Genomic DNA, 72,089 nt, shown 5'->3' with positions numbered 1-72,089 from the left:
AGGACTGGTAAAGTCCTGTCCAAAACACAGCGACAACTAACATCTGCTTGGTTACTATTTTTAAATCGTTCACTGGATGCTGTCCGGGTCCTAAAAATCTGTCAGTTTTGCTCACCCACCATTTGGTTGTTCCTTGTCAATGTTCTCTCCACTAGGTTATATAGCCTCAGAGTTAAGGCTATATGAAACATGGGGGCAGAGACTATAAATTTTCACCTAATCTCTGATTTTAAGGTGGGCACATGGCTCCCCTGAATAAAGCAATATTTCCCCAGCCTACATTCTATTAAGTGGAATATCAGCAGAATTGAAAAATAAAAATTCCAGGAATGTTCTTAAAGGGGAAGTTCCCCTTTCCCATTTCTTCTTCATATACTCTGAAATGAGAACATAGCAGCTGGATCTTAAGAGCCACCTTGGATCGTAAAGTAGAAGACATATGTTGGGAATAATGAAGCAAGTGGATAGAAAGAAACTGGGTCTCTGATAAACCAATCAAGGTACCATATCAGCCTGTGGCTGCTTATTCCTCTCTTCATTTCTGTGAGAGAAAAATCAATCTCTGTGTTAATTCAGCCATTGTTATTTGAGGATTTTATACACATTCAGGCAAACGTATTCTAATGGATACAAATATAAAAGTTCGATGGATGTCTTTCTTTTGTCTGGATATGGAATTTCCAGTATCCAAATGATGAGTACTCTTAAGAAAAGAATACATATTCCATTGCACTTGTCATTTAATTAAATTAGTCCTCTTTGGTCACCTCCTCTCAATTCTATTTAATGCTTCAGAATATATTTCCAAAATAGTTGAAAGAAAAAATATAATTTTTTTAAAAGGGAAGGAAATCTGTGTGATGCTGATATCACTAAACCTATAGGCTCATGCTTCTCAAGGCTACCCTAGATTTATTCAGTATTCTGAACAACACTCAATTCATTAAGTATATGCAGTCACAAATACCTATTACAATTCTAAATGTAATCCCAATATCTCCCACTCGAATATCTTCAAGAACTCAAGTCATCCTCAATAACCTTTTCCTTTCATGTGTAAAGAAAAGAGCTCCAGCCCTAGGCAGCCCAGCCACACCAGAGTCCAAGCAATCCTTGGAGCCCTTACATTCCGCTTCATCTAAACCTCTCCAGTTTCTTGCTTCACGAGGCTGTGATGTGTGTTTCATGTCCAATTCCCGGTCATAAACACCACAGAAATTTCTCACTGCCCATCTTTTTCATTTTGGCCCCTCTTCCTGCAGGTTTCTCCCTCATCTTCCTTCTTTGTTCCTCATTTTCTGGGTCCTGGGACACCACCTTCTTTTAGAGCTCTCAAGAGACTGACCTCTTGGGGGGAGGGATAAATTAGGAGTTTGGGATTAACAGGAACTACTATATATAAAATAAATAAACTACTATATATAAAATAGATAAACAACAAGGACCTGCTGTAGCTCACAGGGAACTATATTCAATTTCTTGTTATAACCTAATGGAAAAGAAACTGAAAAAGAATATATACATAACTGAACCACTTTGCTGAACACCTGAAACTAGCACAACATTGTAAATCAACTATACTTCAATTAAAGAAAAAAAGAGAGACTCTCCTCTAATTCCTATTAGTTTGTTTGCAAATCAATTGTAGCCTTCTTTGCTGTAATCCTTGACCATAGTGCAGGTCAGGAGGGAAGGAGAGAGGGTCTGTAGACTTTTTCACAATCAAAAGTTTCATTAACATAAAGAAGAACAAATACAGACATGAGAGATATAACCTTTATTTACAAATAGATACAAAGTTATATCTTTATTTATTATTAGGAATTAAAAAATTTAAGTATCTATTTTTCTTAACTTTAGGCCAGGTTAAAGTTTAAATATTTAAGGAGGACTTTCTCCTGAAGAAGAAAAATCTATGTAAACAAAAAGGGTGGCTATAGAACATCTATAATCCAGACCTTCAGATCACATTCTTAGGATCTTGACTTTCATTTTCTTTCCTTGTTACATAAGCCCAATACCCTCTACCTATAACACTCCCAAGGTCTTCTGACTTCTAGGACATTGTTCTTTCCACTAAATTACACTGCTTTCCAAATCACTTTATTGGAGTTTCTTTTCTCAATTCATTTTGATCTCTTTTATAAAAGGTACAGGACCACTTTTGAACACTATATCTCTTGAATTAATTAATGGTAAGGTTCATTCTTTTGAATGAATGCACGACCAGCCTGCATTTGCTTTTCATGAGTGAAGAGAATCTCTCATCATAAATACTGCCCTCCATCCTCATTTACAGAACTAAAGCTCTTTCTGAAACAAAATTCCAAGCATGAATTCTGCAGAAGATATAGTCCTAGAATTTTGAGAAGTATTTTAGTTTTTAGTTTTTTTTTTTTTCAATAATCATCTATTGAACACCCTTTATCTGCTGCCATCACACTGGTCACTAGAGCTATTTAAAGATAAGAATATTTGATTTTATACTCTGGAAGAGAGAGAGAGTGGGAGAGAGTCATAATAAAAGTATGATAAGGAACTATGTGAGTACAAAGGAGGGGTCCTTATCTCATAGAAGGATCACTGAAAGCTTCCTAATGGAAGCTTAGCTCAGTATTATCTGAGCTGAATCTTGAAAGACAAAAGGAAATAAAAGTTAGCTAGAAAAATGAGGGCTCAAAGGATACTCCATGCTAAGCAAACAATATGAGCAAAGATTTGGAGGCATCAAACCTTACATGCAAGTAGTTTAGAATTGCTGTAGCATTAACTGCAAAGTGAGAAATGGAAAAAGATAAGGTATATCTTATTCATGTGTGTATTTACTTTTTTGTGTTTTGTCTGTCTTCCCTATGACCTCTATAAGAGTGGGATTTTTGTATGTTGTTTTCCTCAACACCTGGAATGATGTTGGACACCTAGTTGGTGCTACATAAATAGTTGTTGACTCTAAGTTTAATTAAAATTTGAATGACTGTAAGTGTGGCCAGGGAAAAGGTGGTGGTATAGCATAGGAATGAAGAATATGACATCTGGCCAAAGGAACTTTATGGACACATACACTAGGAAACATGCATTAGAATGTACATGGCAGCCCAGTTCACAACAACAAAGTACTGGATACAACCCAACACCCATCAACTAAAGAGTAGGTGAATAAAACGTAGTATATTCACAAAATGGTTTATTATACAGTGGTCAGAGTACAATAATATAGATCAACCTTAGCAATAAAGTATCCCAAAAGTTTACATATATCATGACAGCATTTTTGAAGTAAAAATTATCTGAAATAAAAATATATACTTTTTAGGAGTAAATATGATAGCAATACGTGTGTATAAAAAGAAAAGTAGATTCAAAACGCTGGCAACTTCAGGGAAACAAGAGAAAAGAAATAAATAGATGGATCATATTTTTAGATTTAGATTAGTGCCAAGATCTTAATTCATGTTTTGAGTGGCATTTGGAGGTGTTATAACATTATTAAAAGTAACAAATTATCCAGGCATGGCAAGGTTGAGAATGTGTCATAAAACAAACACTGAACTGATTTTGTGCAACTGAAGCCCAAAGAAGAAAAGGAGGAAAAAATTGTGTTCTTGAGCACCACCTCCCCCCTGGAAGTGGAAGAAGGGCGCAGGGGGTGTTCTGTGTTCTGGAATCAGATCATCTGGGTTCCAATTCCAAACATGGTTTATTGGAGTTTTCCTTTAAGGAATTTATCCAATTAAGTGAAATCCAATGAATTAAATTCCGCTGTTGCTAAAAACTTCCAAAACATTTAGAAATTCCCTTCAAATGGAGATTAAATAATCCTTTCGGAGAAAAATGAAGATGGTGAAATAGAAGATCCAGAATGATATAGGGAAAGCGTTCACAAACTACAGCCCACACGCTGAATTCTCCAGTTTCTCTACCCCCATGGTCACCCCTTGAGCCGGCGAGCGCTAGACATACTCTGACACTAAGTCGCGGGCATCCACCCCGTGTCCCAGGTTTCAGCCCCAGCACCTGCCTCCCCAGCAGCAGCTGAGCCTCGGCACCGCCCCGGACCAGCACACATTGCCACCTGGATGCTGTGGGCTTCGCTGTTAGCATCCAGCGTTGGCATCTGGGTCCAGGAGTCACCTACCGCAGGCCCCACCCCTCCAGACCATGGTTCTCCCGGTAGTGAATGGCGAAGCTTGCTCTCCGCCCAGGACCTCCCATTTCAAGCCCACCTAGCGGGAAGCAGCAGGGATTTTCTCCCTTGTTGTGTTAAGTATCTTCAATTTTGTCTCTTAGCCCCACCAAGCCATTCACTATCGGGCACAGACAACGTTTGCTGACCCCTAGTAGACATCATTTCTTGGAAATTGAGTAAGGGGAGGAGCCAAGAATAAAAATTTGTTCCAAAGATTATTGCATCCATAGTATCCATTAGCTAGACATAGCTAAGGAAAATGTATCTTTTTCTTTCTAGGTAAACAATTACCAAATGTAAACGATATGACCTTGTCACGCTTAGGGTAAGTCAGGGTTCCTCATCCGGACACAACTAGCGTTTTAGGCCTGATGAGTCTTGTGCGTTGAAGGACATTGAGGGCATCCCTGGCCTCTACCTTTTAGTGCAGGTAGAAACCACCTGCCTGCTTCCCCCCAATGCAGTTGTGACCCTCGAAAATGTCTCCAGACTTTGCCAAATCTCCCCTGACGGGGCGGGGTGTGGGGTGGGTGGGAATTACCTGACAGGATTACCCCACAGGTTGAGGACTACTGGAGTAATTAAAAGATAATGAAATCCCCTAGCCCCATCCTATTCTATCAATATTTTAACCTTGTAAAAAACTACTTCATCATTCCTGGGAAGTTATTTTCACAGTGTTCAATTTTCCTCAATCAGTATGGGAATTTTACTGGCTGGGATGTCAGTATCAGAATCCTCCCCCAGTTAAGTGCTTGGGGAGAGGGAGGGTGGTGGGCTGGTGGGGCATGGGTGGTAGAATGTGAAAGCAGAGAGGAAGATCACTGCAGCCAATAAAGGTGTTTCCCCCCCGAATATGCTGGAAACAGGGAAACCAGGAAAGAGAACTGAGCTAGGAACCAAGGAGCTGTGATCCATCACCCTAAAGGAGTCTAATGATTTTCCAAAGACAAAAAGGCCACGAGCATGGATTAAACCAGGAGAACAGAGCTGGGGAGATGATGGCAAGCACATCACATAAACCAGGAGACATCCAGAGACAGTTGCCTTGAAAGACTTCATTGCCGATAGCTTTTATTTGTCAGTTGTCATGTGGCATCCCAACTGCTTGGCCAAGTTGAAAGGGCCAGAGAGGATATTAACATACTGGTCTGATCTGATTGGCACTTATGTTAGCAAAGGGAAGTCAAATTCTTCATTCCAATATCAGTTCATATGATGCAAGATATGGTGATGTGCCTGTGTTCAACGAAGGCCACCTTTGGTTCCTAAAGCTTCAAGTTCTTTGGTGCTCACTGGCCAGAAAGCCCATTCCAAGCTACATCTTATGCGGGAAGGGCTCTGTCCTCAGAGGGATGGGGACAAGAACAGCTAAGGGTGGTAAGGCCTTCCTGGAGCTTGGTTCCCTCATGGCTCCAGCTCCTGAACATCTTTGTTTAGTTTCTTTTCCACTCAATGCAAATGTGTCTTGGTATTCAAGGACCACCTCTCCCCTACCCTAAGACCTCTCCAGACAACCCCCCGCCAGACCTCTAGTTGCTTCTGTCACTGTACAGCACTCAGGCAGCAATGTACCCAATTACATGTGTGCTTGAGGGTAAGTTTTTTCTCTGTGTATTTTTGGTACTTTTTTTGTTCTGTCCCTCTTATTTTTATTAGAGTGCCTTGCTCCCACATAATTCCCTCCTGTGACGGAGACAGTTGTCTGCAGCACTGCAGGTACTTGGTAAACACTGCCTGCCTGCCTGACCACTCCAACAAGGACTCCCATCCCCAGCATATTAATGACGGGATTTCTTTGGAGATGACAGCGCTGTTACATCTATGCTGGAGAGTCTTTGAGTCTCTGTTGGTCTCTGCCTCATTATGTCTTTTTCTAAAGGCTTTACCAGTCACACACACAAGAATTCTAGCTGTGTATTTTCCCCTGGGAACAAAAATATGGGCAAGAATAGCAAAATGAGATTCGACTTAGAAAAGTGCACAGGATTTTCCCTAAGAGAGTCTAAGAATAAGGGCGAAAAAATTCAATGAATTGGAGAGGAGTACATTTAAAAGAAGGAGAGGGAGACAAACAGCAAAACAATAGCACTTCTTTTGATGGTTTGCCCTTGAACCCCTGGATCAATCTGTACTTGTCTTAGTGAGAGACCACAGTCTCCTGGTCTCCTTGACAGTGGTGGCTATTGGTGTGCGTTGTAAGTACAGGACCTCCGTGTGTACATATAGGAGATAGCAATGATCATGTTCACTATTTAACCCTTCATGTTCCCTGCAGAATAACAGTCTCGGGCGATGCCTTGGAATAAGTTCATTGATCAGGCAGTTTGGGAAACACCTTTTCCTGTAGACACATCCCACACATGGGCCTTGTTTCACTTTTTTGTATGCTGCCTACCTCCATCTTGTCTCACCCTGAAACTCTTCCATCCCATCACTCATTACTAGTCCTTTGCCTGCTGAGAAACACTGCTTGGCATTGCAGGGTGAGGCTAGAGAAGCAACTGTAGCAGCAGCCAGAGGCTGCTGTCCAAAATGTATCTCCCTCCATTGTTGTTTGTTTGTTTGTTTATAATTTATTTGGCTGTGCTGGGTCTTAGTTGTGGCATGTGGGATCTTTAGTTGTGGCACATGGGATCTTTTAGTTGCGGCGTGTGGGCTCTTAGTTGCAGCATGCACGCGGGATCTAGTTCCCTGACCAGGGATCAAACCCGGGCCCCCTGCATTGGGGCACGGAGTCTTAACCACTGGACCACCAGGGAAGTCCCTCTCCCTCCATTTTTATAGTCTTAACTTGGGAGCAAGAGAACACCAGATGGGCCAGCCTCTCTCTCCCCCCAGAGCAGAAAACTTTCATTAGCAGGCATGGAGAGGATGAAATGCACTCACTTGCTCCCCTGTAACTTTTTTTTCTTTTTTTTTAATTTTTATTTATTATTTATTTATTTATTATGTTTATTTTTGGCTGTGTTGGGTCTTCGTTTCTGTGTGAGGGCTTTCTCCAGTTGCGGCGAGTGGGGGCCACTCTTCATCGCGGTGCGCAGGCCTCTCACTATCGCGGCCTCTCTTGTTGCGGAGCAGAGGCTCCAGACGCTCAGGCTCAGTAGTTGTGGCTCACGGGCCCAGCCGCTCCGCGGCATGTGGGATCTTCCCAGACCAGGGCTCGAATCCATGTCCCCTGCATTGGCAGGCAGATTCTCAACCACTGCGCCACCAGGGAAGCCCCTCCCCTGTAACTTTTTAAGGATTCCTGAAGACAGCCAAATGCCAGCAGCAGGGCCACGTCCAGTACTGGTTCAGGCAGGGGCCTGCTGGGATCTGGATGTACATTGGCAGCCAAAAGGCTGTGTCAAGTCAAAAGAGAATCTTGAAAGAGAGTGTAGGAGGGAGGCACACTGGGTCACTGTCATCTCTGGTTAAAACAATGACTGAACACCTCACCACGCCCTCCCAGGCCGGGCGACTCACTGGGCTTCCTTTTTGCTCTTTTCATTCTGTTTGGAATCCTGTGAGTGACAGTTACGGGATGAAAAAAGAAAAAGACAAGTCATGACACCTGTTCTTTTCCTTCCTTCTGTAATATAAGCTTCAAATCCTGCAGAAAGGCCAGAAGTCATACTATGACTCTCTGTACTGTCTGCTGTTAATGAGGCCTCCAATGACATTTCCCCACTAGAGAGCAGCACAGGTAACGATACTGGTTCTGTGAAAGGAAGGGTGTATCACACCTGGGGCACCCCTAAGGATTTCCAGGAGCTGACCTCTACCTTGGGGGAACTCTAGCCCTGGCAGGTATACTAATCATGGAAGAGTGGCTGGAATCCAAGGCCCTGGATCATTGGGGGTTGCCATGCCATCCTGCAGAGTTTTTGCAGATACTCATATTTTAGGGATTTGGAGAGTGAGCTGCCTGTGCAGTGGAGGCTCCCTGGGAGCCTCTGCATTTCTTTGCAGCTCTTCAGCCACTGGCAGCGTGCTTCTAAGGTTAGTCCCAGGTATTTCTTGACCCTGTCATGCCATCCACAGGTGGGCTATGCCTGGCTTCATCTAGAATCTAACCAGCATGAAAACAAAACAACTTGTTACCAAGACTTATTTGTTTGGTAACCCAAGACTATCACCAGAATAAAAACCTCTGAGAACACTCAGAAAATGCTTCATGAGATGGTAGTGTTTTGGGCTGCTTCCTGGGCATGTTTGTAACAGGGAAGAACAAATCTGACTCCATTTTAGATCTGTTCTTTTTGCTCTAAGCTTTGTGCTCTGTTGCCTGTGCCCAGTTATGCTGGCTCTGCACATGTTGTAAAAGAAGGTTGCCTATCTCCTGAAATATATAGGATAGACTATTCTCAGAGCTCTGACCTTTAAGAGTCCATTCATATAGAGATAAAAAGTTGCAAAACAGGGCTTCCCTGGTGGCGCAGTGGTTGAGAGTCCATCTGTCAATGCAGGGGACACGGGTTCGTGCCCCGGTCTGGGAGGATCCCACATGCCGCGGAGCGACTCGGCCCGTGAGCCACAATTGCTGAGCCTGCGCGTCTGGAGCCTGTGCTCCGCAACAAGAGAGGCCGCGACAGTGAGAGGCCCACGCAGCGCGATGAAGAGTGGCCCCCCACTCGCCGCAACTGGAAAAAGCCCTCCCACAGAAACGAAGACCCAACACAGCCAAAATAAATAAATAAATTAATTAATTAATTAATTAAAAAAAAAAAAAAGGCTGCAAAACGGAGACTAGCGTTTGCCTTGTTGGAGGTTTACAAGAACATTGTGACCTGACCTAAGTGGACAGCTGCAAGAACAAAGGATTCTGACACCAAGAAGTTTGCAACAACTAACCGCACCCCTCCCTCACCTTGCCTTTAAAAGTGCTTTGCTGAAATCCTTTGGAGAGGTCGGGGTTTGGGGAGCACAAGTCATCCATCTCCTTGCATGGCCCTGCAATAAACCTTTCTCTGTTCCGAAGTCCGATGTTTCCTGTTTCCGTTTGTTTGACTTCACTGTGCATCAAGTACATAAACTTGCATTCGGTAACATGTTGATTTGTTTTGGTATCTATACTTCTCACCACTCTACCCTCTTCAGTTACCATCTTTAGAGGCTAATACATGCAGCTCTTCCCAGGCACAAATATTGCCCTTTGGCATCACCCATGTCACCCACGAACTGGCTCTTTCATGCTGTTTCATTTTCCACTCTCCTTTTTTATTTTTATTATTATTTTATTTATTTATTTATTTATTTATTTATTTATTTATTTTTGGATGTGTTGTGTCTTCGTTTCTGTGCGAGAGCTTTCTCTAGTTGCGGCGAGTGGGGGCCACTCTTTATCGCGGTGCGTGGGCCTCTCTCTATCGTGGCCTCTCTTTTTGCAGAGCACAGGCTCCAGACGCTCAGGCTCAGTAGTTGTGGCTCACGGGCCTAGTTGCTCCACAGCATGTGGGATCTTCCCAGACCAGGGCTCGAACCCACGTCCCCTGCATTGGCAGGCAGATTCTCAACCACTGCGCCACCAGGGAAGCCCTATTTTTTTTTTTTTTAAGCTCAGTATATCATTACATTCTGAGCGAATGTTACTCCCCTGACTATGATTGATCCCCACTTATTTCAGCCTGAATGCAAAGTATTTGATTTCAAGTGTGGTTCATTCTGCTTGGTGAACTCATTATAAAGTCAAGCTGAACATCTCACAGATGTGAAGCACCTTGTCTTCGAGGTTCAGCAATCTAATTTGGAATCTCATTATAGACCTTTTACTGGTGGTGGGCACTGGGGCAACTACCTGGCTGGTGTCTTCCTGTGTATCTCCTATCCCATAAAGAAACTGTCATTTCAATACAGGCACACCAGAAAATTCCCCATTTTGGAAAATAGCTTTAGTTATCCCTCCACACACGCCTCTTGGCACTAATGAGAGAGTCATACTTCGTAGGCTATTTTATTAAGCATCTCCCGTCAGGTGCTGAAAGAGACAGCTCGCAGCTGCTTACTTCACATCTGTTTAGTAGGTTTATCTATGGATTGTATGTTACATTTACTGAAGTTCACAGCATGGTTGTCATTTTGCTAAGAATCTATATACCAAGAATCTTTGCTTGGCACCAGAATGTAGTTTAACTCAGGGAGGATCTGATTTCTGGTGTCTCTGTGGTGAATGAAGGGAGAATGGGGTTGAAATAGAAAGTTAGCTCTATTTGCAGAGTGATGCATTGATTCTGAAAGATTGATGCATTCATTTTTTTCCCACCTATTTGGTGCTTTCAAAACCAATGAACCTCCAAGGCTCAGTTCTGGCTACTAATGAAGTTTTTTATTTCTCTGCTTTCTATTTTAAAACTTTGGTAAGGCAGACTATTTGCTTTTCCAATTGTGATTGTTTCCATTCCCCTATAGAGCAGACCAAGCCTTGAAAAGAACTGGAACTTTGTTTCTTTCTAGAGAAGAATAAATAGGTTTCTAAAATCATGTAGAGGGGAAAGTGAGCTAGTGGAGTTTATGTATATTAATGACTAGGGTAGGTTCATGTAGCTGTATCCAGCAACACGTACAGATAGTTGTCTTGCATTTTATGTTCAGCTAAAACACAGATTTTCTCAGTATCACACGCCACCTCCTACCTTCTCAGTTTGATCCAGGAAAGGGGTCATCAAACCACAGCCTGTGAGCCAAATCTATCCCACTTCCTGTCTTTGAGAATAGTTGTTTGGATCGCAGCTACACCTATTCATTTGTGTCCATTGCTGTTTTTGAGTTACCAAGGCAGAGTTAAATAGTTGTGACAGAGACCAAATAACCCGTAAAGCTTAAAATATTTACTCTCTGGCTTCTTACAGGAAAAGTTCTGTGGTCTCTAATATAGGAAAAGCATCTTACTGGGTCTATGTAATTCAAGTTTAACAAAGCATGTGTTTTGAAAATAATTTTCAGTATGATAACTGGGATGAGGATTACAAGGAGAATTGAATAAGAATCTGACACTTGTGGCCTTTCAAGAAGGCTTAATGAATCCTAAACCTCTGCTATTTCTACCTAAGAGAAGTCTTTGAATGGAACTGTTAATTAATAGCAAAAATCTGCCATAATTTATTCTTACTTTGAATGACTTTTTGACATAGAAAAGCTCCTTTTCCAAGTGTTTTTGATTTCCACCTGTGGACTGTGAAATTAATTATTTTGTTTTATTTTTATTACATTACATTTTGGTCAGACACATTATTCAAGAAAGGTGGAGTTAGAAATAAATGAGAGTAGTAACATTTTATAACATATCCACCTCATAAAATTGTCTCATTACCCATAGTACTCCCAGTTTGGTCCCCACTTCTGATAGTTTCCCTTTGGTTATAATGACCCTTTAGGAGGTATTGGCAGCTTCAGTGGTGGCAGAGCATAAGAGGATTGGCACACATCATGTAGCACTATGTATTGGGTTGGCCAAAACGTTCGTTCGGGTTTTTCATCAGTTGTTACAGAAAACCCGAATGAACGTTTTGGCCAACCCAATAGTTGGGAGGATGACTGCCATCTAAGATTATTCTCTCCTGCATTCTACTCTCAGAACATGAGTTATATCCATCCATCGGAGTATGGTTACAGTAAAACAATGAGATTGGATGGATGGATGGATGGAGATAAGGAGATAGATAAGTTGATAGATATATATATAGTTGATAGATATCTATAAGTTGATAGATAAGATAGATAGATAGATAGATAGATAGATAGATAGACAGATAGATGGATGTAAATGAATGAAAGAGAGAGGAGCATAGGACTAAGAGTTAAAACATCACATTCAAGCTTCCCCTCTGTACTTCCCTCAAGCAAGCCAAGTATCGCTCTGAAGTCTCAGCCTCCTAAAAGTAATAATGTATTATGAGAATCTCATTAAAAAAATTAAGAGGAAATGTGATAATATATCTGAAAGTACGGTAAAGTTAGAAGTTTATAAAGTTATTATCGTGACAGGTCTAAAAATTACGTTTTAAGTGAAAGTTCACAACCTTTCTCCTAGCCCAAGAAAGAAGATCTTAGCACTGACAAAGCCAACCTTCTCCAGAAGGGAGTGTGTGTAGTTGGAATTGGGACAGGTCAATGGGCATCATAAAGGAACGGAGTGAGGGAGATAGAGAAAGATGAGGAAGGACGCTGGGACTTGTAGAGAAACTTCTATTGTGTGACAGAAACAGAGAGGAGGGAAATGAGGGTTTTCATAAGTGCTGCTCAGGACAATGTATTTGACCAGCCTTCCCAGTCTAAGAAATGCAACTTAAAAGATTTGTCATTTCAAAATTCACTGGTTACTGGAAAAGTTTTCTTTTAACTGTGAAATACCAATGGGGACTGAATTTCATAGTTCATCCAGGCTCGTAAGGGTGTATTATGCATTGTCATCATGAGTTCCTGGTTTATTCATATAGTATTGCTCTTAGGCAGGCCTGAATTTATGCAAGTGGGTGATTCGAGGTACTTTTAAGGTATATACTGAAGATTATCTCATTTAAGAACTCTCCTCCAAAATCAGCTAGAAATGCCAATTGTATATATTTGTCAGACAATAGTAGGGCACTGTTTCCAGTGAGTCACAGTTAGAATATTAGTTCAGAAATTTTCAAATAGGGGTTGGGTAGGTTTGTGGGGTATGGTGAGAGTATAATGTGAAACAAAAAACTTATATTCAACCTATTCTCTTAAAATAAACTACAGAGACTTCAACACACATCTCCTTGTCTGTAGTTGACAAGGAAGAAAATAGAGAAGACAGAGCCAGAAAGCTCATTAAAGGATGAAAAAAAAAATTTTTTTAATGGAAATTTTTAAAAAAGAGATTGAGAAACCTGTTTGCCAGTCACTAGACAGGACACCAGGATTGAGTTGACATGATGATAAACTGGCCCTGAAGTATCTGAAACAAAAGTTAAAGTTTAATGCAGGAATAAAAATCACTGTTGAGCACCTACTATGTGCAAAAAATATATTTTACAAGTACTATCCCATTTAAACCACCCAATAGCCCTCTAAAGTAAGCATAATGATCACTATCACATAGAAAAAATTTTGAGAAATATCAACCAGGTGATAGGGGTAAGATCTGCACCCAGGTACCTTGTTCCAAAGCCTAGGTTCCTCCACTTCCAGATGAATGGAAGTGCCAAGTAGCAGGCTTCAAGGTGTGAAAGTGAATCATCCGAACTTAAAGCTGGTTGGAGACTCCACTGCACTGATTTTATAGATGAAGATCAGAGAGGTTAATTGACTTTTCCAGACTCACCTAATTAACTGGTAGATTTCCTGGAATCATCATCTCCTCCATCACATCCATGCCAATTTCTAATCCTGTAGGTCAGGGAAGACTGGCAAATAGCATCTAGAAACCTGGTCCCTCAGAGAAGACACATTGGCTTCACTAATGGTTTTGCTTCTTAATTTTTATCTGTTGGTATCTTCCAGTAATCTTGCCATTTTTTCCTGCTTTCTATATCCAACAAATGTAGCCAAAATTATGACTTTTGCATATTATTCTTTCTATGATTTGTAAAAGAAAACCCAACTGTTTTTGTGTCCTAGGGCTCCCATGAAAAAATCACACAAACTTAGTGGCTTAAAACAACAGAAATTTATTCTTTCACAGTTCTGGAGCACAGAAGTAGAAAATCAAGGTGTTGGCATGGTTGGTGCATTCTGGAAACTCTGAGACAGTATCCATTCCATGTTTCTCTCTTAGTTTGTATGTGCTATTGGCAATTCTTGGTGTTCCTTGGCTTGTAGCTGCATAACTTCAATATTTGTCTTCATCTTTACCTGGACTCTGTGTCTTCTCCTTTTTTATGTCTTATTAGGAAACTTGTCATTGGACTTAGGGCCCAACCTAAGTCCAGGATGAGCTCATCTTGAGATCCATAACTGAATTATACCTGCAAACACGCTACTTCCAAATAAGATCACATTTGTAAGTACTGGGGGTTAGGACTGGCCACATCTTTTGGGGGAACATAATTCAACTCACTACACCAGCAAAGGCACCGTGACCCCTGAGGTGACTAACTAAGCCCACAGGAGCAACAGGTCCCGTAAACAGTATTCCAACCATAAACAAAGGGAGGTTTTCCTCCACTTCTCTTAGAATCATGGATATGTGTGCTGTCAGATGCACCTTCCAAGGACTTCATAATAGAGACTGTGGTTTAAGCCCCAGTGGCTTCACCACAGTGACCTTGGGTAAGCTGCCAAATGTCCTTAAGCTTTAGTTTCCTTTTCCATAAAATGGGAAAACAATAGTAACATCTACATCTGATTTTGATTATTATATATAAAAGTGCTTTGTAAATTATATAATAGTAATTCTTATTATTAGCCAGTTTAAAGTCTAAGTAAATAATCCTATTTCCATTTCTTATTTCCCATAGCTTTCCCTTCTTCCATTCTTTCCAGATCAGTATTATTCACACAATAACTTTTGAAGCCTTTAATTTGTGTCAGACCATTGGCCCAATCTAAAATGGCTTCCTGTATTTTATATTCATATTGAAATTATTATATGCAGGTGTGTATAGGAAAGCAAAGTTAACAACAGTTAACTTATGAAATCAAATATTTCAAAAGTAAGAGAGACAGCTAAATATTTCACTACATTCATGACTCACAATGTGGCTTATCCTAATAGCAGAAAAACAAGAAAAAGGGAAAAAGTTAATTGTCTTTGGCAGGAGAGACCTTCAAGATGGTGGAGAAGTAAGACGTGGAGATCAACTTCCTCCCCACAAATACATCAGAAACACATCTACATGTGGAACAACTCCTACAGAACACCTACTGAATGTTGGCAGAAGACCTCAAACTTCCCAAAAGTGTGGCTGACAGGGTCTTGGTGCTCTGGCTGGGTGTCAAGCCTGAGCCTCTGAGGTATGAGAGCCGAGCTCAGGACATGGGTCCACAAGAAACCTCCTGGCTCCATGCAATATCAAATAGCGAAGGCTCTCCTAGAGATCTCTATCTCAGTGCTAAGACCCAGCTACAGTCAATGACCAGCAAGCTACAGTGCTGGACACCTTATGCCAAACAACTAGCAAGACAGGAAAACAATCCCACTCATTAGCAGAGAGGTGGCCTAAAATCATAATAAGGTCACAGTCACCCCAAAACACACCACCGGATGCAGTCCTGCCCACCAGAAAGACAAGATCCAGCCTCATCCATCAGAACATGGGCACCAGTCACTTCCACCAGGAAGCCAACACAACCCACGTGAACTCAAACTTACCCACTGGGGGCAGACAACATAAACAACAGGAACTATGAACCTGCAGCCTGCAAAATGGAGACCGCAAACACAGTAAGTGAAGCAACATGAGAAGACAGAGAAACACACAGCAGATGAAGAAGCAAGGCAAAACCCACCAGATCAAACAAATGAAGAAGAAATAGGCAGTCTACCTGAAAAAGAATTCAGATTAATGATAGTAACGATGATCCAAAATCTTTGAGGTAGAATGGAGAAAATACAAGAACCATTTAACAAGGACCCAGAAGAACTAAAGAGCAAGCAAACAATGATGCACAACACAAAATGAAATTAAAAATTATCTAGAAGGAACCTATAGCAGAATAACTGAGGCAGAAGAACGGATAAGTAACCTGGAAGATAAAATAGTGGAAATAAATACCGCAAAGCATAATAAAGAAAAAAGAAAGAAAAGAATTGGGGACAGTCTCAGAGACCTCTGGGACAACATTAAACACACCAACATTCAAATTATAGGGATCCCAGAAGAAGAGAAAAAGAAAAGGACTGAGAAAATATTTAAAGAGATTATAGTTAAAAACTTCTCTAATATGGGAAAGGAAATAGTCAATCAAGTCCAAGAAGTGCAGAGTCCCATACAGGATAAATCCAAGGAGAAACACAGCAAGAAACATATTAATCAAAGTATCAAGAATTAAATACAAAGAAAAAATATTAAAAGCAGCAAGGGAAAAACAACAAAAAACATAAAAGGGAATCCCTGTAAGTTTAACAGCTGATCTTTCAGCTGAAACACTGCAAGCCAGAAGGGAGTGGCAGGACATATTTAAAGTGATGAAAGGGAAAAACCAACAACCAAGATTACTCTACTCAGCAAACATCTCATTCAGATTCGACAGAGAAATTAAAACCTTTACAGAGAAGCAAAAGCTAAGAGAATTCAGCACCACCAAACCAGCTTTACAAGAAATGCTAAAGGAACTTCTCTAAGCAGGATACACAAGAGAAGGAAAAGACGTAGGATAACAAACCCAAAATAATTAAGAAAATGGTAATAGGAACATACATATCAATAACTACCTTAAATGTAAATGGGTTAAAAGCTCCAACCAAAAGATATAGCCTGGCTGAATGGATACAAAAACAAGACCTGTATATATGCTGTCTACAAGGGACCCACTTCAGACCTAGGGACACATAAAGACTGCAACTGAGGGGATGGAAAAAGATATTCCATGTAAATGGAAATAAAAAAAAGGTGGAGTAGCAATTCTCATATCAGACAAAATAGACTTTAAAATAAAGACTATTACAAGAGACAAAGAAGGACACTACATAATGATCAAGGGATCAATCGACAAAGAAGATATAACAACTGTAAATATTTATGCACCCAACATAGGAGCACCTCAATACATAAGGCAAATACTAACAGCCATAAAAGGGGAAATTGACAGTAACACAATCATAGTAGGGGACTTTAACACCCCACTTTCACCAATGGACAGATCATCCAAAATGAAAATAAATAAGGAAACACAAGCTTTAAATGATACATTAAACAAGACGGACTGAATTGATATTTATAGGACATTCCACCCAAAAACAACAGAATACACATTTTTCTCAAGTGCTCATGGAACATTCTCCAGGATAGATCATATCTTGGGTCACAAATCAAGCCTTGGTAAATTTAAGAAAATTGAAATCGTATCATGTATCTTTTCCGACCACAACACTATGAGACTAGATATCAATTACAGGAAAACATCTGTAAAATATACAAACACATGGAGGCTAAACAATACACTATTTAATAACCAAGTGATCACTGAAGAAATCAAAGGGGAAATCAAAGAATACCTAAAAACAAATGACAATGGAGACAGGACGACCCAAAACCCATGGGGTGCAGCCAAAGCAGTTCTAAGAGGGAAGTTTATAGCAATACAAGCCTACCTCAAGAAACAGGAAACATCTCAAATAAACAACCTAACCTTGCACCTAAAGCAATTAGAGAAAGAAGAACAAAAAAATCCCTAAAGCTAACAGAAGGAAAGAAATCATAAAGTATAAATGAAAAAGAAATGAAGGAAACAATAGCAAAGATCAATAAAGCTAAAAGCTGGTTCTTTGAGAAGATAAACAAAATTGATAAACCATTAGCCAGACTCATCAAGAGAAAAAGGGAGAAGACTCAAATCAATAGATTAGAAATGAAAAAGGAGAAGTAACCACTGACGCTGCAGAAATACAAACGATCATGAGAGATTACTACAAGCAACTCTATGCCAAGAAAATGGACAACCTGGAAGAAATGGACAAATTCTTAGAAAAGCACATCCTTCTGATACTGAACCAGGAAGAAATAGACAATATAAACAGACCAATCACAAGCACTGAAATTGAAACTGTGATTAAAAATCTTCCAACAAACTAAAGCCCAGGACCAGATGGCTTCACAGACGAATTCTATCAAACATTTACAGAAGAGCTAACACCTATCCTTCTCAAATCTTCCAAAATACATAGCAGAGGGTGAAACACTCTCAAACTCATTCTACGAGGCCACCACCACCCTGATACCAAAACAAGACAAAGATATCACAAAAAAAGAAAACTACAGGTCAATATAACTGATGAACATAGATGCAAAAATCTTCAACAAAATACTAGCAAACAGAATCCAACAGCACATCAAAAGGATCATACACCATGATCAAGTGGGGTTTATCTCAGGAATGGAAGGATTCTTCAATATATGCCAATCAGTCAATGTGATACACCATATTAACAAATTGAAGGAGAAAAACCATATGATCTTCTCAATAGATGCAGAGAAAGCTTTCGAAAAAATTCAACACCCATTTATGATAAAAACCCTCCAGAAAGTAGGCATAGAGGGAACTTACCACAACATAAATAAAGGCCATATATGACAAACCCACAGCCAACATCTTTCTCAATGGTGAAAAACTGAAACCATTTCCTCTAAGATCAGTAACAAGACAAGGTTGTCCACTCTCACCACTATTATTCAACATAGTTTTGGAAGTTTTAGCCACAGCAATCAGAGAAGAAAAAGAAATAAAAGGAATCCAAATCAGAAAAGAAGAAGTAAAGCTGTCACTGTTTGCAGATGACATGATACTATACATAGAGAATCCTAAAGATGCTACCAGAAAACTACTAGAGCTAATCAATGAATTTGGTAAAGTAGCAGGATACAAAATTAATGCACAGAAATCTCTTGCATTCCTATACACTAATGATGAAAAATCTGAAAGTGAAATTAAGAAAACACTCCCATTTACCATTGCAACAAAAAGAATAAAATACCTAGGAATAAACCTACCTAAGGAGACAAAAGACCTGTATGCAGAAAATTATAAGGCACTGATGAAAGAAATTAAAGATGATACAAATAGATGGAGAGATATACCATGTTCTTGGATTGGAAGAATCAACACTGTGAAAATGACTATACTACAGTAAGCAATCTACAGATTCAATGCAATCCCTATCAAACTACCACTGGCATTTTTCACAGAACTAGAACAAAAAATTTCGCAATTTGTATGGTAACACAAAAGACCCCGAATAGCCAAAGCAATCTTGAGAACGAAAAATGGAGCTGGAGGAATCAGGCTCCCTGACTTCAGACTATACTACAAAGCTACAGTCATCAAGACAGTTTGGTACTGGCACAAAAACAGAAACATAGATCAATGGAACAGGATAGAAAGCCCAGAGATAAACCCACGCACATATGGTCACCTTATCCTTGATAAAGGAGGCAAGCATATACAGTGGAGAAAAGATAGCCTCTTCAATAAGTGGTGCTGGGAAAACTGGACAGGTACATGTAAAAGTACGAAATTAGAACACTCCCTAACACCATACACAAAAATAAACTAAAAATCGATTAAAGACCTAAGTGTAAGGGCAGACACTATCAAACTCTTAGAGGAAAACATAGGCAGAACACTGTATGACGTAAATCACAACAAGATCCTTTTTGACCCAGCTCCTAGAGAAATGGAAATAAAAACACAAATAAACAAATGGGACCTAATGAAACTTAAAAGCTTTTGCACAGCAAAGGAAACCATAAACAAGACCAAAAGCCAACCCTCAGAATGGGAGAAAATATTTGCAAATGAAGCAACTGACAAAGGATTAATCTCCAAGATTTATAAGCAGCTCATGCAGCTCAATACCAAAAAAACAAACAATGCAATCCAAAAATGGGCAGAAGAACTAAATAGACATTTCTACAAAGAAGATATACAGATTGCCAGCAAACACATGAAAGGATGATCAACATCACTAATCATTAGAGAAATGAAAATCAAAATTACAGTGAGGTATCACCACACACCAGTCAGAATGGCCATCAAAATACCTACAGACAATAAATGCTGGAGAGGGTGTGGAGAAAAGGGAACCCTCTTGCACTGTTGGTAGGAATATAAATTGATACAGCCACTATGAAGAACAGTATGGAGGTTCCTTAAGAAACTAAAAATAGAACTACCATATGACCTAACAATCCCACTACTGGGCATATACACTGAGAAAACCATAATTCAAAAAGAGTCATGTACCACAATGTTCATTGCAGCTCTATTTACAATAGCCAGGACATGGAATCAACCTAAGTGTCCATCGACAGATGAATAGATAAAGAAGATGTGGCACATATATACAATGGAATATTACTCAGCCATAAAAAGAAACGATATTGAGTTATTTGTAGTGAGGTGGATGGACCTAGAGTCTGTCATACAGAGTGAAGTAAGTCAGAAAGAGAAAAACAAATACCGTATGCTAACACATATATATGGAATCTAAAAAAATGGTTATGAAGAACTTAGGGGCAGGATAGGAATAAAGACGCAGATGTAAAGAATGGACTTGAGGACACAGGGAGGGGGAAGGGTAAGCTGTGACAAAGTGAGAGAGTAGCATTGATATATATACACTACCAAATGTAAAATAGATAGCTAGTGGGAAGCAGCCACATAGCACAGGGAGATCAGCTCGGTGCTTTGTGACCACCTAGAGGGGTGGGATAAGGAGGGTGGGAGGGAAATGCAAGAGGGAGGAGATATGGTGATATATGTATATGTATAACTGATTCACTGTGTTATATAGCAGAAACTAACACACCATTGTAAAGCAATTATACTCCAAGAAATATGTTAATTCATTCATTCATTCATTCATTCATTTAAAAATGTCTTTGGCAATTATCATGTAAACTTTCCATCTGAAAACATTTTCACGATCATTTAAAAGGAGATGGATAATATAATTCAACTATATAAATAGATGATCATATTGGACTGCAATGAGAGCAGATGTTTTAAGTTATGTAAAATCTTACCCCATCTGGTTAAACCATAAAAATGTCTCAACAACAACCCACAGATGAAACGTTGCCAATAAAGCGATGCTAGCAGGGATTGGGTAGAAGTCAATTGTACTGGATTACTTCATAAAATACTTAAAGGCTATTAATAGAAAGATAATCATTTCACCTCTTACAGTCATTATCATTCCAAAAATTATTTTCAAAAATTTTAGAAATTCCCACTACCCACTGCAGGATAAATTTCACTATCAATCACAGTTGTTAAATTAAGCAGTTCATTTTCTCCCAGAGGACCTGGATCCTAGAAATCCACCCTGGAGTGGTTATATGTTTAAGTTAATTGAAACATTTACTCTATCCCCAATCTAAGAAGGATGAGCGCCAATAAGAGAATAAAATTAGAAACGGGCCAGACTCTCACCATCACAGACCCCATTCTCTTTCTGAAGAGTAGGTGGATCTATCATGAACATTTGGTTGATGTCAGTTTGCCTTATAGCAGGATTTCATTGCGTGAATTATTTCTAGTCTTTCAGCTACAAATAGGTGGCTACCAATATAAACTTGCGGCTTTATTCCAAGTTGAATTATTACCAGAAAAGTTTTCTAAGAGTAATAGAATTGAATCTCTTCAAACACAAAGCCTACTCTTCAGCCTCTCCACCACTTGAGTAGAAATGTTGTTATTCTCATCGCATTTCTTGTCCCCTCTTTTTAACTGCTCTGTGGAAACCCAGGACCACTTCACTTATTCATTCTAACTGGAAGAAAGGCCAGCAAAGATCCCTCACACCATGAAGAAGTCGGTAAAATGTTGAATTAATCACCTCCAGGCATGTGCAGATTCCTGCTTAGAACAATAAAAGGATTTCTTGAATCTCTGAGCAGCGATCCTAGATGCAGAGATAAATAAAGTGAAAGGTGATTTTAATTACAAGGACAAGTTTTTTTACTAATTTTTCAATATTTGTTCGGAATTCAACTAAGGGTGTACCATATTCACACAAACACATACCACCCCACCCCACAGTGTTCTATTTATACTAGAAGTTTGTTTAGCAAAACCTTTTTCATACACTATTAGAAATGAGACCATTAAGACTAACTGGCCAAGGCAATGAACATGAAAATTTTGAATTAAGTATTCTTTTATTTTAAATGGTTTTCTAGTCTTACTCATTGAGTTGGTGAAGGCTCGGCAAATGCTTCAAGTGAGAAAACCAAGACCATTAATATTCAGTTAGAGTAAATAAGCCCTGGTCTTACAAGAGATAGTTTAATTCAACAAACATTATATATAATCTTTGAAAAATATTAATCATAAAATATCATATTCTTAACTTAAAACCCTCCAATGGCTTCCCAATACATTTAAAAGAGAGTCCCAACTCCTGGTCCTGAGTGATCTGGCACCTGCCTACCTGTCCAGTTCTTCCTCTTACCTCTTTCCCCTTACCACAAAAGTACTTCAAACCATTCCTAGAATATGTCAAGCTTTTGCCTGCCTCAAGATTTTTTTGACTCTACTCTTCAGAACACTCTGTTAGGCTTGCCCCACTGTCAGTCGGGCCAGGGTGGCACTTTACATCCCCCAGGTCACCAATACAGAGAGGCCTGCTCTCTTATCCCATCATCCTGTTCGTTTGCTTTATAGCATGTACCACAATTTATAATTATTTTGTTTGTCTATGTTTCCTGTTTACTGTTATTCTCCTACTTCCAGAATATAAATTCTGTGAGGACAGGGTCTATATGTGTTTTGTTCTATTTGTTTCCCTGGCATCCAGAACAATTCAATTAGAATATGCTCAATAAATAAATGTCCTTTAGATGTGATAGTTTCTGAAAGGACATAGTGGTGAAATAATTCCCTGTTCTCAAAGAACTTAGAGTCTGAAGGGAAGGGAGGGTAGAAACACAGCTAGAATAAGAGAGGAATGAGAAAGTGCAAAAACTGGGGATGGAAACAGAAAATGGGTTGTAATGATTTGATTAGGGTTATGGAGAAGATTTAATGAAAAAACGGTGAAATTCAAAAGTGGTCATTGAATGTGATAAGAATATCGGGAACAAAGGTATAGAGTGAGGTATGTACAAGAAGGTCTGCAGGGTGTTGGAGAGTTTGGGCTGGACACAGTGTTGGTGTGTGTCATGGATTTGAGGTGGGAATGACGCTGGGAACGTGGGGTGGGGACTGGGAGAAGAGAGCATCAGAGCTCTGCCAAGGTATTCAGACCAAGCTTAGAGGACACTCAAGGAATGGTCACCTCGGCGGATAGAATGACATGTGGTCCACCCGGAAGTGCCTGCCCTAAAAGGACCAGAGCAAAGGCAGCCAACAGAGGACCTGGCCGGCAGGGTTTGCTCTGATGCCTTGGCGAAACCCTTTTCCCATCTCTTAATCACTGCTTGTTTCAGCACCTCGGGCTCTTGATTGAATAAACCCTCCAGAGATAATGCTTCTATCAATGGTGCATCAAAAATGAAATCTTACATTTTTCCCTCTTTAAGTGCATTTCATTACAAGTAGTTACCTTTTATTTTTTCTTTCAATTCTCAAAGGCTCTGCTGAGAGATAAAGGAAGAGAAGTAAGGACTTAGGTATTTGAGGTTTATGTTTCTAAGTAATGTTTTTAAACTCATGTCTAGTTTTATCAAGAGAGAAAATCGGGCAATTTTTCACAGGGTGAAGATAATGGCTTATTCCTCTGGCAGTTAAAGTATCTCCCATGCCCCTCTCTCTTTTTCTGGCTTTAATGCCAACTACAGCAGCACTAAACCTTGGCCAGACAAAGGCTGATATAGTCAGTGGACTGCTTTGCCAAGATAAGAATGAAGGTGAAAATAAGTCTTTATCCTCTTGGCACATATGTTTTACCCAATGGTAGCAGGAAGCCCATCTATTAGCTTTTTAAAAAGCTGTTTTCTAGTTGACGTAACAGAAAGAGATTTTAAGTCATCAAAAAAAACACCTAAAATCCCCTTAAGTAAGACCCAGTTTCTCCTAGATTTTCTTTTAAAATCTGCTAGTAGTTTCACTCTTTACTGTTACATAATTCAACATTTTTAATGTGGATAGTTTTGATTCCCCTATATCTCTCTATGACCCATGATGAGATCAGTTCTGTGAAAATATTTCTAAATGTCATTGGTGAAGTTAAACATGAGTTTGTTACACTCTTTTAACTTGATCAAGCTGCAATATAAGGGCTGGCCCTTAATGCAATTATCTGAATTTTGTTACCCTGAACCTACCTGCCTTTAACCACACACACACGTAAAATACAAACTTCTGCATTACTTATATGGAGGTTTTGTAGCCATGCACTTAAGTATTAAAATATGCAGAAACACCTAGAATCCTGTGGGGGGAGTAGGGAAAAGGTATAACAACGTTCCCAAGGACAGGTCTTGTGACCCCCAGGTTCAAGGACCTGCTTCTCTTTGAACTCCTAGAATCTCTGAACTTCAGGCTGGGGGAGCATGCATCACAAGTGTGAGGATTTTACATTTGTTGTGTGATCTTCCACCCTAAACAGTAAACTTCTATCTTCCCCGTGTGTCCATAGTTACTATGTATCCTATACTAAATAGACACTTGATAAATACATAAGAATGAATGGTATGAGAGGAAGAAAAATTTGAAATGTGTGAACTTAAATTCGTATTGGTTTTGTCAAGACTCCAAGCTGTTTCAATATGCCTGGTATATTTCAAAATGCAGAGAAAGTACTCATGCTTTGCAAAACACAAGTCTGAGTCCATCTTCCCCTACTTAAAGGCTTTCAGTGCCTTCACATTGCATTTAGAATAAATCCAAACATCTTCCCGTGGCTAAGAAGTCCCTGCCTGATTAGACCCTGGGTACATCATTATCTCTCTTTCCTGCTCATCCTGCACACTCTGAATTTTCTGATGTATTTCCATTCTTGAAACACATCTAGCTGTACCTTTGCTTAGGAGACTTTCACCTTCCCTCTTCCAGTATTTTCAAGACTAAATTCTTCTTTTCTTTTAGATCTCAAGACAGAGGTCACTTCTTCATTGAGACCTTTTCGCATTACCTAAACATTATTTTTTTGAGCATTTGCCTCTTGTATAATCTCAGCCTCCTTTTTGTTTCCTCCATGGGCCTTCAAGACAACTTTACAATCCATTTTGTGTGTGTGTGTGTCTATGTTCTTACTGAATGTGTGTCTTGTGTGTGATTTCTGTCTCCTGCATTAGAATGCTCACCCCATGAAGGCAGGGTCCTTTTCTATCCTGTTCACCACGTATCCCTAGCGCCTGGTACCGTGCCAGAAAATGGTAGCAGTCCAATATACATCTGTTGATTTTAAAATTGAAGGGTAGGTGCCAGGTGACTGAAACTATACTATTTCCTCCTAAAACTCCACCTCTGGGGAACATGTTTAAGTAAAATTGTTTTCAAGCATCTCTGACCCCTGTTTTTCGGACTCTTCCAGGAGCAGTCAGGCATTAATTAACCTCTCCAGCATGAAGACCACGTGACTGGCTACTCGGCCACTTGAGCCATTTGACTATAATCCATCTGTAAGTACAATTTCAGGTCGTTTCGGTGAGCATAAAATGGCATATACTGAAAGGGAGCGCTCCTTTTTTGGAAATCTGGTTCATTAGCAACACTGAGGAGTAATGGAGAGTGATCAGAGCATCACTTCTTCCTTCCGAGGCAACGGTGCCTTGGGGCTGCTGTCTAATAACCAATCTCTGCTAGCACCGGAGCCCCTTCTCTCAGGCCCTGAGAAACCCTGCCTGAGGCCAACAGCCAGATGCCTTGCTCCTGGCTTGCCTTGTTTCACAGAATTACAGACCTTTCTTTCCGATTCTGACGCTATTGTTGCTTACTTAGACCATAAAAAGCAAGCTGAGTATCAATCACATGGAACATTCAGTGCTAGACGCATGCTCTCAGCTATCAAAAAAAAAAAAAAACTCTTTATTATCAAAAGATCTCCCCGGACCTTATACGTTCCTGTCTCAGGTTTTGTATACGTTGATAAATTTGGTTAGGGCTCATTTTCACTTCTTGACAGTTGCTTTGCTTGTTTCAAATTCTCAGAAGCACACACTGTATGGAGATGAACTGCACAAAGTCCCTGAGAAATGTAAGTGGAAAAGCAATGGCTGTGTCAGCCGGGCTTATTACAAACTTCAGTTCCTCTTCCTAGCTCTGCACATCTTGCTTTGAGAAGTGCACGGAAGGTCAGCTGAAATTCAAGTCTCATCAAGTTACCCCGACTCGGAACAAAGGCACACTTTAGGTCTGGAACAACTCACAAGGAGTTTGGCACTCCTCAAGTTGCCTGCAAGGTGGGTCATGTTTGTTGACAATATAATAACCACACAAAGCTACGTTAGTTGTCCAATTGAAACTTTACCAAGTGAATGGGTTTTTTGAGTATCCTCCGTACTCTCAGAAAAGTTTTGGACATGGCTAAAAGCTGAAATAAAGTGTTAGTATAATTACAGCCCTGAAAGGACCTCCACACCGGTTTTGCAACAATATTTACAGTATCAAGAGTAAACATTTCAAACTACAAAGACTGAACACTCTAGTTAGGGGGAAAAACATGTATATAAAAAGCAAAAAGACAAGATGAGGTAAGAGCTCATAAGTAAATGAAAGCACATCCCTTCCATCCTTTAAATATTTTTTATTTTTATTTTTTATTGGAGTAACATTGCTTTACAATTTTGTGTTAGTTTCTGCTGTACAATGAAGTGAATCAGCTATATGTATACCTATATCCCCTCCCTCTTGGAATTCCATCCCCTCCTGACGACCCCTGCCCCCATCTAGGTCATCACAGAGCACCGAGCTGAGCTCCCTGTGCTATACAGCAGGTTCCCACTAGCTATCTATTTTACACATGGTAGGGTATTCATGTAAAACCTAATCTCCCTATTTGTCCCTCCCTCTCCTTTCCCCCCAGATCCACAGGATGTTCTCTACATCTGCGTCTCTATTCCTGCCCTACAAATAGGTTCAACTGTACAATTTTTCTAGATTCCACATGTATGTGTTAATATACAATATTTGTTTTCTCTTTCTGGCTTACTTCACTCTGTATGACAGACTCTAGGTCCGTCCACATCTCTACAAATGACCCAGTTTCGTTCCTTTTTATGGCTGAATAATATTCCATTGTATATGTGTACCACATCTTCTTTATCCATTCATCTGTCGATGGACACTTAGCTTGCTTCCATGTCCTGGCTATTGTAAATAGTGCTGCAATGAGCATTAGAGTACATGTGTCTTTTTGAATTATGGTTTTCTCAGGGTATATGCCCAGTAGTGGGATTGCTGGGCCATATGGGAGTTCTATTTTTAGTTTTTAAGGAACCTCCATACTGTTCTCCATAGTGGCTGTATCAATTTACATTCCCACCAACAGTGCAAGAGGGTTCCCTTTTCTCCACACCATCTCCAGCATTTATTGTTTGTAGGTATTTTGATGATGGCCTTTCTGACTGGTGTGTGGTGATACCTCACTGTAATTTTGATTTTCATTTCTCTAATGATTAATGATGTTGAGCATCCTTTCATGTGTTTCCTGGCAATCTGTATATCTTCTTTGAAGAAATGTCTATTTAAGTCTTCCTCCCATTTTTTAGTTGGGTTGTTTGTTTTTTTGATATTGAGCTCCATGAGCTGTTGGTATATTTTGGAATTAATCCTTTGTCCATTGCTTCATTTGCAAATATTTTCTCCCATTCTGAGGGTTGTCTTTTCATCTTGTTTATGGTTTCCTTTGCTGTGTAAAAGCTTGTAAGTTTCATTAGGTCCCATTTGTTTATTTTTGTTTTTATTTCCATTTCTCTAGGAGGTGGGTCAAAAAGGATCTTGCTGTGATTTATGTAAAAGAGTATTCTTCCTATGTTTTCCTCTAAGAGTTTTACAGTGTCTGGCCTTACGTTTAGGTCTTTAATCCATTTTGAGTTTATTTTTGTGTATGGTATAAGGGAGTGTTCTAATTTCATTCTTTTACATGTAGCTGTCCAATTTTCCCAGTACCACTTATTGAAGAGGCTGTCTTTTCTCCATTGTATATATTGGCTCCTTTATCAAAAATAAGGTGACCATATGTGCATGGGTTTCTCTCTGGGCTTTCTATCCTGTTCCATTGATCTGTATTTCTGTTTTTGTGCCAGTACCATATTGTTTTGATTACTGTAGCTTTGTAGTATAGTCTGAAGTCAGGGAGTCTGATTCCTACAGCACTGTTTTTTTGCCCTCAAGATTGCTTTGGCTATTCGGGATCTTTTGTGTCTCCATATAAATTTTAAGATTTTTTTTATTCTAGTTCTGTAAAAAATGCCATTGGTAATTTGATAGGGATTGCATTGAATCTGCAGATTGCTTTGGTAGTATAGTCATTTTCACAGTGTTGATTCTTCCAATCCAAGAACATGGTATATCTCTCCATCTGTTTATCAGCTTTGATTTCTTTCATCAATGTCTTATAGTTTTCTGAGTACAGCTCTTTTACCTCCTTTGGTAGGTTTATTCCTAGGTATCTTATTCTTTTTGTTGTAGTGGTGAATGGGATTGTTTCCTTAATTTCTCTTTCTGATCTTTCATTGCTAGTGTATAGGAATGAAAGAGATTTTTAGGCATTAATTTTTTATCCAGCAACTTTACCAAATTCATTGATTAGCTCTAGTAGCTTTCTGGTGGCATCTTTAGGATTCTCTATGTATAGTATCATGTCACCTGCAAAGAGTGACAGTTTTACTTCTTCTTTTCCAATTTGTATTCCTTTTATTTCTTTTTCTTCTCTGATTGCCTTGGCTAAGACTTCCAAAACTATGTTGAATAATAGTGGTGAGAGTGGACAACCTTGTCTTGTTCCTGATCTTAGAGGAAATGCTTTCAGATTTTCACCATTGAGAATGATGTTTGCTGTGGATTTGTCATATATGACCTTTATTATGTTGAGGTAGGTTCCCTCTATGCCCACTTTCTGGAGAATTTTTATCATAAACGGGTGTTGAATTTTGTCAAAAGCTTTTTCTGCATCTATGGGGATCATCATATGGTTTTTATTCTTCAATATGTTAATATGGTGTATCACATTGATTTATTTGCATATATTGAAGAATCCTTGCATCTCTGGGATAAATCCCCCTTGATGATGGTGTATGATCCTTTCAATGTGCTGTTGGATTCTGTTTGCTAGTATTTTGTTGAGAATTTTTGCATCTATGTTCATCAGTGATATTGGTCTGTAATTTTCCTTTTTTGTGATATCTTTGTCTTGTTTTGGTATCAGAGTGATGGTGGCCTCGTAGAATGAATTTGGGAGAGTTCCTCCCTCTGCAATTTTTCAGAAGAGTTTGAGAAAGATCGATGTTAGCTCTTCTCTAAATGTTTGGTAGAATTCCCCTGTGAAGCCATCTGGTCGTAGACTTTTGTTTGTTGGAAGATTTTTAATTACAGTTTCAATTTCTTTACTTGTGATAGTTCTGTTTATATTTTCTAATTCTTCCTGGTTCAGTCTTTGTAAATTGTACCTTCCCAAGAATTTGTCCATTTCTTCGTGGTTGTCCATTTTATGCCATAGAGTTGTGTGTAATAGTCTCTTATAATCCTTTGTATTTCTGCGGTGTCAGTTGTAATTTCTCCTCTTTCATTTCTAATTTTACTGATTTGTGTCCTTTCTCTTTTTTTTTTGATGAGTCTGGCTAAAGGTTTATCAATTTTGTTTATCTTCTCAAAGAACCAAGTTTTAATTTTACTGATCTTTGCTATTGTTTTCTTCATTTCTATTTCATTTATTTCTGCTCTGATCTTTATGATTTCTTTCCTTCTACTGACTTTGTGTTTTCTTTGTTCTTTCTCTAGTTACTTTAGGTGTAAGGTTAGATTGTTTATTTGAGATTTTTCTTGTTTCTTGAGGTGAGATTAAATTGCTATAAAATTCCTTTTTAGAACTGCTTTTGTTGCATCCCATAGGTTTTGGGTCATCGTGTTTTTGTTGTCATTTGTTTCTAGGTATTTTTTAAATTTCTTCTTTGATTTCTTCAGTGATCTCTTGGTTATCTAGGAGTGCACTGTTTAGCCTCCATGTATTTGTGGTTTTTTTCAGTTTTTCTTCCTGTAATTGATTTCCAATCTCATAGCACTGTGGTCAGAAAAGATGCTTGATATGATTTCAGTTTTCTTAAATTTTCTGAGGCTTAATTTGTGGCCCAAGGTATGATCTATCCTGAAGAATGTTCCATGTGCACTTGAGAAGAAAGTGTATTCTGCCACTTTCAAGTGAAATGTCCTATAAACATCAATTAAATCTATCTGGTCTAATGTGTAATTTAAAGCTTGTGTTTCCTTATTTATTTTCCGTTTGGATGATCTGTCCATTGGTGTAAGTGGGGTGTTAAAGTCCCCCACTATTATTGTGTTACTGTCAATTTCCCCTTTTATTGTTGTTAGCATTTGCCTACGTATTGAGGTGCTCCTTTGTTGGGTACATAAATGTTTATAATTGTTATATTTTCTTCTTGGACTGATCCCTTGATCTTTATGTAGTGTCTCTCCTTGTCTCTTGTAACAGTCTTTATTTTAAGTCTATTTTATCTGATACAAGTATTGCTACTCCAGCTTTCTTTTGATTTTCATTTGCATGGAATATCTTTTTCCATCCCTTCACTTTCAGTCTGTATGTGTTCCTAAGACTGAAGTGGGTCTCCTGTAGACAGCATATCGATGGGTTTTGTTTTTGTATCCATTCAGCCAGTCTGTGTCTATTGGTTGGAGCATTTAATCCGTTTACATTCAAGGTAAGTATTGATATGAATGTTCCAATTACCAGTTTCTTAATTGTTTTGGGTTTGTTTTTGTGGGTCTTTTTCCTCTCTTGTGTTTCCCACCTAGAGAAGTTCCAGTTACCATTACTAGTTACCATTCAAAATTAAATGACTCTACATGATTTACCCATAACCACTTCTACACTTCTTGTCCTCCTGCTTTCTTTCCCCATCTTCTCCACTCCAAATTTGTTTCTGCCTTAGGGCCTTTGCACTGGCCATGCTCTCTGATGTGAAGTTTATTACCCCAGATGATAAAAAAGTTCTCAACTCAAATGGTACCCCACTGTCCTTACCACTCCCAACCCTGTTTCCAGCATAGTATTTATCACTTTGATATTTTATCTCTTTATTTACTAAAATTATCTTATTTACTTACTTGTTTAATATTTGTCTTCCCACTCCAGAATGTAAGCTCCATGAGGGGAGGGACTTTGTATCTGCCATATATACAGAACCTACATCTGTCACACAATGTGTTTAATAGCAATGTGTTGAGTGAATAAATTAATAATGAATAAAGATCACTAATAGTAACAAACACATTAAGGCTTTATTTTATTAGGAACAGTATTACACAGCACTGTGAGGAAAGTATAAATTGGGTGGAATAGATACAAGAACTAGCACAGTTCAGGGGAGATGGGGAATCCCTAAGGGACAAACATATCAGAAAGCCCCCCACCTAGGTAGGCGGACCATAGGAAAAGGGTGAATTTGGGGACAGGAGGCTTGGAGGAAGGGATTTGCTGGAACAAATATAAAGGGAGAAGTGATGTATATAACATGTTGGGAGTCATATAAATCGACTGGAAGTTATAGGAGAGGGCTAAAGTAGGAAAAAAGAGGAAATGAGGGCAAAGCCTCTACCTTGGAAGGCCTTGAATAAAGGGTAAAAAAAAATGACAGCCTCACTGAGGGTTATAATCATTGAAGATAACATTGCAAAAGAGTCAGAAAATGGTCATCACAATTATCAGAAAGTGTTACTTCTAGGCAATGAGGTGGGAAGAGTATCATAGGCGCCTGCTCAGGAAGCTTCTAGAGTTTCTGGAGCTATATATTTTTAAATATTTTTCTGTGTATATGCTATATTTCAGAAGTTAAAAAAAAAATGTTAAAGGCAGTAAAACATGGAGGTCAGGAGGTAGGCACTGGTGTCAGACAATCTGGGCTTAAATCTCAGCTTTGCCTCTTATGAGTCTTGTGTTCTACCATGTGTTACTTCATTCCTCTGAGGCTGAGTTCTCTCCTTGGTAAAAATGGGGAAATTTACTATCAACTTCATGGGTTGTCATGAAAACTAAGTGAAAGAATACAGGTAAATCATTTAAGAGAGTGCCTGGCAGATAGTAAACACTCACCATTGGTAACTGTTTATATTAATTCTGAGGGCTTTTGTATCCCAAACTGCATTGATTTGAGTTGCCTGTCTTTAAAAGGAGGCACCATGTTATTGCTAGAAATGCACCGATACCTAAAGAGTTCTGTGTTCACTCAGAACCTCCAGGCATGATGCCTGCTTTGTAATAAATTTCCTGGGTAATTACAGCCCAGCCATCCAGTGACTGGTCCATGGACTTGTATTGAAAATAATCAATATAGCCAAAGAGGTGATATGAAAAGTTTCTTCAGTCACAGGATTAAGGAGCGGTTGAAATACTCTGACTGCAATCAACCAAGCATAAGGAGTTGAGAATCAGACCTTACTGAAAATCTTAGCAATGCAAAGGGAGGTATTTCTCTTAGGAATGCGTGAACCAGACAATGAATATTTGAGGGGATGGAAAAGTAAAGAGAGGAGTCATAAATGGTTTTAGGATTCAAGCCTTAGTGGTTGCAAGGTTGATGAAAAAGTTGAATTATTCCAGAGGGAGGTATCAGTACATTTTCAGCAATAACATGGAAACTCCACCCATCCAGGATGGCATATTTGACATAGAAATAAGTCCTGTTATAATCAGAAGTGAGCTTCCTACTCATGCTCAACTGAGCCTTTCCAACAATTATTTTTGCATCATTTTATGTGTGTCTACAAGTGGGCAAGAGGAGACCATACATGCTTATCTCCTGTAGGTTCACAACCTATTTAGAAAAGATATTGATCTGAGCAAAGTGTTAACCAAGAATTCCAAGAATGGAGACCTGGATGGGGGCCAAAAAAAAAAAAAAATGTGTTTAGGGTTTGTTAGGACTGTAGCGCAGAGACACAGCTTCAAGAAGCACTTGAATTGTTCCACTGGATGACAAAATGGTGGGTGGGTTGGGGGGGCAGAGTTTATAAAGGCAAAAAACTGCAAGGCTACATTGCAGTTGAGAATTAGGACTGGAGCTACCAAGAAGTAAGGGTGCTGTTAAGCAAGAATTAGTTGGGATTCAAAAAGATTACATAGCTGTGAAGGGAGGGAACTTTGAGACTACAAGGTTGCAGCCAGCAGCTGCTAGCAGATATTTTGAAAACAGCCGGTGGTGTCCTTGGGTTTGATACAGTTCAGGAAATTCAAGTTTTTAGTGATACAGGAAGTATCTGAAGCCACATCCACAATGGCTATCTCTTTTTGATACGTGAATCATAGTTCTCCACTTTGATTTTTTTTTTAACATCTTTACTGGAGTATAATTGCTTTACAATGTTGTGTTAGTTTCTGCTGTATAACAAAGTGAATCGGCTATATGTATACTTATATCTCCGTATCCTCTCCCTCTTGCGCCTCCCTCCCACCCTCCCTATCCCACCCCTCTAGATGGTCACAAAGCATGGAGCTGATCTCCCTGTGTTATGTGGCTGCTTCCCACTAGCTATCTATTTTACATTTGGTAGTGTGTATATGTCAAGGCTACTCTCTCACTTAAATGATCTTAAATATGTCATCAAAACAGGGTGGCGGTAAAGAGCAGAAGAACACTTTACCCAGGTTTCCTGCTGCCCCTGGGTTCCTCTTGAGTAAAGCTGAAGCTGGTCTGTGTGGGTATGACCCTGCCAGAGTTGAGAAAAATGAGGAATTCTTGCTATGTCACAGCTCTTTTACACTTGGGCTTACATCTTCCTTCCAGAAGAACTTACAATAATCATTTATGAATTTCTTTTTTTAATTAATTAATTTATCTATTATTTATTTTTGGCTGTATTGGGTCTTTGTTGCTGGGCGCGGCTTTCTCTAGTTGCGGCAAGCGGGGGCTACTCTTCATTGCGGTGCGCAGGTTTCTCATTGCGGTGGCTTCTTTTGTTGCAGAGTTCGGGCTCTAGGTGCGCGGGCTCAGTAGCTGTGGCTCATGGACCCTAGAGCGCAGGCTTAGTAGTTGGGGCACACAGGCTTAGTGGCTCCGTGGCATGTGGGATCTTCCTGGACCAGAGCTCGAACCCGTGTCCCCTGCATTGGCAGGCGGATTCTTAACCACTGTGCCACCAGGGAAGCCCTATTTATGAATTTCTGATTGTATTAGTTTCCTGTTGTAGCTCTAACAAATTACCAAAAACAGTGGTTTATAACAACACAAATTATTATCTTATAGTTCTGTAGGTCAGAAATATGACACAAGTCACACTGGGCTAAAATCAGGGTGGCAGCTGGGCTGCTGTGTTCCTTTCTGGAGACTGCAGTGAAGAAGCCCTTTCCTTGCATTCTTCAACTTCTAGATACTGCCTGCCTTCCTTGGTTGACAGCACCCTTCATTTTCAAAGTACATCACTTCAATCTCTGCTTCTGGTGTCACATCCTTACAGATTCTGACCCTCACGTTTTCCTTTTCAAAGGATCTTTGTGATTTCATTGGAGTCACCCAAGATAATCCAGGTAATCTTTCTATCTCAAGATCCTTAACTTGGTCACATGCAAGTTCTTTTGTCAAGCCATATTCATAGGTTACGGGGATTAGGACATGGCATCTTTGAGGAAGGAGAGGGGGCGTTGTTCACCCACCACACTGATTAAGGAGCTGTTTACAAGTTTGGGGTTCTCTTGATCCTTGAACCAAACTGTACTCCAGGAAGAGCACATGTTTATCCGCTAGTCTCCCCTGAACAACATCTTAGACTCCAAGTTGTATGGGCCTTGAGAAAACCACACCCTTAACAACCACCAAATGGGTGTTTCAGCTAGGATACCCACGTCTTTAAAGGAGGTAGGTAATTTTTTTTTTTTAATTATTTGCTGGTTTTTTTTTTTAGTTTTTATTTATTTATTTATTTATGGCTGTGTTGGGTCTTCGTTTCTGTGCGAGGGCTTTCTCTAGTTGCGGCAAGTGGGGGCCACTCTTCATTGCAGTGCGCAGGCCTCTCACTATCGCGGCCTCTCTTGTTGCAGAGCACAGGCTCCAGACGCGCAGGCTCAGCAATTGTGGCTCACGGGCCTAGTTGCTCCGCGGCATGTGGGATCTTCCCGGACCAGGGTTCGAACCCGTGTCCCCTGCATTGGCAATCAGATTCTCAACCACTGCGCCACCAGGGAAGCCCTGGCAAATGTTTTTGATAATTACTGAGATTAAGCATGTCTTTGTACCACTAACTTCCATGTAAGTTTCTTGTGTCTCCAGCAGAGCCTAGTATATATTCTCGTACATAGTAGGTATATAGTAATTTTAATATTTATCGAAAGAGTGAACGAGCCTGTTATAAAAACAGGTGTAATTTCACATGCCAGTATTTTTGCATGGCAGCATAAAATTTATTACAAAATGAAAGGGCTTTAGTCAGACAGAAGGGACATAAAGGCAGTCATTACTGGAAAAATGGAAATTTCAACTTAGTCCACCAAAGGGCTTAGAAAACAAAACAAAAACAAGCAGAGGAAACCATCCATTTATAAGTTCCCACCCTTTAACATATGGGTGACAAATGATAACATGTTATATATTTACTTGAATGATTGATTGATAATAACAAGTGAAGGTAAAATATTTTAAGGCACATTGACCCACTTTCCTGGAACAGTAAATGTAGCCTGTGTGAAAGTGGATGTATTAACTCAATGTTATTCAAACAACATGTTTTACCTTTTGTTTGCCACTTCTTCCAGCTCTTCCTAAAAATAAACTTGGCAATTATGACTTGTTCATTTTGCTTCATCTTATAAAAATAAAATCCTATTCATAATCTCTGCATCCTACAAATCAGTTGTAAATCTGAGGTAGCCAGGAGAAAACTCATTTCCACCCACACACTTTAAAGTTCTTTTTTTTTCCCCACAAATTAACCATAATAACCATAATAATAATACACAAAGGTTCAAGTTTTTCCTAACACCTCCATCTACGGCTAGATAAGAAAGCAGCAGCCCTTGTCCCCACCACCAACATTTCTGGATCTAAAAACCTCTTAGTTCTGTATTCTCTTTTTCTTTTTTGAATTTTATTATTATTTTTTATACCACAGGTTCTTTTGTTTGTTTTGTTTTTTAATAGCTACTTTATTTATTTATTTATTTATTTATTTTTAGCTGTGTTGGGTCTTCGCTTCGTGCGAGGGCTTTCTCCAGTTGCGGCAAGCGGGGGCCACTCTTCATCGCGGTGCGCGGGCCTCTCACCATCGCGGCCCCTCCCGTTGCGGGGCACAGGCTCCAGACGCGCAGGCTCAGCAGCTGTGGCTCACGGGCCCAGACGCTCCGCGGCATGTGGGATTCTCCCAGACCAGGGCTCGAACTCGTGTCCCCTGCACTAGCAGGCAGATTCTCAACCACTGCGCCACCAGGGAAGCCCATACCACAGGTTCTTATTAGTTATCTATTTTATACACAACAGTGTATACATATCAATCCCAATCTCCCAATTCATCCCACCACCACCACCACCACCCCCCGCTTTACCCCCTTGGTGTCCACACATTCGTTCTCTACATCTGTGTCTCTATTTCTGCCTTGCAAACTGGTAAAACTCATTTTCTTAAGCACTTTTTAAATTAATAGTCTGAAATACATTCTCTTTATGGATGTTAGAGAATAGAATAGAAAAACAAATGTTTATTTGTTCTCTCTGATGAAAATGTCTAATGCTAGAAGAAGAAACTTTGGTTCCCACAGAAAATATTGGCTTCCCCATTAGCCATCTGCTAGATGGTGAGAATGTTCTGTGTGGCTTTCTCAGCTGGAACATTTGGAAAATGAATACATTGTTGCAAGAACTTACATGATTGTCCATAATGTTTGTGATAATGTTGTTGACTTACCAGATGTCCTGGAAATTCCTGGGGTGGAAGTATTTCCAGTCTTTCCAAACCCATCCGTTATGTGGCAGAATGGTTTTTGGTATATATGACTCTACCTCTTTCTCATGGTTACTGTGGAATTTTTCATGCAGACAGTCATTCTGTGGAGTAAAACAAGATGGAAATAGATATCATTGAACTGCTCATGTTATTCTAAACTCTACCCTGATCCACAGTGCATAACAGATCTATTATTTGCCATTCTGCAAAATAATTCCTTCTCCAAACCCAACTATATACATCTCTCCTCATGTAAGATTAAATAGCATGACCTTCATTGTATTCATCTCCAGCTGGTAGAAAAGCAACCAAGTCTAACAGTTGAGTGCTTTGCCCACTCATTATGCCTAAGGAGTTTGCTTGAAATGTGAATAACCTCTGTTTTCAGTGCAGGCTTTCCCTTTTGAAATTAGATTAATGAAGTGATGAATAAAGTGAAAAGTCCTTTACACTTTGGCATGAAAATAGCTTAGACGCCTTCTCTTGCAAATGGAATTATCTCTTACAGGTCTGCTTCTCTACCTGTTTGCCTTTCATTTCAAAGCAACAGAATTCTCTGAGCACAGGGAGGACTTGTTCTAAATGGGAGTCCATTTAGTATCCGTAGAATTCTGACTGCCATACACACTGTATATGGCAATGTTTACTTATCAAACTATATGACATGAGTTCTTTTTATCTTTTACTTCTATCAAAAGGAGATCCCATAAGAGTGTTTGTCTCCAAAGATCTTAGAGTGCAGCTTAATTTATATTTGAGTATCCTATTCTATCTGATCTTATGCCACTTGTCTTTACGAGTATCCACCGACTGCCATCCTCCATCCTGGGGCTCTGCCATCAGCCTACACAATCCCTGCAGAGATGACCATGTCCCAGTGGTCCCTTCAGCTCTAAGCAATTCTGTTGCCTAGAGACATGGGAATATCTGATGAGCTGTCGATCCCATTCCTCTTAGATGGGCCCCACAGCCAGCCCTTCACTGGGCTTTTCCATTTTGGGTGTCACCATGAAGAAAGTGGGCTTAATCATCTTTGCCCCTAGGTCTCATGCACCCTTCTTGTGTTGTCCTGCCTTCCCACCACTCTTCTTGCAAGCAAAGCCCAGGTCCCTGTCTTCTGGGCACACTGAGGTCTCTGTTCTCACTGCCCCTCTTTCCTCTTCATTCCCCTTCATTCCACCTGGAGGAATTCCATAAACTGGAAGGTATTCTCTCTATCAGAATGATAGCAAGTGGAAATTATAATGGAGTAATCATAGTCCGGGCATACAAAACTGGGCAGCCATTGAGCATCTGGTCTCAGACACATCCCTGCCCCACTGAGCCCTTGAATTTTCTCTGAACTGTATCAAACTCAAGGACACCACCACCTGTTTTCAAAACAAAATCTGCTAGCAGCTGCTAGCTGCACCCCTGTAGTTTCAGAGTTCTCCCCCTTTGCAACTACATAATCATTTTGAACCTCAACCAACCTTTGCCTGACAAGCGCCCTTACCCCTTATGGGCTGCAATCCTAATTCTTGACAAATTATGTAACCCTGCAGTTTTTTGCCTTTATAAGCCTCTCCCATTTTGTCGTCTGGCAGAACACAATTCAAGTGCTTCTTTAATCTGTGTCTCCCAGGCTGCAGTCCTAACCACCCCCAAATAAACGCATTTTTATTTCAACCAGGTCTCCTTTCTTGGAATTCTTGGTTAACAAGAACAATCTCCTTGAAGGGGCTGGTTTTGAGGAACCTAAACCTGTGTATGGCTTTTTGTTGTCGTCCTGTCCCTGTTCTGCTTTTCCCCTGAGGCAATAGGGTAATGAAGGAGAGGAAAAGGGGACATGAGGAGGAGACATTTAAAAACATCTGCTAATCTCGCAAAACAATCATGCCACTACCTAACTAGAAACTGAAAAGAGTAATAAATGGAAGAGAAGGCCAGAATGTAGGATGAAGGATCGATAACTTTACCAGCAATTTTCTGAGAGTCAAAGGACTTGGCTCCCACTGTCTTTTTTAGAGTCTGGTATCCACACAGCACACCTCCACATTCTTAGTCCCCACTGCCCGACGTGCAGGTCAATCCAGGTCTCATATTTCCAAGTTTGAATTTGATAAGAAATGCCAAGAGTTATTCAATCTCTGATTAAATGAATGAATAAATACAAATCGGTAGCAGAAAAAAATATTGACCACTATATTGTCCTTCAACACCATATGTGGTTCTGATGGAAAGTTGGTTTTTGCTGTTGTTGTTGTTGTTATTAACAAGAGTCTTCTACTTTGGGAATATCCCTATAAGAAAAAAAAATCATGAAAATATATGCTCTTCCCCACCCCAGACTAACTGGATCAGATGGGTTCCAATCATAGGTGTTTTCAAAGCTCCCTGAGTGATACTAACCCTGGAGGTTGAGAACCACCATTCCTGCCTACTACTCCCATTTACACAGGTAGGTTGTCATCTAACCAAGGTGCATCATCATAAGTTAAAAAGCAACCGTTTATCTGTAGATCCATCCTATTTGCTGCAAATGACATTATTTCATTATTTTTTATGGCTGAGTAATATTCCATTATATATATATACCACAACTTCTTTATCCATTCATCTGTCAATGGACCTTAGGATCTAGAGATTATCATATTAAGTAAGTCAGACAGAGAAAGACAAATATCATATGATATCACTTATATGTGGAATCTAAAAAAAGAATACAAATTAACATATTTACAAAACAGAAATGACTCACAGGCTTAGAAAACAAACTTATGGTTACCAAAGGGGAAAGGTGGGGGAGGGATAAATTAGGAGGTTGGGATTAACATATACACACGACTATATAGAAAATAGGTAATCAGGGCTTCCCTGGTGGCGCAGTGGTTGAGAATCTGCCTGCTAATGCAGGGGACACGGATTCGAGCCCTGGTCTGGGAAGATCCCACATGCCACGGAGCAGCTGGGCCCGTGAGCCACAACTACTGAGCCTGCGCGTCTGGAGCCTGTGCCCCGCAACGGGAGGGGCCGCGATAGTGAAAGGCCCATGCACCGCAATGAAGAGCGGTCCCCGCACCGCGATGAAGAGTGGCCCCCACTTGCCACAACTAGAGAAAGCCCTCGCATGAACCGAAGACCCAGCACAGCCAAAAAAATAAAATAAAAAAAATAAAATAAAATAAAAAAAAAAAATAAAATAAAAGTAGCTATAAAAAAATGCAGATTTAAAAAAAAAAAAAAAAAAAAAAAAAGAAAATAGGTAATCAAAAAGGACCTACTGCATGGCACCAGGAACTCTACTCAACACTCTATAATAACCTATATGGGAAAAAAATCTGAAAAAGAATAGATATATGTATATGTATAAATAAATTACTTTGCTGTACACCTGAAACTAACACAACATTATTCAACTATAATCCAATATAAAATTAAAATTTTAAAAAATAAATTACAATAATGGTGATAACCTCCAAAAAAAAAACAAAGCAACCGTTTAAAACTACTTCTCTAGGGAGGAAGCTTCAGAGCCACGGAGGAGAGCGCAGCCACAGAGGTGCGCAGGGCAAAGCGGAGAGATTCCCACACAGAGGATCGGTGCCGACCAGCACTCACCAGCCCAAGAGGCTTGTCTGCTCCCCCGCCGGGGCGGGCGGGGCTGGGAGCTGAGGCTCGGGCTTCGGTCGGATCGCAGGGAGAGGACTGGGGTTGGCGGCATGAACACAGCCTGAAGGGGTTAGCGCACCACAGCTAGCCGGGAAGGAGTCCGGGAAAAAGTCTGCGGTGGCCGAAGAGGCAAGAGACTTCTTCTTGCCTCTTTGTTTCGCGTCACGCAAGGAGAGGGGATTCAGAACGCCGCCCTCCAGAGAAAGGCGCGAGCCGCGGCTAAAAGCGCAGACCCCAGAAACGGGCATGAGATGCTAAGGCTGCTGCTGCCGCCACCAAGAAGCCTGTGTGCAAGCACAGGTCACTATCCACACCTCCCCTCCTGGGAGCCTGTGCAGCCTGCCACTGCCAGGGTCCCGTGATCCGGGGACAACTTCCCCGGGAGAACACACGGCGCGCCTCCGGCTGGTGCAACGTCACACAGGCCTCTGCCGCCGCAGGTTCACCCCGCATCCGTACCCCTCCCTCCCTCTGGCCTGAGAGAGCCAGAGCCCCCGAAGCAGCTTATCCTTTAACCCCGTCCTGTCTGGGCAGGGAACAGACGCCCTCAGGCAACCTACATGCAGAGGCGGGTCCAAATCCAAAGCTGAACCCTGCGAGCTGTACGAACAAAGAAGAGAAAGGGAAATCTCTCCCAGCAGCCTCAGAAGCAGCGGATGAAAGCTCCACAAACAACTTGATGTACCTGCATCTGTTGAATACCTGAATAGACAACGAATCATCCCAAATTCAGGAGGTGGACTTTGGGAGCAGAATATATTAATTTTTCCCCTTTTCCTTTTTCTGTGAGTGTATATGTGTATGCTTCTGGGTGAGATTTTGTCTGTATAGCTGTGCTTTCACCATTTGTCCTAGGGTTCGGTCCGTCCATTTTTTTTTTTTTTTTTTTACTTAAAATATTTGTTTTTCCTTAATAAATGTTTTCTTAATAATTATTTCCTTATTTTCCATTTTTAAAAAATAAAAAAAAAATTTTCTTAATAAGTTTTTTCATACTTTTTATTTTAAAAAAGTAAAAAATTTTTTTCTTAATAAATTTTTTCCTTAATGATTATTTTCTTATTTTTTATTATAAAACATTAAAAAAATTATTTTTAAAAATTAAAATTTTTTTTTCTTAATAAATTTTTTCTTAATAATTTTTTTCTTATTTTTTATTATAATAGCTTTATTTTATTTTATTTTATTTTATCCTCTTTCTTTCTTTCTTTCTTTCTTTCTATTTTTTCTCCCTTTTATTCTCAGCTGTGTGGATGAAAGGCTCTTGGTGCTCCAGCCAGGCATCAGGGCTGTGCCTCTGAGGTGGGAGAGCCAACTTCAGGACACTGGTCCACAAGAGACCTCCCAGCTCCACTTAATATCAAACGGCAAAAATCTCTCAGAGATCTCCATCTCAACATCAAGACCCAGCTTCACTCAATGACCAGCAAGCTACAGTGCTGGACACCCTATGCCAAACAACTAGCAAGACAGGAAAACAGCCCCATCCATTAGCAGAGAGGCTGCCTAAAATCATAATAAGTCCACAGACACCCCAAAACACACCACCAGACGTGGATGTGCCCACCAGAAAGACAAGATCCAGCCTCATCCACCAGAACACAGGCACTAGTCCCCTCTACCAGGAAGCCTACACAACCCACTGAACCAACCTTAGCCACTGGGGAGAAATACCAAAAAAAACGGGAACTATGAGCCTGCAGCCTGTGAAAAGGAGACCCCAAGCACAGTAAGATAAGCAAAATGAGAAGACAGAAAAACACACAGCAGATGAAGGAGCAGGGTCAAAACACACCTGACCTAACAAATGAAGAGGAAATAGGCAGTCTACCTGAAAAAGAATTCAGAATAATGAGAGTAAAGATGATCCAAAATTTTGGAAATAGAATAGACAAAATGCAAGAAATATTTAACAAGGATGTAGAAGAACTAAAGAGGAACCAAGCAACGATGAAAAACACAATAACTGAAATTAAAAATATTCTAGAAGGGATCAATAGCAGAATAACTCAGGCAGAAGAACGGATAAGTGACCTGGAAGATAAAATAGTGGAAATAACTACTGCAGAGCAGAATAAAGAAAAAAGAATGAAAAGAACTAAGGACAGTCTCAGAGACCTCTGGGACAACATTAAATGCACCAATATTCGAATTAGAGGGGTCCCAGAAGAAGAAGAGAAAAAGAAAGGGACTGAGAAAATATTTGAAGAGATTATTGTTGAAAACTTTCCTAATATGGGAAAGGAAATAATCAAGTCCTGGAAGCACAGAGAGTCCCATACAGAATAAATCCAAGGAGAAACACGCCAAGACACATACTAATCAAACTATAAAAAATTAAATATAAGGAAAACATATTAAAAGCAGCAAGGGAAAAACCACAAATAACACACAAGGGAATCCCCATAAGGTTAACAGCTGATCTTTCAACAGAAACTCTGCAAGCCAGAAGGGAGTGGTAGGATGTATTTAAAGTGATGAAGGAGAAAAACCTACAACCAAGATTACTCTAGCCAGCAAGGATCTCATTCAGATTTGATGGAGAAATTAAAACCTTTACAGACAAGCAAAAGCTGAGAGAGTTCAGCACCACCAAATCAGCTTTACAACAAATGCTAAAGGAACTTCTCTAGGCAAGAAACACAAGAGAAGGAAAACAGCTACAATAACAAACCCAAAACATTTAAGAAAATGGGAATAGGAACATACATATCGATAATTACCTTAAATGTAAATGGATTAAATGCTCCCACCAAAAGACACAGACTGGCTGAATGGATACAAAAATAAGACCCATATATATGCTGTCTACAAGAGACCCACTTCAGACCTAGAGACACATGCAGACTGAAAGTGAGGGGATGGAAAAAGATATTCCATACAAATGGAGATCAAAAGAAAGCTGGAGTAGCAATTCTCATATCAGACAAAATAGACTTTAAAATAAAGACTATTACAAGAGACAAAGAAGGACACTATATAATGATCAAGGGATCGATTCAAGAGGAAGGTATAACAATTGTAAATATCTATTCACCCAACATAGAAGCACCTCAATACATAAGGCAAATACTAACAACCATAAAAGGGGAAATCGACAGCAACACAATCATAGTAGGGGACTTTAACACCCCACTTTCACCAATGGACAGATCATCCAAAATGAAAATAAATAAGGAAACACAAGCTTTAAATGATACATTAAAGAAGATGGACTGAATTGATATTTATAGGACATTCCACCCAAAAACAACAGAATACACATTTTTCTCAAGTGCTCATGGAACATTCTCCAGGATATATTGCAACTTGGGTCACAAATCAAGCCTTGGTAAATTTAAGAAAATTTAAATCGTATCAAGTATCTTTTCCGACCACAATGCTATGAGACTAGATATCAATTACAGGAAAAGATCTGTAAAAAATACAAACACATGGAGGCTACACAATATACTACTTAATAACGAAGTGATCACTGAAGAAATCAAAGGGGAAATCAAAAAATACCTAGAAACAAATGACAATGGAGACACGATGACCAAAAGCCTATGGGATATAGCAAAAGCAGTTCTAAGAGGGAAGTTTATAGCAATACAAGCCTACATCAAGAAACAGGAAACATCGCGAATAAACAACCTAACCTTGCACCTAAAGCAATTAGAGAAATAAGAACAAAAAAAACCCAAAGCTAGCAGAAGGAAAGAAATCATAAAGATCAGATCAGAAATAAATGAAAAAGAAATGAAGGAGACAATAGCAAAGATCAATAAAACTAAAAGCTGGTTCTTTGAGAAGATAAACAAAATTGATAAACCATTAGCCAGACTCATCAAGAGAAAAAGGGAGAAGACTCAAACCAATAGAATTAGAAATGAAAAAGGAGAAGTAACAACTGACACGGCAGAAATACAAACGATCATGAGAGATTACTACAAGCAACTCTATGCCAATAAAATGGACAACCTGGAAGAAATGGACAAATTCTTAGAAATGCACAACATTCTGAGACTGAACCAGGAAGAAACAGATAATATGAACAGACCAATCACAAGCACTGAAATTGAAACTGTGATTAAAAATCTTCCAACAAACAAAAGCCCAGGACCAGATGGCTTCACAGGTGAATTCTATCAAAAATTTAGAGAAGAGCTAACACCTATCCTTCTCAAACTCTTCCACAATATTGCAGAGGGAGGAACACTCCCCAACTCATTCTACGAGGCCACCATCACCCTGATACCAAAACCAGACAAAGATGTCACAAAGAAAGAAAACTACAGGCCAATATCACTGATGAACAAAGATGCAAAAATCCTCAACAAAATACTAGCAAACAGAATCCAACAGCACATTAAAAGGATCATACACCATGATCAAGTGGGGTTTATCCCAGGAATGCAAGGATTCTTCAATATACACAAATCAATCAACGTGATACATCATATTAACAAATTGAAGGAGAAAAACCATATGATCATCTCAATAGATGCAGAGAAAGCTTTCGACAAAATTCAACACCCATTTATGATAAAAGCCCTGCAGAAAGTAGGCATAGAGGGAAATTTCCTCAACATAATAAAGGCCATATATGACAAACCCACAGCCAACATTGTCTTCAATGGTGAAAAACTGAAACCATTTCCACTAAGGTCAGGAACAAGACAAGGTTGCCCACCCTCACCACTATTATTCAACATAGTTTTGGAAGTGTTAGCCACGGCAATCAGAGAAGAAAAAGAAATAAAAGGAATCCAGATCAGAAAAGAAGAAGTAAAGCCGTCACTGTTTGCAGATGACATGATACTATACATAGAGAATCCTAAAGATGCTGCCAGAAAACTACTAGAGCTAATCAATGAATCTGGTAAAGTAGCAGGATACAAAATCAATGCAAAGAAATCTCTTGCATTCCTTTACACTAATGATGAAAAATCTGAAAGTGAAATTAAGAAAACACTCCCATTTACCACTGCAACAAAAAGAATAAAATATCTAGGAATAAACCTACCTAAGGAGACAAAAGACCTGTATGCAGAAAATTATAAGCCACTGATGAAAGAAATTAAAGATGATAGAAATAGATGGAGAGATATACCATGTTTTTGGATTGGAAGAATCAACGTTGTGAAAATGACTCTACTACCCAAAGCAATCTACAGATTCAATGCAATCCCTATCAAACTACCACTGGCATTTTTCAGAAATAGAACAAAAAATTTCACAATTTGTATGGAGACACAAAAGACCCCAAATAGCCAAAGCAATCTTGAGAACGAAAAATGGAGCTGGAGGAATCAGGCTCCCTGACTTCAGACTATATTACAAAGCTACAGTAATCAAGACAGTTTGGTACTGGCACAAAAACAGAAACATAGATCAATGGAACAGGATAGTAAGCCCAGCGATAAACCCACACACATATGGTCACCGTATCTTTGATAAGGGAGGCAAGCATATACAGTGGAGAAAAGACAGCCTCTTCAATAAGTGGTGCTGGGAAAACTGGACAGGTACATGTAAAAGTATGAAATTAGAACACTCCCTGACACCATACACAAAAATAAACTCAAAATGGATTAAAGACCTAAGTGTAAGGCCAGACACTATCAAACTCTTAGAGGAAAACATAGGCAGAACACTGTATGACATAAATCACAGCAAGATCCTTTTTGACCCACCTCCTAGAGAAATGGAAATAAAAACACAAATAAACAAATGGGACCTAATGAAACTTAAAAGCTTTTGCACAGCAAAGGAAACCATAAACAAGACCAAAAGACAGCCCTCAGAATGGGAGAAAATATTTGCAAATGAAGCAACTGACAATGGATTAATCTCCAAGATTTATAAGCAGCTCATGCAGCTCAGTAACAAAAAAAAAAAAACAACCCAATCCAATAATGGGCAGAAGACCTAAGTAGACATTTCTCCAAAGAAGATATACAGATTGCCAACAGACACATGAAAGAATGCTCAACATCATTAATCATTAGAGAAATGCAAATCAAAACTACACTGAGATATCATCTCACACCGGTCAGAATGACCATCATCAAAAAATCTAGAAACAATAAATGCTGGAGAGGGTGTGGAGAAAAGGGAACACTCTTGCACTGTTGGTGGGAATGTAAATTGATACAGCCACTATGGAGAACAGTATGGAGGTTCCTTAAAAAACTACAAATAGAACTACCATACGACCCAGCAGTCCCACTACTGGGCATATACCCTGAGCAAAACCATAATTCAAAAAGAGTCATGTACCAAAATGTTCATTGCAGCTCTATTTACAATAGCCAAGACATGGAAGCAACCTAAGTGTCCATCATCGGATGAATGGATAAAGAAGATGTGGCACATATATACAATGGAATATTACTCAGCCATAAAAAGAAACGAAATGGAGGTATTTGTAGTGAGGTGGATGGAGTTAGAGTCATACAGAGTGAAGTAAGTTAGAAAGAGAAAAACAAATACAGTATGCTAACACATATATATGGAATCTAAGGAAAAAAGAAAAAAAAGGGTCATGAAGAACCTAGTGACAACACGGGAATAAAGACACAGACCTACTAGAGAATGGACTTGAGGATATGGGGAGGGGGAGGGGTAAGATGTGACAGGGTGAGAGAGTGGCATGGACATATATACACTACCAAATGTAAAATAGATAGCTAGTGGGAAGCAGCCGCATAGCACAGGGAGATCAGCTCGGTGCTTTGTGACCACCTGGGGGGGGGGGGATAGGGAGGGTGGGAGGGAGGGAGATGCAAGAGGCAAGAGATATGGGAACATATGTATATGTATAACTGATTCACTTTGTTATAAAGCAGAAAATAACACACCATTGTAAAGCAATTATACTCCAATAAAGATGTCAAAAAAAAGAAAAAAAAACTACTTCTCTGGTCCCTTTAAACTACTTCTCTGGTCCCTTTGTTATATATTCCTTCCACCACACCCTCACTAATTCCCAACACTTAAAAAACAACTTCGGGAATTCCCTGGCAGGCCAGTGGTTAGGGCTCCATGCTTCCACTGCAGGGGGCGTGGCTTCAGTCCCTGATCCCAGAGCTAAGATCCCACATGCCACACACTGCGGCCAAAAAATTAAATAAATAAACATTAAAAAAAAAAATCTTAGAGTGTCCAAAAAGAATTCTGCTCCAGTTTATTTCAGTGTTGAAGAGAACACATTAGAAGAGCCTTCAATTTCATTCACAAGTATGTCTCACTTCAAAAGCTATAACATTTGTTCCTATTTCCCCAAAGAATGACTCCACGGGCCCCCAAGCACACCCCAGCACATGTTTGATAAATGTTAAACAACACCTTTATGAGACGGCATTCTATCCTAGAATGACATTTAAAAGCTCTGAAGTTTAATTGCTGTGGATAACCATCGATCATTGCTGGGATGCCCGTGGGATGGTGGACTTTGAGGTCCGCCATCCGTCTCCTAGCGATATTGTGGCTGGCTGCTTTCCCCCCTTCATCACCGGTGGATGGGGTTGATGGAGACGGCTGCTGCACTTTCAAAGTGCCTCAAGTTCCCTCACCTGCTCTGCATGACTACTGAACTGAGCCGTGTTGTGACAGTCTGCCTGCTCGTCCCTGTTCAGATTAATGAATACAGCTTTAGCTGTTAATTCAAAGCTAGTCAAGCTTGTATCCAACAATTAGAGACCAATTTTCATATTCAGCTCGAGTGTATAGGTGGAAGGGTGTGGGGGAGGAGTGCCATTTGGTGTGATTCTTTATATCTGGGGCTGAGCTTGAAGAAGAAGGAAGAGGAAGGGACCCTGAAGACAGCACTGGAAGCTCTCCTTGGGTCTGGCTACAATAAAATGTTTCAAGCCTTAACATCTTTGCAAGCTCCAACCATGTGACCCTGGGGTTTTGAGCTTCCTGCCCTGCAGCTAGACAGCAATCCATCAAAAATAACAAGCACATGGCAGCCCCCTGTGCAACTCTGCCTTCCAGGAGAGTCAGCAGCTGAGCCAGTATTTGAAGGCGCTTTAGAATCAGAGCCCCAAATCTCCCACTACTTTTGTCTTCCCTCCACAATAAGAAATGAAATGTTTACTTGTACATAGAATTATATGAGACCTTCTCCACCCCCTTTCAGAATCATCCGAGGCAATAGAAACCGAATACTTACTTCCCAACCCTGAAATATCCTCTCTGATAAAGTGAGGGCTACAAATGCCCCGTCCTGTGTGGAAAAGCTATATAAGGACCCCAGGTTCCAAATACTGTCAACATGCACTCTTACCAGAATTTGTATTTACAGAAAAGTGAAAGCAGGATCTGCCAGAGCATCCCTGCCCCTGGTTACTGATGGTAGAGGTGGTTCAGAGGAACACATATTCCTCCAAGCTATGCTACACCTTTGCCCTGGGAATAGAAGTGTCTCCTTAGTTATTTTGTCTGATCTTATTTTTAAAGCATGTGGCCTGGGGTTGGAGCAAAATACAAAGCAGCTGATGATAGTTTTGGTAATGTTGATAAAGTCTTGTTACTTCCCTTATTGAATTTCTTTTAATTCTGCCTTCCTATTGAGCAGTTGTCTTTGGCATCAGACTAGCTCAGCTGTGCAAGGAAGGATGCAGGAATGAAATTGCTATTCCCTTTTGAGCAGTGCACCATGGGGACCATGTGGAGATGGAAGAGGTCATCCTCTGTGAACATTTCCACCCAGAGGTGGAACACAGGCAGAGGGTCGGGGCAGAACATGCAATAACCATTTTTCTGGATCTCTATTCTTTCTGTTCAAATGTTTGAAATCTCTGTGTGCTGTTTTTAAAGGGCATCTATTATCTTGTCTATAAACCAGTGATGGAAAAGGTCTAACTTACAGAACTGATGTGAGGAATGGGTGAGATAAATGAAAGCATTTAGTACAGTGTTTAGCACATAGGTAGAACTTAAGAAATGATACAGATATGGCAAATGTATCAATAATGGTTCCTGTCTTCCTGGAAGTTTATATTTAATTAGGGACACATATAATAAACAATAGAACAAATAAATAAATGGCTATAGACTGAGTCAGGGCTAGCTATGATAGAATAAATAGTTACTCTAATAGAGAATAATCTGGAATGAGGGGCTTCATTGGATAGGGTGGTCAGGGTGTAACAGGGAAGAACAAATTTGACTCCATATTGGATCTGTTTCTTTTACTTTAACCTTTGTATTCTATTGCTTTTGCTACAAGTTAATCACTAAAGGGATGTTACCTCTAGCTTAAAGTGTATGTAATGGCCCATCTCCAGGAGTCCTGCTCCCATGCCTGAGCTTAAACTAAAATACCTTTGTTTAGCTCACAGGAAACATCCTGACCAGGCCCACCTGTGAGTGGCTACAGGAAAGAAGAAATTAACACATTCCCTCCAGAGTCTGGCTGGAACCAGGAAATATTTGCAACAACTTTATCATCTCCCATTCTTTGTTCTATAAAAGAAACTAGCAGCCAACCCCAAGCAAAATGGTTCTTTGGGACACTAGTCCACCATCTTCCCTGTCTGCTGGCTTTCCAAACAAAGTCACTATCCCTTGCCCCAACACCTCATCTCTGGATTGATTGGCCTGTCATGCAGCAAGCAGTACGAGCTCAGACTTGGTAACAAGAGGAAGCCACTCTGAGGAGGTAACGTTTAAGCTGAGACCAGAGGAGGAGCCAGAAGAGCTGAGTGAGTGGCACTCCAAGCACAAGAAACAGAAATTGCAAAGGAGAATGGTCGAAATGTGGACATGCAAGGGAGAGAACAGGGAGAAGGCAGGTGGACAATTTTGATTGTACTCCAAGTTCTTGTAACTCAAAGTGGGATTTGGGTATCACCTAGGAGCTTGTTGGAAATTCAGCAACACAGGTACCACCCCAGACCACTAAATCAGAAATCTGCATCTTAACAAGATCGCTGGGTGATCCCTGTGCACTTCTGAGATTAAGAAGCCCTGGTTTAGGAAGCCACTGGAAAGCTTAGGCAGCACAATGGTGTGACCTGCTTTCTATTTTTTTTTTTTTTTTTTTTAAAGCTTGATGGTATTCACATTGCTTAATTTGTGTCATGCTTTATTTATTTATTTTATTTCTTTATTTATGGCTGTGTTGGGTCTTCGTTTCTGTGCTAGGGCTTTCTCTAGCTGTGGCAAGCGGGGGCCACTCTTCATCACGGTGCGCAGGCCTCTCGCCGTCGCGGCCTCTCCTGTCGCGGAGCACAGGCTCCAGACACGCATGCTCAGTAACTGTGGCTCATGGGCCCAACCGCTCCGCGGCATGTGGGATCCTCCCAGACCAGGGCTCGAACCCGTGTCCCCTGCATCGGCAGGCAGACTCCCAACCACTGCGCCACCAGGGAAGCCCCCTGCTTTCTATTTTTAAAAGGAACACTCCAGATGCTATGGTGAAAATGGCTTAGAGGGGAATGTTTTTACTGCTTTTTTATTACGACTTTTGAAGTCGTCTGCCTAGTTTACTGTTCCTTCTCCTTCCCAGACTGGGTCTGGCTGTAATCTGGCCACCTGAAGTCCAGCCCAGTGGCTACTGCCCTGCTTTCTGCTTATTCATCGTTCAGTGCCACTGTCGCCTGCCTTGTATTTCCCAACGTCACCTGTTCCTGTATTTCCCAGATCCCAGCTCTGCCCACCACATCAGGAAGCCTACTTCCTTACGTCCAGATGAAACCCTCTGAGGCTGGAGCCAGCCCCTGCTTAGATATTGCACCCCACACCTTCAGCTGGCTTTCTTCCAGACCTGACTTCTGCCACAGAGGTGGTTTCATGCCACATCCCTCTGTTCCCACTGCATGGCCCTCTCATGCCACGGGAACTTGGGGACCAAGTGAAAAATGAGCATTCCTGGTGAATATATTAGATTCCAAAGATGAGAAAGGAGTTCATCAGCAAATGCCAACCATGTTCTCATTAAAAAATAAAACTTTTTAATCGATTGTTGGGGAGAGCTGCTAATGGGTTAACCACTTTTAATTCAATATTTGACAGTAATTGCAACAGAGTTACATTTAACAAGACAAGAACTTCTATGGGTTTTTAGCAGTCAAATGAGGTTAACAGAACAGTTCCTGTTAAGGAACTGAAATAAAATCAAAGGAGCCTTCAAGCCTATTGCTATGTCTGAGTGACAAGACTACCAACAGGAACCCCCAAAGACAGATGCTTGTCCGGAATAAGAAATACTAACACGATATCTCTCTGCTTAGCCCAGAAGAGCCTAAACACCAGGGCTGGTGGAGCACGTAGGTTGTTGAGGATGGTTGGTGATCTCACTCAACTAAAACTGTCAAGGAGGCGGGGAGATAAGGGTGAAAAAGGCACGACTTGATGAGATCTAATGGAAGATTTGCAGAGATGCTACAAGGAGCTACGTAGCCCCTCCCCATCATTTGGCAATGGTGAAGAATCTTTTTGTCTCCTTCTGTGTGTGCTCTGAAGAGAAGGAGCAGTTCGCATTGTGGCTCAGCATCCTTCTCTCTAAATGATGTTGTCAAGCAGCCCTTCTATTAGCAGAGTTCAATCAGACCCGTGAAATGAGGGCAGCATTAAAAGAGGGGTGTGTCTACGGGAAGCAGAGGAGGGACGGCGAGAACATCGTTAGGGTTTAATCAGGTCACTCTGCATTTCATCCCTGGGAGATCTGGGTTAGGCAGCTGGGAGGACCACAGAGGCAGGGCTCCAAAATTGTTTTCATCATGCACTTTCTTGAAACCCTCTGAAGACGCTCACCTTTCTCACCTCAACAGGCTATGTCATCACCTTTATTTCTGCTCTAACTCTAGCTTTAATGGATTTTCTGAGCTTCTAGCTTTGAAGCCATATAGAAAGAACAGCATCACCTGAGTACCATAGCTGTTACCCAGATCAAATGTCACCGTCCTCGGGGACAGCTTTAACTTCAGAATTATGTTCAAATTTGGGGGCTTTAAAGCCAAGCAAATAGATTCTATATATTTTTGATGGCCTCTAAAAGAAGCTTCAGGAGGAAGACTCTTATTTTCTCTCAATTTAACACTATATCTGTTATAAAACAAATAAAAGAAGTTGAAATGCCATTTTACACAGGATTTGGGGGGTGGATAAGGTGAAAAGAAAGAAAAATAGCTAACAAAATCTTCACATTGCTATATAAGGAAAAAGAACCTTTGGATACAAAGTTCATATCTGACAGGTAATGTGACAATAAAAGAGGGGAGAAACATGAATTAAAATGCAATGAAAAGTTCATACTCTCCGTGCACAGAAAAATAAGTGAATGTCCTTAAATTGATCAGCTCTCCAGCTGGGAGAAGGGCTTCAAATGATTGATGGATGTGTGATGGTTTTTCTTTTAGATATATGTTGAGCCATAATGAGGAGATTAATTGGAGTCCTTTTTTAAAAGTATAAATGCATTTGTAATATACTGTACTTTGCATACAGTAGGAAGTTAAAAGTGCTTTCAAGATTAATTCAAAACCAAGGGATAGATGGCAGAGAACGAGAGATTCTACATATTTAGTGTGCTCTAAATATTGGAATCCATTTGGAAGCTAAACATAAAGATGGTGTCAGATGGAGGAACACTGAGGGAAGAGCCAGGAAGGGGTCATCACAGCCACAAATCACCAGACTAGTTCTCAAGTTTTCATCAATAAAACCCAGTAGATTCACCACCTGTCCTGCACCAGCAAGATAGTGCCTGAAAAAATGTTAAAACAGAATCAGTTTACATACCTAAATGGAATTCCCGAAGCTTACTGCTTCATGAAAATCACGTGGGAAGCTTCTGAGAAAAGAGAACCTAAGATTCCCTTGACACACACTGAATCGGTATCGCAGAGTGGACCCGAGGGTATTTCCTAAAGTTCAGAGCCACTGCTTCCTTTTCAGGCTGAATCAACATGCTTTAGGCCACTGGTTGAGGATGAGGCTCCCATGTTAATGCCAAAATATTAGGGGGAGTACAATGGTCATAACTGTAATGTCTGCTCCCACTGCTGAATGTGAAACTTAGTAGGCATATTGCATGGTAGCTCTGAGGCTCAAATGCGGAAATCATTAACCCTAATACGGTGCCTGATACATAACGGATGATCACAAAACGTTCATTGAACTAATTAGGGAATTAAGAAGACCGCCAAATTACTGTCTTTCTTCCAGGTAAAATTGAAGATTTAGGAAAACTACATCTAGTCGTATTGCAAAGGAGAACAGAGTGGAGAACACTTCATACCCAAGTTTTATGATGTCTAAGAACAACTGGGCCTGGCAATCTTGCCCATCTTGACCTCTGAGACCTTTGGGATTACTCTTTTGTATTTGTCCTTGTGCTTATTATAATAACAGGCTTACAGGAGGTGTACAATAAATATATTCTTTTAACAAATCAATGCATCCTTTTTTTTTTAACATCTTTATTGGAGTATAATTGCTTTACAATGGTGTGTTAGTTTCTACTTTATAAAAAAGTGAATCAGCTATACATATACATATATCCCCATATCTCTTCTGTCTTGCGTCTCCCTCCTACCCTTCCTACCCCACCCCTCTAGGTGGTAACAAAGCACTGAGCTGATCTCCCTGTGCTATGTGGCTGCTTCCCACTAGCTATCTATTTTACTCAATGCATCCTTTTTTAGGTCATTAAGAAGAATTCAAATTCATCAGTTATGAGGAAAAAAATTTAGTGGGATTTTTCTCATTTTTTTTCAAAATAGATACTAAAAAGAACCTATAGTTATAAGCTATCTGAATGTCACATTAATTCACATGATTCATAGATAAAGAGAAAGCTATTTTAAGTTTCTTAAAAGGCTTAAACTTTTTATCAATTATTTTTTTTAATTTATTTTTTTCAAGTATAGTTGATTTATAGTGTTGTGCTTATTTCTGCTGTATATCAATTCTTTATTAAATCAATAGAAATAAAAGTGTATAAAAGCTCAAGGAGTTTTCCCACCATACCCAGCACAATTCATCTATTTTTGTTGATTTGCCAGCCAGTCAGAGTGACACGCGCAATCGTATCTCAGGATTTCTGGCGGTCTTCATGACCTATGGCACCTCCCTAGCCATGTGGCAGAGTTCTGAATAATGGGATGTGAGAAGTGTTGTGACCAACATGTGCACGATCATCTTAAAAATGAAGCTGACTGTCCTGGCCTCCCTCTATTTTCCCTTTCCACCAGGTTAGCACGTGGACTTGGCAGTGACCCAGACATGGACAACCATCACCCTGAAGGATGATGGAGCCACAATTGGAAAGCACCTGGGTCCTTGAATGACTGCCGTCAGCAGAGCTTTCCCCATAAGCCTGAACTGATCACCTTTGGACTGCTGTGTGAAAAGAAATAAACTTCTGCCTTGTTTGACTCCCTGTGTTTGTGATTTCTTTGTTTCAGTAGTTGAGCTCATGCCTAAATATTGCACTTCTTATTCTAAGGTTCTGTAATTTCATATTTTTCCAATAGGCAAAACAGCTAATGTTTCATCTGCAAGGAGTATACTAGTTGCAAGTTTTCTCCCAAGGGGATTGTATGAGTTAAAGCAAGTATTTCACTTTGTTATCCTACACAGATGACAACCACCAATAGAAAATGTTCTTAGGACAACTGTACCAAATAGTAAAAAAAAAAAAAAAAAGTGAAACCACAAAGCTAAAAATATTATGATACACAGTATTTTTTGACCTGGACATATTATTTGAAGGTGCACTTTGGTTGGTGTATGTTAAACACATTCTCAGTGACAAGGATCAATAGCTGTGAGTCCATTTCTGGGCATGTGCACAGAGTTAATTGGCAACCTCCTAACTCATTGTGCATGCAAATTTCAAAGTTCAAGAAGTGGCCAGTTGCCTACATAAACCTTTTGCAGGTTTTATTGTTTTGTCAGATCTGCTTACTTAAATGCATAAATTAAGTACTGTGTATTGTACCCACTTAAAAATATGGCAGGATTACTTGGGGGAAGTGAAAATTAAAATGTCAGAAAGAAAAAAGCTTTGCTGTCTCACCCTCAAAGGTGTGCCATGGGATGAAAGTTTGTTTTGGAGATGTGTTGGCTGCCAGACCAAATGTGGCAGCAAAGTCTAACATCTCTTCTAGTCCAGCCCAGCCCAGCCCACCCCACTGGACACGCACACACCCACTCTCAGCACAGAGAAGTCTATAGGCTGTGTATGCTGGGCAGGGAGAACACATGAGCTTCAGGAAAACAATCAAGCAAGGCGTTCACCTCTCCTTTTCCAAGTGTTTCATTTAACAATACAGAGCCAAGAACTGATCCAAGATTCTTAGGTCAAGATTATTTTTGCTGTTCTACAGAAAGCAGTCCTCTTCATTATTTTTGTCTCAATTGTCTGCACATTCCTGGTGGAAGGCTAAGTGTTCCTTTGTTCTGCCTCCTTTATGACAGAAACTATCCCCTACCTGTATTTAAAAAGATAACGATTACCCCCATAGTACTCTGTGAAATTGCTTTCTACCATAATTATTCATTAAATATTTTTAAATGCTTTGAGTGGGACTACTTTGGACAAGATTATTTATTCCTATATTAGTTGAGATTGTTAATGGTTTCCAACATGGGTTTTAAGTGACAAGTATCCTTGAAGGTGATGAAAGGGCCCCTCTGACATTTGACATCTCAAAATGACACAAACTTGTACTTGAGTGCACACACACACACACACAGACACACACACACTTACTCTTGGTTAGACTCCACAGGTGAGCAGACATAAAAAATGTCTTTGCTTTAGGCTGGAATTATTTTAACTCAACATGGCAAAACTGATTACCTTGTACAAGCTGGTTAGAAGTTTACCAACCAGAAACTTGGTTCTGACCAAGTTTATATTAATGAAAATATGAGACAGTAATTTATTACTGAATGAAGTTTACTTTTGATATATATATCTATATATATTCAAAATAATGGACCTATTAGGTGGTAGAAAATTAACTTCCTTGTTGCTTAAAAATTAGGGTACATCTATCATTTTCCCATTTTCCCTGGAGATTTTAAGATCCTAAGTTATCCCAAGATAATGTAAACAATTTCTTGATAATACTGTCAAACTACCAAATGGGATAATCGTGGAAAATTCTGCTTGTTTTCAATCTCTATTTTTGCCAGTAGATTAAGTGATACCATCTTATCATCAGCTGTCGAGGGGAAAGAAATCCCTCCTCTTTCCCAGTTATTTGTTATGCAGAAAAATAATAAAAATAGAACCTATGTCCACTTTGTTCTCCTGAACATTTTTCTATGTGCAAAAGATATGTATATATATCCTCATTACTTTTGATTCGACACTCCCTTACTCCTGACTTAATTTTTTTTAAATCTGAAGTATATTTTTGACTGACTAGTTCCCACCCTATCCACATTTCCACAGGAGTTTAAAGGAACATAAAAGAGAGAGATTGTAGCATCATATTCTATTGTCATTGTGGTCTTCTGCACCAAGCCCAGCCCTCTGAATGCGATCCCATCTCTGGGTCTCACATGGAGTGTTTACTTTTTTATCATTTCCAAGTGTTTCTTTCCGATAGCACTCCTGTCAAATTTATGAAGAAGTCTGGAAATTTTCAAGATAAGCTGAAATTGGTCTTATTTGTTGACTTCTGACTCAAATTCCCTCTCCTGCTTCAGGATGGAAGCTACTGATTTTAGAATCCAACGGCGGTATGTTTCTTTGCCCCAACTCTAGCTGTAAATAACACTTGGTTTCACAGATTTGATAAAGCCTGTGAGCTTATAATGTCCCTGCCAGACTAGCCAAGAGTTACTTCCTGGGGAATGAAGCCAGTGTGCAGCCCTTCTAGCCACATAAATATGACCCTATTAGGCAGAAGTCAGTGGGCCTGTCTAACTGTGGGGATTTGCCCAAACAACTCCACAAAGTAGCACGATCAAAGTGATAAAAGAAATTTCCTAAAATGACAGGAGGAAAAATAAACAACAGAGGGTTCTGTGTTGATTTTTGTCATCTGTCCTTCAACTCTGCTTGGATTCCTCAGCAAGAAGGATTTCCTACCAATATGTGACCTGTTTCTATATAAAAACATGAGCTTATCCACTAATACAGGCAATCTCTCACACCTCAGATCCCAGATCACATTGCGAGCTGCTGTTTTGAAAAGTGAAAGCACAGAGACTTGTACAGGTTTTGGCAGTGATGGTGAGAGGAGCAGAAAGTTATAAAAATTAGGATATCTTTTCATGTCTTTCCAACTTCAAAATACACTCGGTGTCCTTTGATGGAACTGGTGAGGACCAATGGTGACTGCAGAGAAGAATTATGCTGTCACATTGACATAGAGTTTACCCTTGAATGAAAAGGGTGCATATAATAGAATTGATAATGGTTTATCATCACAAGAATCGCCATGCTCAGTTGGCTCTTATTTGAGTCTATCAGAGACCATCTGCTAACATGGAAATATGTTGTGGGAATATTCACTCGTTATTTAATTCTCTCAGCATAGACTGATCATCTGCTGGGCACACACTATACACATTTGTTTCTGATATTACTGACACAAAAAATGTGCACATGGGGTTGGGGGGAGGATAGAGAGAATGTAGGCAAACATTTAAAATTGAAAGAACCAAAAATAAAGTTTGGGCTTTTTTTCCCTAAACTAGATGTACATAACTCTAGTTTATCCCCAGATAAGTGGGTTCATATTTCACTATAAACATGAGTTAGTGTCTGTACATCTTCAACAGTAAAGTCTAGAATAAAGACTCTGAGTTTTAAGTATTAAAACATTAATATTAGACAAACAACCTTGAAGAAATGATAATGATAACATTGTTCTTGTCTTTAATAAAATACATTTTCAGGGACTTCCCTGGTGGCGCAGTGGTTAAGAATCCTCCTGCCAATGCAGGGGACATGGGTTCGATCCCTGGTCCGGGAAGATCCCACATGCCATGGAAGAACTAAGCCCATGTGCCACAACCACTGAGCCTGCACTCTAGAGCCCACATGCCGCAACTACTGAGCCCACGTGCTGCAACTACTGAAGCCCGAGAGCCTAGAGGCCATGCTCCACAACAAGAGAAGCCACCATAATAAGAAGCCCATACACCACAACGAAGAGTAGCGCCTGCTCGCCGCAGCTAGAGAAAAGCCCGCACGTAGCAATGAAGACCCAACGCAGCCATAAATAAATAAATAAATAAATACATTTTTAAAAGTAGGTATTTAAAAACCTGCCAAATCTCAAAGATCAAATAGTCCAACATTATCATTTTATTGATGGGCAAACTGAGACCCACGGGAGTTGAGTTTCCTAATTTTGCACAGACATTTGTTGTGGGATGCAGCAATGACTAATCCTATAAAGGGGTTGAGATTGTATCCACCATGATGTGTCACCATCTGAAATAAGAATTGCACTCAAACTCATACCTGTGCTACAGGCCTCTTTGTTCAGATGTTGGGGGGAAAGTGGATCTGTGATTAAGACAGATTTTTCATCTAGGCCCTGAAAGTATTTTCCTGACAGGGAGAACTTGCTTTCAAGTTTCTCTCTCAACATGGTCTTGACAAATTAATGGATGAGACTAAGATTAAAATATCTCAAATTAGACACTAAATTCTGTGAATTATTTTCACTATATAATTAGAGTAAAAATCAAAATTGAGAACTAGCCAGTTTCCAGAGCTTTTCAGGTCTGAACAAAGGGGGAACGCTGTCTCCTCATCTTTTTATTAGGGACAAAACACACTGGAGAAACATTGCCAGCCTTGGACAGACAGTAATAGACTGCATTTCATCACGTGCAGAGCCCCTACAAAGAATCCAATCATCTCACCACTCTAAGGGGACACCACAAAAAAAATAAATAAATAAAATAAGCAGGCATTAGTGGACTGAAAGCCACTCATCCCATCCTCAGTAAGCTTACGGATGGAACTGTGTCTCCTGACAGCTAGCTTTGTACCAAGTTGCTTGACACAGAAAAGCCCATGCTCCAAAGCTGTCATTTAAGGTGCATCTGGTCTGGCAGAACCTCATAGGCGGCATACCCTTCATAAAATCCCGTCTACTGGATAATATAAACCTGCTGCAAATGAAAATAACTATGACAATCCAAAGAGTAAACACAGGTGATGATATACTACATTCTTGTTTTCTTCCCATAACCCATGCCAAGCAAAAAGTATGAAGTTGGGGGCAAAATGCAGAATGAAAGGTTTCCAAGGAGCTGATTTTTGGCGTAGTTCCTTGAGAATCACACTGACAGCAGGATCCTTAGGAAGCTCCTGGGGAGACGCCCATTTCCCAGGAGCAGTGTTTAAAGTGGTCAGCACAGTCCAAATGTCTCATTTGATTTCTATGGTGTAGCCCATTCCAAATGTATATTCTTGTGGTTTTAATGAATAGTACAGTTGTAATAGGGTAGAACAAATCTGACTCCATATTAGATCTGTTTCTTTTACTTTAACCTTTGTATTCTATCGCTTTAAGAATGTAGATGAACATATTTGTAAAGCAGGAACAGAGACATAGATGTAGAGAATGGACATGTGGACACAGTGGGGGAAGGGGAGGATGGGACGAATTGGGAGATTAGGTTTGACATAAATACACTACCATGTGTAAAATAGATAGCTAGTGGGAACCTGCTGTATAGCACAGGGAGTTCAGCTCGGTGCTCTGTGATGACCTAGATGGGTGGGATGGGGTTGGGGGGGTGGTTGGAGGGAGGTCCAAGAGGGAGGGGATATAGGTATAGATATAGCTGATTCACTTCATTGTACAGCAGAAACTAACACAACATTGTAATGCGATTTTACTCCAATAAAAAAAAAAAAAAATAGAATGTTGCCTACAGCCTAAAATATACAGGATAGACCATTCCCAAGGTTCTGACCTTTAAGGGTATAACACTTTTCCATTCATACAGAGATAAAAAGTTGCAAAACAGAAAATAACATTTTATTTATTTATTTATGGCAGTGTTGGGTCTTCGTTTCTGTGTGAGGGCTTTCTCTAGTTGCGGCGAGCGGGGGCCACTCTTCATCGCGGTGCGCAGGCGTCTCACTATTGCGGCCTCTCTTGTTGCAGAGCACAGGCTCCAGACGTGCAGGCTCAGCAATTGTGGCTCACGGGCCTAGTCGCTCCGCGGCATGTGGGATCTTCCCAGACCTGTGTCCCCTGCACTGGCAGGCATATTCTCAACCACTGCACCACCAGGGAAGCCCTAATTTATTTTTTTACCTTAACATTTGTCTTGTTGGAGGTTTACAGGAACATCGTGACCTGACCTATGTGGACAGATGCAAGAACAAAGGATTCCGACACCAAGACGTTTGCAACAACTAACCACGCCCCTCCTTTACCTTGCCTTTAAAAGTGCTTTGCTGAGACCCTTCATGCGGGGCATGAGCCATCCATCTCCTTGCATGGCCCTGAAATGAACGTTTCTCTTCCCTAAACTCTGACATTTTGGTATCGTTTGGCCTCACTGTGCATCGGGCACAGGAACTTCCGTTCGGTCAAATCGTGGCAAAGAATTCCAGCTGCCTTCTGCTAAATAACTGGTAAAGGCAGAAAAAAATTCCTTCTTCAGTCAACATAAAAAGTCAATCAGAACCCACCAACTAGTGAGATTTGCCCTAACATCTCATATTTGGAGACATCTGAGAGCATGCAAGAAAATTCTGAAATGGTCAGTTGGAGCTACCATTTTCAGACCTTGTGAATTTCTCAGTTTATGCTAGCCTAAGAGATCACAGAAATATTTCTTTGGGGTAATCATTATTCCTACATTTTTATAAAACTTTTCCAGTTTACAAAGAGTTTTTAAACTTATCCCCTTATTTAGTCTTCACAACATCATGAACTATCCATTTTAAAGAAGAAACTGAGGCTCAGAAAATTTAAGTGGCTTTCCACTGGTCACAGCTGGGAAACAAGAGACACAGTTGAACCATGTGTAGTGGACTTCTGTCATGTTTTGCTCACAGCATTCATCATACCTAAATGAGGAGGAATGCACTATTGTGAGTTTCTTGATAGAAGGTGTGGCCCCAATTCCCCAACTTTTGTCACTAGAGAATTTTATATGTATCAGTCTGCCATAAATGGCAATGCCCTTTGCAAAGCTTATAAGAATTCCTTGCCTGGTTGGGCATCATATCTGATTACTGCCATCTTCCTCCTGCACTATCACCCTCTGGTCAAAGCCCTATCTCTCACATTGTTTATGTAGATGTCTATAGTCATGGTCACCAAGGAAGCAGAAGGGGGTTGATCTCCGTCTCCCAGTTCTCTGGGATTAGGGTGCAGGCCCTTGACAAAGACTTAGGAATCATAAGCTCCTCCTATGGCCCCTAAAACTTGAAGAAGGAATAAAAGGCAAAGGGAACATCATCAAGTACTCAGAGATGATGGAGAGCTCAGCACCCAGCACAGTAGTGGTGAGTGTTAGGTGGGGATATCTCCAATAACAGAGATACATCCACCCAGATCCTTGGTGGAGGTTCCCTTGGCTACATCCATTGTGGAAGCTATGAAATAGCCCTTCTATAGTTTCTTCTCTGCTAAGTTACAGGGTCACTTCTACTGCTTGCTGTTAAGAAGCCTGCATGACACCCAATTATCTAATTTCAATATCAGTGACATTTCCAACACCCTCAGCCTTTTATAGTGATTAAATTTGATGTCTGATAGGTTCTAATTACCTAATACACCCTTTCCTGAATATCAGAAAAAACTACAGTGTCATTAATGTAACCTGAAGTGTGTATACAGTAATTTTTGTTCTCTACCATTACATAATATGGAGTTAATCCAAGAATAGGCTATAAGGAGCAGTTATTACTATTTTTTCACTAAAATTGTCCAAGACCACTCTAGCATACAGTAAGTACTTCCCCCCTGGAACTCAAAATACTTAACTTATATAGCACCATTTGGCAAGCAACCACCTATTGTCTTATAACAATTCTTGCATTAGTTATTGTACCTTAAATATATCCTTAAATTTGGCTCTTAAATTTTTCATATACATTGCCCAGTATTCCTAATTAGAATTATGGAAACTGGAAGAAGGCAGCGACTGGATACTAAATTTCTTTTTATTTCCTACCAACTACATTATAGAAATCAAGAGCTTATGCCCATAAAAGGTACCTACTCTTTAGTAAACTGAATGCAAAGATGTTTCTTCTACTTTGACACTAACCAATTATTTTATGTTTATTTATATACTCTGCTTTTATATTTTCCTATCTACTAGTATAGTGACATATATAGTAAAGGAGTAATAAATGAAAATCAATGATTGATTGGTTTAGAAAAGATCTCTGATATCAATGACTTCCCAATATTATTGAGGTGATAATGATCAAAGAATGAAATGACCAAAGAGGAGTAGAGAAAAAGGATAGCAATAATTACAGGCTAGATAGTAATTCTTATAATAGGATTTTGTTAAATATGAACACAGGGCTTCCCTGGTGGTGCAGTGGTTGAGAATCTGCCTGCCAATGCAAGGGACACAGGTTCGAGCCCTGGTCTGGGAAGATCCCACATGCCACAGAGCAACTAGGCCCGTGAGCCACAACTACTGAGCCTGTGCGTCTGGAGCCTGTGCCTCGCAACGAGAGAGGCCACGACAGTGAAAGGCCCGTGCACCACGATGAAGGGTGGCCCCCGCTTACTGCAACTAGAGAAAGCCCTCACACAGAAACGAAGACCCAACACAGCCAAAAATAAATAAATAAATTTATTTAAAAAAAAAATATGAACACAGATGTACATATATAGCATATTTCTACATTTGAAATACTCAATGTCTTCACATTTTCTATGAAGAGATCCCCTTCCTCCTCGTCTCCCTGCCCCTGCCTATAAGAAGGGACCTTGTACAGAAAGCTGTGGGGGATTGTCATTTTTGCCATAGTTCCAGCTTTTCTACTCATAATTATATCTAACAAAACAAGCCTCTTGAAAATGCAGACAGTAGAAGATAGGGAGAAAGGCTAGTGGGAACTTGGTGATGGTACATGCATATTTTTAAAACATTTCTTTCAACTGCCAGTCGCCTTGTCTAATCAGGGCACCTCTATTCTGAAGGAGCAAATATCAAAGTCAAGATGGAATATAAATGCAGCATTATAATATATGGCATGAAGAATGAAGATATGGCAAGGGTTGACATTGATGATGATTAAACCGTTTGGGAATTGGTCTTAGAGACACGAGGATGGAATCCATAATCACCAGCCCTCCTCTTCTCCTTACACAGTACCTGCTAATATACGCCAGCTTTGTAATTACCTACTAAAAGATAGTTGGGGAGTTCATTAACCACACTAATTACAAGAACAATTTATGCTAAATCATCAGCAGGAATGTTAAAAATACTCCTTGAAAACCAAAACAATGTAAAACCGACCTTAGCAGATACCGAACATCTGTTCTCTAGGGCAGAATAAAAGAGAAAATCACAAGAAAACAAAAAAGATGAGAGAGGAAAAATATTTTCTTTGTCATTCCCAACTGAATGACAGGTGCAAGTCTATGATGTGAAGAAAATGGTGTGTATTAGAGACAATGACCTCACAGATAAAGAGAATCAGTGGCAGCTGCTAGCTCCTCAAGGCTTCACTTGTCACCTACTAGCCCAATTTGTTATTGCTCAGAGAGATGCCATCTCCTGCTTCCTCCATTCTAAAACATGAATCAGATGGAGAACAATATTCCAAAAGTTTTTTGAGATGTGTTTTAGATGTCGTGTCCATTTTTATGTCACTCTACCAGATGTTCCAAAACCAGAGAACAAAAGATGATTGCCAACTAATGACTTGACAGCACCTGAGAGAGAAGTTTAATTGGGAAATTAACAAAAAAAATTATTGTGAAAGATATTTTAAAACATCATTTTAGTAAGTACATATCAGCATCCGGAGCTAAATTTGACTGAAGGATTTCTTTGAATCTAAGAGTTTTAGGGCTATTATTATTTCGTGACTATGGAATAATTCCTTGTGATTAGGCAACGTCAACTAAGGTTTTTTTTTTTTTTTTTTTTTTTTTTTTGCAGAAGCCATCCATAACTAAATGTATATAATTACTTTTTTCCCTGCAAGAATAGAATTTTTAAAGGGGGAGCTGATTCAGATAATGTTTTAAGATCTCTTTAAAATGGAAATGCTTCTTTGGAAATGTTCCACATATTTGGCATCAGAAGTCTCCTGTGTGCGAGCTGCACTAATTAGAGGCCTGCACACATGGAGGTTGGGATGTAAGGTGAAAGGAGAGAAACATTAATGACCCAGGCTGTGATATCATTTGTGAGAACTTCTTTCCAATGATCTGACACCCATTGAAGTTCAGCTTTCAATTCTGTCTTTGAAGCCCAGATCAAGTGGTGCCACGGACATGTCTTTTGTGTTACACACTCATATGTTTTTTTCCTAAATTGCTATGGACTACCTGTGAAAGAAGGCATCCACCCCAATGCTAACAGTGGACACCGTTTCAAATTAGTTTTCCATTTGACATAAAGTCTACTGTGGCAACTTGTATGGCTTTTTAGTAGCCTTGGACAAGGTCACATCATAAGGGGAAAATATTGCCTTGGAAATGATAAAAAATGAATAGAATATTCATTTTTACCCAACTCTCCTTTCTTTCCCCAACTCATGGTCTCCTTTGAAATCAACCAGTAGATGTGCCCAAGATTGGTAGACTCTGCTAAGCAATATGTATGATTCTAATACAACAGGTCATTAGAAAATTTATTGGGGGCATTAAGTTATTGCAGTTGCTTTCACTACAGAAAAAAAGGAATTGGTCAGCTTTTGAAAAACCAAAGTGTTAGTTGCTGGCAATGCCCTGCCTTCTTGGTTGGCACCATTTCCATTTCAACATCCACCTGATGTCTAGACCCCTCTTACAGCCTGCTTTGCCTCTCTACTTATTTCAGTAAATGACTTTTGATGTAGAGCAGACAGTCCCAAACCCCACAGATGGGAGCTTCTGAGAAATACCATTGCCTGGGCATCAATCATTTTTAAAGATTTCTCCAGGGGATTTTAATGTCCAAATAAAATTTTAGAACCACTGGAAACTTGCTACCGAAAATATAGCCCCCAGACCCAAACACTAACATGAGAGCTTGTTAGAAATGCAGAGTATCTGACACCTCGCAGACCTACTGAATCTGAATCTTCATTTTCACAAGAAGTACTGCTCTAGAGCAAAGGGGCTTATTAACTTAGTTACACGTAAGACTTCAAAGAAACCTGTGATCAGAATATTATGTTTGCATTCTTGCATTTTTTTTTCTGGGGAAATGTCCAGTGGTTCTCATGATATTCTTCAAAGAATTTGTGACTCAAATAAAGTGGGAAAAAAATGCTAGAGCCTAAACCAGGACTCATAAACTTAAATAATGATAGGAGATAGCCAAAAGAAGTAAGAGTGAAGTGGATGGGGAATTGTCAAATAAATATGTAGAAATATTTGGCACAAAAATGCCATACTCTTTCTAATTTTTTAAAACACACTGCCCTTTCTCTCCATCTTTAGTTTTACCACTTTGTGAAGAAACATGAGTTCAACACAATAACTCTCTATGGGGAAAACCGCACCTGTATGGTGGTACATGGCAATTGACACCACCTTGGAAGGCAACAGGACAAGATGAGGTTGCGGAACCTGGGAAAGCACGTGCCTGGCATGAACCAGGAGGCAGTATAACTGCTCCCACCAACTGCTGGCATGGAGAAAGGCCTGGTATTGTTGGATCTTCTGCTTTTTAAAGACAGTCCAGAACTCCAGATTTTTATGGAAAACAAAATCTTTAAATGTTGCATCAATAATTTTTGAGACTCAGTAGGCTAAATAAAACTCATTTATAATTATACATGGATAGTTAACATCCACTGGTACAGACCTATCTCTCACCTCTCACTTCCAAGGCAACACCTTTCTAGAGCTCATTCCAACCGGAATCAAATGTTATAAATGAGATGCTGCCACCCCATCTTCTCATTTTCAGAATGAGAAGCCAGACAGCTGAGATGTCTTGACAAAGGTCACAGTGAATTAATCTTGGTTAATTCACTTGGTTAGCTTCCGAGTAGCAGTGAGAATTTGTTCAGGGAAGACTAAGACAATTTAAGCTTTTCAAGACAGAAAAGATTTAATACAGGGAAATGAGTGATGAAAAGAGTGAAACAGTGAATATCTGGGGAAACTGCTTCTAGTTCTCAGGTTGTTGCTAGCTTTCAGAATCAGAAAACTGCAAGAAACTGTAGTCCTACCAGGTATCGGGGGAGGGGGGCATATATTCCAGGACACCTGAGGATACCCAAATCCACAGATGCTCAAGCTCCTTGTGTAAAATGTTGTCTTCCAGCCGGCCTTCCCTATCTGCAAATGCGGAACCCACAGATGCAGGACCCGCAGATGTGGAGGGCCAGTTACCCTAGCAAGAGATCTCTGCCTGCAGCAATAAGGTAAGTGATTCATAGGGAAATGTCCAGAGGCATTTTCTGAATCCTACCTGCCAGTTCTCTGCTACCTGAGGAGCAACAGGATATTTTCTGCCTCTCTCCCACTTCTAAAAATCTCTCACTAGTGCCTCATTTGCAAAATCTAAACTAGGTAATGGGTTCTGAAGAAATGTAGTTCACAGGCTTTCAACGCCTGCCATGCAGAACAGAGCACAGAAGAGCAACCGAGATAGTGCTGAGTTGACAACTAACAACCGGGCACAGCTAACTAACCAGATATTTAATACGTACTGATGTCTAACTTGCTACAAATTCATTGTAACATAAGTCTTCTTGAGATAAAACTCTAGCTGTATGTTCATGGGAGGATTAATAAATCTATTGTCAAGAACAAACTTTACTGGATGGATAGTTCAGGAAACAAAGGAAAATCTTTGTTCTATTCTCTTTGTAGCTGGAGAGTAAAGAAAATATGATGGGTCAATTAAGAAATAGATGGCAAAAATAAATTTATCGATAGGAAAAATCTTAGGATGCATAACTATTTCCATCTTAATTTTAACCTCGTTACTAAGCTGCACCTTATGGACAGTCTGTATTTTGTGTCAAGGGAATAAATAAAAACATAGATGCATATGACTGTTAAGAAGATACAAGTTAGAGCACAGGTGTAGTAGATACAAATCAAGCTCAAGATAGTCAAAACACAGAAGCAGAATTTGTATTTCTTAATGAGATTTTTCTTTAAAACTTATATCCCTTACATAAGTAGAACACCCTTTTTATTGCATTCCTAAACGAAAGCGAAAAAATAGTTTCAGAGATTGATTGATTGATTTAAATGGATATATTACTAACTCACCAAAAAGGTGCTCAACCTGATTGTATTAAAAGGCACCAGAAATAATAGGAAGAGCAGAAGGGTGAAGATTGACATTCCTTTAAGGTCGCCATACTGAAAAGATGTCTGAACTCTGAGTCAAAGTTCTTTTCCCAATTCTGGCACAAATTCACTTTGTGTATTGACCTGCAAGTTCCCCTCAGGTAAAATGGGCACTAACCACAGATTGGTTATGGAATTATTGTAAAAACTGCCTGTATAATGAAGAGATAACAGGAATAGAGACATTCATAAGAGTCTCAGTGGGCATAAGCCAGTAGTAAAACAACTGAAATCAGTGCTGTCAGGAGAAGTGTATTTTGTCTTATGCCAAATAAGAGCTTTGCTGAGCTGTACGCATTTGGGAAAAAGCAACCCAGAGACTGCTTCAGAAAGGCAGTGTGATACATAAACGACTTCTCAGTTTTCTCGTAGATTCAGCCCTTTTCTACTGAATAAGGAGACAGAGTGATAAAGGGTATCTGACCTAATGTCAAGTAGACACAGGATATTTGGGCAATTGAATAATAATAACTAACATTTTCTGCTGCTTACCAAGTTCCAGGCATTATCCACTCAAGTATTAATTCATTTAAACCTCACAGCAACCTCCTGAAGGAGAGTCTATTTTTTTTTTTAATTGAAGTATAGTTGATTTACAATGTTGTTTTAGTTTTGGGTGTACAGCAAAGTGATTCATATATATATATATATATATATATATATGTTCAGGTAGATATCTAGTTCTAGATATAGATATATTCTTTTTCAGATTCTTTTCCCTTATAGGTTGTTACAAGATATTGAGTATAGTTCCCTGTGCTATATAGTAGGTCCTTGTTGGTTTTATCTATTTTATATATAGTAGTGTGTATATGTTAATCCCAAACTCCTAATTAGGAGAGTCTATTATGACCTCCATTTTATAGGTGAAAAAACCGAGGCATCAAGAGACCAAGTAAACTTCCCAAGTCACATAGCGAGAGAGTGACAGAGTCAGAATTGGAACCAAGTCTATGTTCTTAACCACTCAGCCATTCTGTCACTGACCATGTTTCAGTGGAGTTGTACCAGTTTAACCATTAGTGGAATTTTCCCCAAGGTTTTGGCAATTGTGAATCTTAGTTCTTAATTTTACTGTGGATTTCACCTTTTCTAATAGTCTGTATTGCTATTTTAACAGAAATTTTGGAGAAATTACTACCCAGAAACCATTTTAAACAAAAACCCAACATTTAAACATCATGCCTTTTACTCCAGGCCAAACCTCTAGCATCCCCTACTTCCATTCAAGGATTCTGACCCAACCTTATAGCCATAGATATCCTACAAAGAATAATAGCTATCGACTCAATCAGACATGAAATGAAATATGTAAAAGATATATCCTAGGGATTTTACTAGGTCCCCACTCTGCAGATGCAAATGACCCTTTGTTTTCAGAAACAAATAGTTGTCATACAAATCCTGGCAGAAGGACATAATGAACAATTTGGGAGCATAAGTTCCATTGTCAGTACAGAAGACAAAAGAATGCACAGAAAAAATGAAAACATGCATGTGATTGGAAATAACATTGGAAACACTAAGAACATCAATTCTAGGTACCCAGATCAACTTAACCACAAACATTTTCAAGGTGGGAAGATAAGGACTCTTGACTATTTTTTAATCTCTTTCTAAGCTGAAGTGATCCTGATTTGCAGACTGCGTTACCAACATGAAAATGCTTAAATCAAAGTTCTTCATCAGGGATATTTGATTATTTGCTCACTCAAAATTAATTTTTAGAATAATATATATATATACATATATATGTTAACAGTATATTTTGAAGATATTGAGCATGTCTTTTAAAGGAAATGCATTTATTCACCTATATAAGAAAATTCAGCCTTCTGAACTTCAGAAAGCTACTGCTTTCAACCATTACTTCCAGGCACTGCACATGTTTTCTAAAAGCTCTAGCTGAGGTTTTCAAGAATCTCTGGTACTCTCAGAAAACCATTCCTTTGGTCTATAAAGTGGGAATATTTTAAATCAGGGACAAATCACAAATCAGAGGTGTAATTTGTACCCATATGCCATCTATGTTCCAGAATTTACAGGGTCAACTGTTAACTGCCTGACCCCTTTGATCAGAACAGAATTCATATTCAGAGGAAAAAAGAGAATTGTGTTTAGAAGACACTCCACCCCAAATCACACAAGTAAAAGCCACTTCAGCCTTTTCACCTGCTTTCAAATCCTTCAGCTAAAAATCATTAGGGAAGGCTAAGAGATAACATACACAAAACCAACATTTCCAGTTGAAAGAGCCTTACTCTAAGGAACATTTTTTGCTTCCAGTTTCCAAAATCAGTAATCCAAAAGAACAGAGAAATTGGTTCAGAGTAAAAAAAGATTGGATTTAAATTATAAAGTTCAAAATTTACCAAACCCTGTGGATACCAGTCCTAATAATACTGAAAGCAAGCAGAAAAACAGTTATATAAAGTCTCTTTTGGTAATATTGCTGCAAAGAATTCACTATTTTCATTTTCACAAGTTGAGGTAAAAAATTATTTTTATTTAGCAAAAAAAAAATGTATAGAACACCTCCAACTTATATAAATGAATAGGTAACTAAATAACCGTAAAACCATGATTTCAAAAAATAATAAGAGTTTTTCTAATGATGTAGCTTTAAGGGAAACATATTTTAAAGAAAAAATTAATAAACATTTATTAAAGAATATCAAAGAATAAACATTTTTAAAAATCAGATTTTCCTAGTATCTTGCTTTTGAATGATTTTCTGGAAATACTTTAAGAGTTCAATACCTATACCTATTTTCAACTCATCAGGGTAATCCAGATGGCCCTTTTTGTAAAAAAAAAAAAAAAAAAAAAATAGAAAAGAAAAGGTATATTTCCATTAAATTACTGGATAAATGGTAATTTAAGGGAAATAAAATCAAAACAAACCAAAAAAATATGTTTGGAGACCTAAACCATCCTATATCTCTAACATTGCATCTATGTCATACAGAGCAAAGGAGATGTTTGTTAGCCACCTAATTTATTTAAGCTCTGTTAACAGCCCAAACAAATATTTCAATTGCAAAATTGAAAATCCCTCAAAATTTATTTGGAGCAGAATTGTTTAGATTAGTTATTTAGAACTATCCAATAACAAAATGACTAAACCTCATCATCACATTCTATTTGCAAAATATGCCAGAGGAGAGGAATTAATTGAAAAAAAAAAATCTGAGAAGCTCAATTTAACACACAGCAAATGTAAAATTCTACTTTTACACATGCAAAAGCAGGGAGATATAAGCATTATATTCTTCAGGGAAAACCACAGCCAACTCTATAGCTATGAAGTGAATCCTCAATCAGGCCACTCTATAGGGCAGTGACAAAAATATAATTTTGCTTTACATAACCAATTCTGGGGAGAACCAAGATTTTTGGCCTCATTTTTATGGATCAGTGTCTCAAGTCTCCATTCTGGTTTGCCGTTGTAGACCCCAAATTTGGGGGGTGGGTAAGCAAGACAGCACATGAAGGCACATGAAACTATTCTGCTGAAATGTATTATTTTTGAAGGTGGCTGAACTTGTAGGCAGTGGGCTTTAGTCCCCAGGAGAGTTAGAAAATATTTACATTTCTTCACTTTATGTTTCAACTCTAGTTGAAGAAATAGGAAAAATAGCTTATTGATCAATTGTTAATGACATTCATCATAGGCTGAACATACCAGCAGAATGACTAAAAATCTTGCTCTCCTCTATTTGGCTCTGATTCCTTTGCTTAGACCTACTCCTTTGATTAGGTTTACTGATTTTCTTACTGAAAGTAGACTCATTTTTTTTAGAGAAATGCGCTGAATTCCTCTGGGGTAGTTTTACATATTTACATATTGGTCTCTTTTGTTATTCACAATGTAACATCTTAAATGCATCACAAAAGCATCCATTTATTTCCAAACTGCACACATTCGTTGACACAATCCCAAGCCTGGTTGCCTCCCAACATTATTTGAATGATTTGTATTGCTCTCAACAATACAAAATTAATCCCATAAAAAAAGTTTTCACAAGTAATGTAAAAACGTCTTCTTCCCCACTGCCTCAGCCTCAAAGTTGATACCTGTGTAAAGATGCCCCAGCTGCCCAGGTAAGCTCAAGACAACTTCCTTACATCCTGTTACCTGGGAACACCTTGTTCTCATCACTGGT

The 72,089-nt window shown here is 39.5% G+C and overlaps 1 long non-coding RNA gene across 1 annotated transcript; it reads left to right on the top strand.

The window, feature by feature from the left end:
• The first annotated feature begins 19,435 nt into the window (after positions 1 to 19,435).
• On the top strand, positions 19,436 to 40,584 carry LOC309615722. Its single transcript, XR_014237019.1, has 3 exons — positions 19,436 to 36,007; positions 36,340 to 39,676; positions 40,080 to 40,584. It is a non-coding gene; the product is annotated as an uncharacterized lncRNA (long non-coding RNA).
• The last annotated feature ends 31,505 nt before the right edge of the window (positions 40,585 to 72,089 follow it).

Source organism: Balaenoptera borealis, assembly GCF_965194805.1.
Source record: "Balaenoptera borealis genome assembly, chromosome: 18".
In the NCBI taxonomy this organism is placed as follows: domain Eukaryota; kingdom Metazoa; phylum Chordata; class Mammalia; order Artiodactyla; family Balaenopteridae; genus Balaenoptera; species Balaenoptera borealis.
The sequence above is the reverse complement of the archived record's forward strand: the minus strand, read 5'-3'. Positions and strand labels throughout refer to the sequence as shown.